Below are 72,089 nucleotides of genomic sequence, written 5' to 3' on the forward strand. Positions count from 1 at the left end.
GGATTTATTTTACAGGTAATTTTGTATTTCTTTTAGCTAGGTAGTTATTAAATAGTTAATAACTATTTAATAACTATTCTAACTAGCTAAAATAAATACAAAGTTACCTGTAAAATAAATATAAATCCTTAAATAGCTACAATGTAATTATTAATTATATTGTAGCTATCTTAGGATTCATTTTACAGGTAAGTATTTAGTTTTAAATAGGAATCATTTATTTAATGATAGTGTAGTGTTAGGTGTAATTGTAACTTAGGTTAGTTTTTATTTTACAGGTAAATTTCTCTTTATTTTAGCTAGGTAGCTATTAAATAGTTGATAACTATTTAATAGCTATTGTACCTAGTTAAAATAAATTGAAAGTTACCTGTAAAATAAATATAAATCCTAAAATAGCTACAATATAATTATTATTTATATTGTAGCTATATTAGGGTTTATTTTAAAAGTAAATATTTAGTTTTAAATAGGATTAATTTATTTAATAAGAGAAATATTATTTTGATTTATTTAATTAATATTTAAGTTAGGGGGGTGTTAGGGTTAGGGTTAGACTTAGGTTTAGGGGTTAATAATTTTATTACAGTGGTGGCGGTGTAGGGGGGGCAGGATAGGGGTTAATAAATGTATTATAGGTGGCGACGGTGTAGGGGGGGCAGATTAGGGGTTAATAAGTTTAATATAGGTTGCGGCGGGGTCCGGGAGCGGCGGTTTAGGGGTTAAACTATTTATTTAGTTGCGGCGAGGTCCGGGATCGGCAGGATAGGGGTTAATAACTTTATTATAGGTGGCGACGGTATAGGGGTGCAGGATAGGGGTTAAAAGGTATCATGTAGGTGGCGGCGGGGTCTGCGAGCGGTGGTTTAGGGGTTAATACATATATTATAGTTGCGGCGGGGACCGGGAGCGGCAGTTTAGGGGTTAACATATTTATTATAGCTTGCGGTGGGCTCCGGGAGAGGCGGATTAGGGGTTAATCAGTTTATTAGAGTGGTGGTGGGCTCCAGGGGCGGCGGTTTAGGGGGTAAACACTTTATTTAGTTGCGGCGGTGTAGGGGGGACAGATTAGGGGTGTTTAGACTCGGGGTACATGTTAGGGTGTTAGGTGTAGACAGCTCCCATAGAAATCAATGGGATGTCTGGCAGCAGCGAACATGAACTTTCGCTATGGTCAGACTCCCATTGAAAACCAGGTACGCTGGGACGGAAAAGTGCCGAGCGTACCTGCTAGTTTTTTGATAACTAGCAAAAGTAGTCAGATAGTGACGAACTTGTGTGCGGAACATCTGGAGTGACGTAAGAATCGATCTGTGTCGGACTGAGTCCGGCGGATCGAAGCTTACGTCACAAAATTCTACTTTTGACGGTATCTAGGGCTTGATAACTAAGGCGAATCAGCCTCGCCACAAATATGCTGCGGAATTCCAGCGTATTTGAGGTTGACGGCTTGATAACTACCCCCCATTGTGTCTTTTCTTTTCTCTTCTCTGTGCTTCCTCCTCTATTCTCTCTCTCGCATCTCTTCTTTGTCCTCTCTCCCTGTGTTTTTTCTATTTTCTCATTCTTCTATCTCTCTTCTCTTTCTTCATCCTCGATCCTCTCTGTTCCTTCTCCCTCCTATATTTGCTCTTTTGCCATTCTCTTCCTCTCTTCACCTGTTATCTTCTCTCTCTGCCCTCAATTCTTTGTCCTCTACGCTCTCTTCTTCTGTGTTTACCCTTTTTTCTCAGTCTTCATTCTCTCTCCTCATCCACTGTTCTCTCTCCTCAGTGTTTTCTTTTTTCCCTTTAAATTTTCTTTTTTCCCTCCTCCTTCACTCTCTTACATCTCTTGTCTGACCTCTCTGTCCATTTCTCTCGCTTACAGCTATCTTTATTAATTCTCTGTTTCTCCTCTTTGTTTCTACTCTGCCATCCCCTCTTCCTCTCCCCTCCTCCTCTCTATGTCTGTCCTCTTTCTCCCGTTCTGTGTTTTCTAATTTTCTCTTCTGTTTTGTTCTTCATCCTTTTTCTCTCTGATTTGTCTCTTTGTTTTCCCTTCCCTCCCTCTCTGTGGTTTCTCTCATTTTTCTATCTTCCTTTTCTCTTCTCTCTCTCTCTTTTCTTTCTCTTGGTGTTTTGTTTAATGCATCTTATAGAAATAAAACTTCTAGATGTGTATATTTAACTAGAGAACAAGATACTAGAAAATGTATGCCTGCACAATACGTCTATGGGGCATATTTATCAAGCTTCGTATTTATCAAGCCTGCAGGCTCGCCAGAAACAGCAGTTATGAAGCAGCGGTCAGAAAGACCGATGCTCCATAACCTGTCCGCCTGCTCTGAGCAGGCGGACAGACATCCCCAGAAATCAACCCAATCGAGTACGATCGGGTTGATTGACACCCCCTTCTGGCGGCCCATTGGCCGCGAGTCTTCAGGGGGCGGCGTTGCACCAGCAGCTCTTGTGAGCTGCTGGTGCAATGCTGAATACGGCAAGCGTATTGCTCGCTGTATTCAGCGAGGTCTGGCGGACCTGATCCGCACTGTCGGATCAGGTCCGCCAGACTTTCATAAATAGGGGCCTGTATCTGAATTGTATATTACCTTAAACTCTGGATTATAATGCGCACACAATTTAGTCACTTGGCCAAAAATTGCACATGCCAAATATTTTGTGCACACTGCTGCAAAAAATCAGAGAGAACATTGCTCAGGAGTAAAAGCTCATGGACTCTCACCACCTTATGAAGGAGAAATGCCATGGTAACACTCAGATGGAAAAAAAAAACAATCATAGTTTATAATAGCAAAATTAGTTCCATTTGCATTAAAACCTGCAGTAAAATAAAAACTACAAATAATGAAGGAACAAGTTATAATTATTCTAACTCACAGCAATGACTGAGCTATACCAGCAGCAGCAATAAAGAAACTAGATTGTGTGGAAACTTTCAGATGATTCTAAATTCGCAAGTGGAAGTTGATAAAAATCCGCTGCCAAGAATGTGGCAGGAGGTTTACTAAACTCCGGAAAAATGCATATTTGCAAATGGAAATCCTTTAAAAATCTCATCATATTTTAACTAGAAACACTTATAAAAAACTATAAATTCTCTATATGTACTTTTATTGACTTGCAATAACGGAGTAAATGCTGTGAACATTGTAGAGTTTGGAGAGTTTTCTAGAACAGCTTACCTAAACTGGCAAATGTGTTACGTTATCTACACAATTTTATAGAATTAACAAAATAATAGCAAATGATGGAATGTTAGTTCACTATGATTTAAGTAAACTGCATACAACCTGTGTGATACATTATCTTATTGCTGCAGCATTATAACTTACAATGGGCTAGATTATGAGTGGAGCGCTAATAATCACTTCCGCTTGCGTGCTAACTGCGCTCGACTTCAGCTTTTTGTGCATGTTGGCTTGCCATGCACTGCATACATTTAAAGGGCCATCCTACTAATTATAGGAATTCCCACCTGGAGGAATCAGGTGTGGGAGTTCCTATAAAAGCTCAACCAGTCCTTCACTTTGGGTTCGCTCTTCCCAAGCATACTTACCTGGCTCCTGTGTTTGCTCACCTTGCTCTTGAGACCAAGCATACTTACCCTGATACCTTTGTATGCTCGCTTTGCTCCTGAGACCAAGCATACTTACCTTGATACCTGTGTATGCTCACCTTGCTCCTGAGACCAAGCATAATTACCTTGATACCTGTGTATGCTCACCTTGCTCCTGAGATCAAGCATACTTACCTTGATACCTGCATATGCAAAGCTGGCTCCTGAAACCAAGCATACTTTACCTTGCTCCACATATGCTCACCTGGATCCTGAAAGTCAAGCAGAATAACCTGATACTAATGTATGCTCACCCTGTTCCTGAAGCTGTACCTATCTGGTATCCCGTGACAGTCTCACCAACAGTACTCGCTGGGTATCCTGCGCCTGCTGAGAAACCTGTGTCTACTATACCAGTGAAAGCCTTCCTTAAACCAGCTGTACCTTTTGAACCTATCTGGTATCCAGTGACAGTCTCACCAACAGTAACCACTGGATATCTTGTGCCTGCTGAGAAACCTGTGTACTATACCAGTGACAGCTGTCTTCAGTTCAGCTGTGCCTCCTGTACCTAATAGGTATTCTGTGTTACATTTTTCTACTCTAATCAAGCACTAGTGTATTATGGACTTTGCTTCTGCTAAAGACTTTAGTGATTTGCATCAGGTCATTTCTCTAATCTCAAACTGCACTACCTGCTGTTCTTTTATTTGCAATCAGTAAAGCTTTCAAGAAATACTTTCATTTGTTCTGTGTATCGGTTCCTGCATTCTGAGTTCTACACATACCCTTAAAGGGACAGTTTACTCAAAAATTTTCTCCCCTTTAATTTGTTCCCAATGATCCACTTTACCTGCTGGAGTGTATTAAATTGTTTACAAGTAGCTCCTTTACCCTTATATTGGCATTTGAAATTGTTGATTTAGCATGTGGTATCCCCACCTATTCTGAAAGTTTTTGGCCGCGCGTACCAGCTATAGATAAGCTTTGTAAACACAGCCAGCAGAAGAAATTACACTCCCAGTGCGATATAGCAGAGATAAGGTAATAAAATGTCGATTTTCAATTGTTCTCTAAAAGTACTGGTGATTGTTTTATGGACAGATATAAGATAAAGAAGCAGGTATATGTGCACAATGTGATACAGTAATGAGATCTGATTATACCTACAAGCTCAACCCATTTTATTAGGTTGTGGCTTCAAAACACAAAATCAGAGCTTTAATATACACAAATAAGCCTTAAAAAGCAAATTTTCATCCATTTTTTACTCTGCAGTTGGTAAAAAAAGCAATTTTAAACACATTAAGGGAAAAACTATTTTACAGTATACTGTCCCTTTAATCCCTCATAACATTAAACAACAGGCATTCATGTGTGTCTAGTTTAGTTATTTTAAAGTTGTTTTAAAGAGTTCAATGTTAATGTTAAAAATTAAGCAGGGAAGAGCCGTGTTCTTCCAGCTTCCTGCTTTCTCTCTGATTGGAATTCCTTTTAGTTCTTCCAGAGATAGCTGGGATGAGATTTTTGAAAGGGAAAAACATGTGCACACACAAAGGAATATAGTTATTGCAAAATGTGTTTGTGAAACATCTTGAAGTAGGATAAGCCAAATGACTTTTTTTATTTTATATAACAATGGCATGTGCTGTCTGTTTATCTGTGGTGTCTGTATGTCTATACATTTATGGTCAGCAGGCCAGATTTTCTACAGAATGCTGACCTGTGCAAGATAATGTATTTGCTTCAGATTTAACCTTACCAGTTTCATCCCAAATTAAAAGGTGAACTGTTTTGCTTTCAATGCTACTGTGCCCTCATGCCTCCTGCTTCCGCTGCCAGTGTTACTTGCTTCACATTTACTTGGTATACGTGTTAATTTTACTTTTAAGTCACATTATAATTGTTTCTTACTGCAGAGTGAGTGCACACACAAACCTTATCAAGATCATGATATCAGATGTTTACATTACAGAGCCTTAAACATCCTGAGAATTGATTATTATGATCCAAAAAGAGAATTCAGAAAGAGAATCCCATTTAGTGCCTCAGAATTTGACTAAACTTTAAAAAAAAATATTAATAATAATAATACCCCACTACCACATGGTTCTTCTACTAAGATGTGATCAGACAACCATTATCTAACTCCTACACCTACTGAACCAAATTACGTAGCCCCTTAATATCACAGAGCAGTATGTAGTAACATTTTACTTAGAGGCTGTGGTAAAGGGCAGAAAACTGAAAATCAATAGAACAGTCAAGATGAGAAATTTCAATGACACTGGATTAGCATTACAGACTAACACAGACAGAACGAACTGTTACTTTTACTATTGAAATTGATTAAAAATGGTAACTAACTTCACGGATGACTTTCCAGGATCAAATGTATCTGGCTTCTGAGGATTACTTAAGAGAGCAGTGTCTGTTTATGTCAATAAGTGTGACATGAGAAATCCATATTTAGACTCATTTATCTTTTAGCACAATTAATGGAGCAAGATTTTTAGTAAATTAAATAAAAAAATAAATAATGCTCTAGTTAAGCTACTATAAAATGTGTATGTGATAAATGTAAAATTTCTATTTCAGAGGCCAAAAAAAAAAATCAGGCAAATCCTGATTTTGAAGCTTAAAGGGACAGTCTAGCCAAAATTAAACTTTCATGATTCAAATAGGGCATGTCATTTTAAACAACTTTACAATTTAAACTTTCATGATTCAAATAGGGCATGTCATTTTAAACAACTTTACAATTTAATTTTATCATCAAATTTACTTTGTTCTCATGGTATTCTTTGTTGAAAGCTAAACCTAGGTAGGCTCATATGCTAATTTCTAAGGCAGTGCTAGTTCATGTTTGCCATATAGATAACATTGTGTTCACTCCCGTGGAGTTACTTACTGATTGGCTAAAATGCAAGTCTGTCAAAAGAACTGAGATAAGGAGGCAGTCTGCAGAGGCTTAGCTACAAGGTAATCACAGTGGTAAAAATATAACCGTCTTGGTTATGCAAAACTGGGGAATGGGTAATAAAGAGATTATCTATCTTTTTAAACAATAAAAATTCTGGATTAGACTGACCCTTTAAACTCTGCTTTCCCCACCAATTTTCTACATGCAAATGAAACCAGAAAAATTAACACTTTATTTATTAGCAGAAAGTTTGTGTGTGTGTGTGTGTGTGTGAGGGGGAGTTGTTCAAATTTAAAATCTCCACTAAGAGACCAGAGGTTAGATATTTTAAGTGTCGGGCGGACATGATCCACTGTAGGCTTTTGCAACATTACCTTTATTTCATACAGTGAACGTTTTCGGGGGGGAAGTTTTCTCTCTAAAACATCAGATTGATTCAGAGTCGTAGGGATTACTTTTAACCTCGCCAGTTAAGAGGAACCCACACTGTCTGCCAAACACAAGAGGCCAGCCAGCCCTGCACTGAGAGGGATCCTGATTGTCTGTGAAGCCCATGTGGTCAGTCAGCTGGAGGCTGTGGAGATCCAGATTGCTCTACTAGCACTGCTTTATTCATTGTGAGTACCCTTTTGGGAACTTTTATTTCTTTCATGTAATTAGCAAGAGTCCATGAGCTAGTGACGTATGGGATATACATTCCTACCAGGAGGGGCAAAGTTTCCCAAACCTCAAAATGCCTATAAATACACCCCTCACCACACCCACAATTCAGTTTTACAAACTTTGCCTCCTATGGAGGTGGTGAAGTAAGTTTGTGCTAGATTCTACATTGATATGCGCTCCGCAGCAAGTTGGAGCCCGGTTTTCCTCTCAGCGTGCAGTGAATGTCAGAGGGATGTGAGGAGAGTATTGCCTATTTGAATGCAGTGATCTCCTTCTACGGGGTCTATTTCATAGGTTCTCTGTTATCGGTCGTAGAGATTCATCTCTTACCTCCCTTTTCAGATCGACGATATACTCTTATTTATATACCATTACCTCTGCTGATTCTCGTTTCAGTACTGGTTTGGCTTTCTACAAACATGTAGATGAGTGTCCTGGGGTAAATCTTATTTTCTGTGACACTCTAAGCTATGGTTGGGCACTTTGTTTATAAAGTTCTAAATATATGTATTCAAACATTTATTTGCCTTGACTCAGAATGTTCAACATTCCTTATTTTCAGACAGTCAGTTTCATATTTGGGATAATGCATTTGAATCAATCATTTTTTCTTACCTTAAAAAATTTGACTCTTTTTTCCCTGTGGGCTGTTAGGCTCGCGGGGGCTGAAAATGCTTCATTTTATTGCGTCATTCTTGGCGCGGACTTTTTTGGCGCAAAAAATCTTTTCTGTTTCCGGCGTCATACGTGTCGCCGGAAGTTGCGTCATTTTTGACGTCCTTTTGCGCCAAAAATGTCGGCGTTCCGGATGTGGCGTCATTTTTGGCGCCAAAAAAAGCATTTAGGCGACAAATAATGTGGGCGTCTTATTTGGCGCTAAAAAATATGGGCGTCGCTTTTGTCTCCACATTATTTCTCATTTTTTCTTTGCTTCTGGTTCTAGAAGCTTGTTCACTGGCATTTTTTCCCATTCCTGAAACTGTCATTTAAGGGATTTGATCAATTTTGCTTTATATGTTGTTTTTTCTCTTACATATTGCAAGATGTCTCACGTTGCACCTGAGTCAGAAGATACTTCAGGAAAATCGCTGTCTAGTGCTGGAACTACCAAAGCTAAGTGTATCTGCTGTAAACTTTTGGTAGCTATTCCTCCGGCTGTTGTTTGTATTAATTGTCATGACAAACTTGTTAATGCAGATAATATTTCCTTTAGTAATGTACCATTGCCTGCTGCAGTTCCTTCAACATCTAAGGTGCAGAATGTTCCTGATAACATAAGAGATTTTGTTTCTGAATCCATCAAGAAGGCTATGTCTGTTATTTCTCCTTCTAGTAAACATAAAAAATCTTTTAAAACTTCTCTCTCTACAGATGAATTTTTAAATGAACATCATCATTCTGATTCTGATGACTCTTCTGGTTCAGAGGATTCTGTCTCAGAGATTGATGCTGATAAATCTTCATATTTATTTAAAATGGAATTTATTCGTTCTTTACTTAAAGAAGTACTAATTGCTTTAGAAATAGAGGATTCTGGTCCTCTTGATACTAATTCTAAACGTTTAGATAAGGTATTTAAATCTCCTGTGGTTATTCCAGAAGTTTTTCCTGTTCCTAATGCTATTTCTGAAGTAATTTCCAAAGAATGGGATAAATTGGGTAATTCATTTACTCCTTCTAAACTTTTTAAGCAATTATATCCTGTGCCGTCTGACAGATTAGAATTTTGGGACAAAATCCCTAGAGTTGATGGGGCTATTTCTACCCTTGCTAAACGTACTACTATTCCTACGTCAGATGGTACTTCGTTTAAGGATCCTTTAGATAGGAAAATTGAATCCTTTCTAAGAAAAGCTTATCTGTGTTCAGGTAATCTTCTTAGACCTGCTATATCATTGGCTGATGTTGCTGCAGCTTCAACTTTTTGGTTGGAAACTTTAGCGCAACAAGTAACAGATCATGATTCTCATAATATTATTATTCTTCTTCAGCATGCTAATAATTTTATCTGTGATGCCATTTTTGATATTATCAGAGTTGATGTCAGGTTTATGTCTCTAGCTATTTTAGCTAGAAGAGCTTTATGGCTTAAGACTTGGAATGCTGATATGGCTTCTAAATCAACTCTACTTTCCATTTCTTTCCAGGGTAACAAATTATTTGGTTCTCAGTTGGATTCTATTATCTCAACTGTTACTGGTGGGAAAGGAACTTTTTTACCACAGGATAAAAAATCTAAGGGTAAAAACAGGGCTAATAATCGTTTTCGTTCCTTTCATTTCAACAAAGAACAAAAGCCTGATCCTTCATCCTCAGGAGCAGTTTCAGTTTGGAAACCATCTCCAGTCTGGAATAAATCCAAGCCTTCTAGAAAGGCAAAGCCTGCTTCTAAGTCCACATGAAGGTGCGGCCCTCATTCCAGCTCAGCTGGTAGGGGGCAGGTTACGTTTTTTCAAAGAAATTTGGATCAATTCTGTTCACAATCTTTGGATTCAGAACATTGTTTCAGAAGGGTACAGAATTGGTTTCAAGATGAGACCTCCTGCAAAGAGATTTTTTCTTTCCTGTGTCCCAGTAAATCCAGTGAAAGCTCAAGCATTTCTGAATTGTGTTTCAGATCTAGAGTTGGCTGGAGTAAGTATGCCAGTTCCAGTTCCGGAACAGGGGATGGGGTTTTATTCAAATCTCTTCATTGTACCAAAGAAGGAGAATTCCTTCAGACCAGTTCTGGATCTAAAAATATTGAATCGTTATGTAAGGATACCAACGTTCAAAATGGTAACTGTAAGGACTATCTTGCCTTTTGTTCAGCAAGGGCATTATATGTCCACAATAGATTTACAGGATGCATATCTGCATATTCCGATTCATCCAGATCATTATCAGTTCCTGAGATTCTCTTTTCTGGACAAGCATTACCAGTTTGTGGCTCTGCCGTTTGGCCTAGCTACAGCTCCAAGAATTTTTACAAAGGTTCTCGGTGCCCTTCTGTCTGTAATCAGAGAACAGGGTATTGTGGTATTTCCTTATTTGGACGATATCTTGGTACTTGCTCAGTCTTTACATTTCGCAGAATCTCATACGAATCGACTTGTGTTGTTTCTTCAAGATCATGGTTGGAGGATCAATTTACCAAAAAGTTCATTGATTCCTCAGACAAGGGTAACCTTTCTGGGTTTCCAGATAGATTCAGTATCCATGACTCTGTCTTTAACAGACAAGAGACGTCTAAAATTGATATCAGCTTGTCGAAACCTTCAGTCACAATCATTCCCTTCGGTAGCCTTATGCATGGAAATTCTAGGTCTTATGACTGCTGCATCGGACGCGATCCCCTTTGCTCGTTTTCACATGCGACCTCTTCAGCTCTGTATGCTGAATCAATGGTGCAAGGATTACACAAAGATATCTCAATCAATATCTTTAAAACCGATTGTACGACACTCTCTAACGTGGTGGACAGATCACCATCGTTTAATTCAGGGGGCTTCTTTTGTGCTTCCGACCTGGACTGTAATTTCAACAGATGCAAGTCTCACAGGTTGGGGAGCTGTGTGGGGATCTCTGACGGCACAAGGAGTTTGGGAATCTCAGGAGGTGAGATTACCGATCAATATTTTGGAACTCCGTGCAATTTTCAGAGCTCTTCAGTTTTGGCCTCTTCTGAAGAGAGAATCGTTCATTTGTTTTCAGACAGACAATGTCACAACTGTGGCATATATCAATCATCAAGGAGGGACTCACAGTCCTCTGGCTATGAAAGAAGTATCTCGAATTTTGGTTTGGGCGGAATCCAGCTCCTGTCTAATCTCTGCGGTTCATATCCCAGGTATAGACAATTGGGAAGCGGATTATCTCAGTCGCCAAACGTTGCATCCGGGCGAATGGTCTCTTCACCCAGAGGTATTTCTTCAGATTGTTCAAATGTGGGAACTTCCAGAAATAGATCTGATGGCGTCTCATCTAAACAAGAAACTTCCCAAGTATCTGTCCAGATCCCGGGATCCTCAGGCGGAGGCAGTGGATGCATTATCACTTCCTTGGAAGTATCATCCTGCCTATCTCTTTCCGCCTCTAGTTCTTCTTCCAAGAGTAATCTCCAAGATTCTGAAGGAATGCTCGTTTGTTCTGCTGGTAGCTCCGGCATGGCCTCACAGGTTTTGGTATGCGGATCTTGTCCGGATGGCCTCTTGCCAACCGTGGACTCTTCCGTTAAGACCAGACCTTCTGTCGCAAGGTCCTTTTTTCCATCAGGATCTCAAATCCTTAAATTTAAAGGTATGGAGATTGAACGCTTGATTCTTCGTCAAAGAGGTTTCTCTGACTCTGTGATTAATACTATGTTACAGGCTCGTAAATCTGTATCTAGAGAGATATATTATAGAGTCTGGAAGACTTATATTTCTTGGTGTCTTTCTCATCATTTTTCTTGGCATTCTTTTAGAATACCGAGAATTTTACAGTTTCTTCAGGATGTTTTAGATAAGGGTTTGTCCGCAAGTTCCTTGAAAGGTCAAATCTCTGCTCTTTCTGTTCTTTTTCACAGAAAGATTGCTATTCTTCCTGATATTCATTGTTTTGTACAAGCTTTGGTTCGTATAAAACCTGTCATTAAGTCAATTTCTCCTCCTTGGAGTTTGAATTTGGTTCTGGGGGCTCTTCAAGCTCCTCCGTTTGAACCTATGCATTCATTGGACATTAAATTACTTTCTTGGAAAGTTTTGTTCCTTTTGGCAATCTCTTCTGCCAGAAGAGTTTCTGAATTATCTGCTCTTTCTTGTGAGTCTCCTTTTCTGATTTTTCATCAGGATAAGGCGGTGTTGCGAACTTCTTTTGAATTTTTACCTAAAGTTGTGAATTCCAACAACATTAGTAGAGAAATTGTGGTTCCTTCATTATGTCCTAATCCTAAGAATTCTAAGGAGAAATCGTTGCATTCTTTGGATGTTGTTAGAGCTTTGAAATATTATGTTGAAGCTACTAAGTCTTTCCGAAAGACTTCTAGTTTATTTGTTATCTTTTCCGGTTCTAGAAAAGGCCAGAAAGCTTCTGCCATTTCTTTGGCATCTTGGTTGAAATCTTTAATTCATCTTGCCTATGTTGAGTCGGGTAAAACTCCGCCTCAGAGGATTACAGCTCATTCTACTAGGTCAGTTTCTACTTCCTGGGCGTTTAGGAATGAAGCTTCGATTGATCAGATTTGCAAAGCAGCAACTTGGTCCTCTTTGCATACTTTTACTAAATTCTACCATTTTGATGTATTTTCTTCTTCTGAAGCAGTTTTTGGTAGAAAAGTACTTCAGGCAGCGGTTTCAGTTTGAATCTTCTGCTTATGTTTTTCATTAAACTTTATTTTGGGTGTGGATTATTTTCAGCAGGAATTGGCTGTCTTTATTTTATCCCTCCCTCTCTAGTGACTCTTGTGTGGAAAGATCCACATCTTGGGTAATCATTATCCCATACGTCACTAGCTCATGGACTCTTGCTAATTACATGAAAGAAAACATAATTTATGTAAGAACTTACCTGATAAATTCAATTCTTTCATATTAGCAAGAGTCCATGAGGCCCGCCCTTTTTTTGTGGTGGTTATGATTTTTGTATAAAGCACAATTATTCCAATTCCTTATTTTATATGCTTTCGCACTTTTTTATCACCCCACTTCTTGGCTATTCGTTAAACTGAATTGTGGGTGTGGTGAGGGGTGTATTTATAGGCATTTTGAGGTTTGGGAAACTTTGCCCCTCCTGGTAGGAATGTATATCCCATACGTCACTAGCTCATGGACTCTTGCTAATATGAAAGAAATGAATTTATCAGGTAAGTTCTTACATAAATTATGTTTTTGATCAATACAATGCCTTGCAAAAGTATTCACCCCATTGGCATTTTACCTATTTTGTTACATTACAGCCTTAAATTCAATGTTTTATTAATCTGAATTTTATGTTTTGGATCAGAAAACAATAGTCTAAGTTGGTGAAGTGAAATGAGAAAAATATATATATAAAACTATTTTTTAGAAATAGAAAACAGAAAATTGGCATGTGCGTATGTATTCACCCCCTTTGTTATGAAACCCATAAAAAGCTCTGGTGCAACCAATTACCTTCAGAAGTCACATAATTAGTGAAATGATATTCACCTGTGTGCAATCTAAGTGTCACATGATCTGTCATTACATATACACACCTTTTTTGAAAGGCCCCAGAGGCTACAACACCTAAGCAAGAGGCACCACTAACCAAACACTGCCATGAAGACCAAGGAACTCTCCAAATAAGTAAGGGACAATGTTGTTGAGAAGTGCAAGTCAGGGTTAGGTTATAAAAAAATATCCAAATCTTTGATGATCCCCAGGAGCACCATCAAATCTATCATAACCAAATGGAAAGAACATGGCACAACAGCAAACCTGCCAAGAGACGGCCGCCCACTAAACTCATGGACCGGGCAAGGAGGGCATTAATCAGAGAGGCAGCACAGAGACCTAGGGTAACCCTGGAGGAGCTGCAGAGTTCCACAACAGAGACTGGAGTATCTGTACATAGGACGTCAATAAGCCGTACGCTCTATAGAGTTGGGCTTTATGGCAGAGTGGCCAGAAGAAAGCCATTACTTTCAGCAAAAAACAAAATGGCACATTTTGAGTTTGCGAAAAGGCATGTGGGGGACTCCCAAAATGTATGGAGGAAGGTGCTCTGGTCTGATGAGACTAAAATTGATTTCGGCCATCAAAGAAAACGCTATGTCTGGCGCAAACCCAACACATCAAATCACCCAAAGAACACCATCCCCACAGCTAAACATGGTGGTGGCAGCATCATGCTTTGGGGATGTTTTTCAGCAGCTGGGACTTGGAAACTGGTCAGAGTTGAGGGAAAGATGGATGGTGCTAAATACAGGGATATTCTTGAGCAAAACCTGTACCACTCTGTTGCGTGGTTTGAGGCTAGGACAGAGGTTCACCTTCCAGCAGGACAATGACCCCAAACACACTGCTAAAGCAACACTTGAGTGGTTTAAGGGGAAACATGTAAATGTGTTGGAATTGCCTAGTCAAAGCCCAGACCTCAATCCAATAGAAAATCTGTGGTCAGACTTAAAGATTGCTGTTCACAAGCACAAACCATCCAACTTGAAGGAGCTGGAGCAGTTTTGCAAGGAGGAATGGGCAAAAATCCAAGTGGTAAGATGTGGCAAGCTCATAGAGACTTATGCAAAGTGACTTGGAGGTGTAATTGACGCAAAAGGTGGCTCTACAAAGTATTGACTTTAGGGGGTGAAAAGTTATGCACATTTACTTTTTCTGTTATTTTGTCCTATTTGTTGTTTGCTTCACAATAAAATAAAAATAAAAAAATCTTCAAAGTTGTGGGCATGTTCTGTAAATTAAATTATGCAAATCCTCAAACAATCCATGTTAATTCCAGGTTGTGAGGCAACAAAACACAAACGCCTAGATTTAGAGTTCTGCGGCCAAAGGGGTGCGTTAGCTACGCGTGCTTTTTTCTGGCCGCAACTTTTAAATACCGCTGGTATTGACAGTTCACAGAATGGCTGCGTTAGGCTCCAAAAAAGGAGCGTAGAGCATATTTAACGCAACTTCAACTCTCGATACCAGCGGTGCTTACGGACGCGGCCAGCTTCAAAAACGTGCTCGTGCACGATTCCCCCATAGAAAACAATGGGGCTGTTTGAGCTGAAAAAAAACCTAACACCTGCAAAAAAGCCGCGTTCAGCTCCTAACGCAGCCCCATTGTTTTCTATGGGGAAACACTTCCTACGTCTGCACCTAACACTCTAACATGTACCCTGAGTCTAAACACCCCTAACCTTACACTTATTAACCCCTATTCTGCCGCCCCCGCTATCGCTGACCCCTGCATATTATTATTAACCCCTAATCTGCCGCTCCGTAAACCGCCGCTACTTACATTATCCCTATGTACCCCTAATCTGCTGCCCCTAACACTGCTGACCCCTATATTATATTTACTAACCCCTAATCTGCCCTCCACAACGTCGCCTCCACCTGCCTACACTTATTAACCCCTAATCTGCCGTCCACACGCCGCCGCTACAATAATAAAGCTATTAACCCCTAATCCGCCTCACTCCCGCCTCAATAACCCTATAATAAATAGTATTAACCCCTAATCTGCCCTCCCTAACATCGCCAACACCTAACTTCAAGTATTAACCCCTAATCTGCGGATCGGAGCTCACCGCTACTCTAATACATTTTTTAACCCCTAAAGCTAATTTTAACCCTAACCCTAACACCCCCCTAAGTTAAATATAATTTTATTCTAACAAAATAAATTAACTCTTATTAAATAAATTATTCCTATTTAAATCTAAATACTTACCTGTAAAATAAACCCTAATATAGCTACAACATAAATTATAATTATATTATAGCTATTTTAGGATTAATATTTATTTTACAGGCAACTTTGTATTTATTTTAAAGAGGTACAATAGCTATTAAATAGTTAAGAACTATTTAATAGCTAAAATAGTTAAAATAATTACAAAATTACCTGTAAAATAAATCCTAACCCAAGTTACAATTAAACCTAACACTACACTATCAATAAATTATTTAAATACAATATCTACAATTATCTACAATTAAACCTTACACTACACTATCAATAAATTATTTAAATAAAATATCTACAAATAAATACAATGAAATAAACTAACTAAAGTACAAAAAATAAAAAAGAACTAAGTTACAAAAAATAAAAAAATATTTACAAACATTAGAAAAATATTACAACAATTTTAAACTAATTACACCTACTCTAAGCCCCCTAATAAAATAACAAAGCCCCCCAAAATAAAAAAATGCCCTACCCTATTCTAAATTAAAAAAGTTCAAAGCTCTTTTACCTTACCAGCCCTGAACAGGGCCCTTTGCGGGGCATGCCCCAAATAATTCAGCTCTTTTGCCTGTAAAAAAAACACATACAATACCCCCCCCCACAATATTACAACCCACCACCCACATACCCCTAATCTAACCCAAACCCCCCTTAAATAAACCTAACACTAAGCCCCTGAAGATCTTCCTACCTTATCTTCACCATACCAGGTTCACCGATGGGTCCTCGGAAGTGTTGATCCAAGCCCAAGCGGGGGGCTGAAGAGTGACGTCCATCCTCGGGCTGAAGTCTGGATCCAAGCGGCGGCTGAAGAAATCCATCATCGGGCTGAAGTCGGAAGTCCATCATCGGGATGAAGTCTTCTATCAAGCCGCATCTTCAATCTTCTTTCTTCTGGAGCGGAGCCATCTTCTTCCAAGCCGACGCGGAACATCCTCTTCAACCGACGCCTACTCGCCGAATGACGGTTCCTTTAAATGACGTCATCCAAGATGGCGTCCCTCGAATTCCGATTGGCTGATAGGATTCTATCAGCCAATCGGAATTAAGGTAGGAATATTCTGATTGGCTGATGGAATCAGCCAATCAGAATCAAGTTCAATCCAATTGGCTGATCCAATCAGCCAATCAAATTGAGCTCGCATTCTATTGGCTGTTCCGATCAGCCAATAGAATGCAAGCTCAATCTGATTGGCTGATTGGATCAGCCAATCGGATTGAACTTGATTCTGATTGGCTGATTCCATCAGCCAATCAGAATATTCCTACCTTAATTCCGATTGGCTGATAGAATCCTATCAGCCAATCGGAATTCGAGGGACGCCATCTTGGATGACGTCATTTAAAGGAACCGTCATTCGGCGAGTAGGCGTCGGTTGAAGAGGATGTTCCGCGTCGGCTTGGAAGAAGATGGCTCCGCTCCGCTCCAGAAGAAAGAAGATTGAAGATGCGGCTTGATAGAAGACTTCATCCCGATGATGGACTTCCGACTTCAGCCCGATGATGGATTTCTTCAGCCGCCGCTTGGATCCAGACTTCAGCCCAAGGATGGACGTCACTCTTCAGCCCCCCGCTTGGGCTTGGATCAACACTTCCGAGGACCAATCGGTGAACCTGGTATGGTGAAGATAAGGTAGGAAGATCTTCAGGGGCTTAGTGTTAGGTTTATTTAAGGGGGGTTTGGGTTAGATTAGGGGTATGTGGGTGGTGGGTTGTAATGTTGGGGGGGGTATTGTATGTGTTTTTTTTACAGGCAAAAGAGTTGAATTCTTTGGGGCATGCCCCGCAAAGGGCCCTGTTCAGGGCTGGTAAGGTAAAAGAGTTTTGAACTTTTTTAATTTAGAATAGGGTAGGGCATTTTTTTATTTTGGGGGGCTTTGTTATTTTATTAGAGGGCTTAGAGTAGGTGTAATTAGTTTAAAATTGTTGTAATATTTTTCTAATGTTTGCAAATATTTTTTTATTTTTTGTAACTTAGTTCTTTTTTATTTTTTGTACTTTAGTTAGTTTATTTCATTGTATTTATTTGTAGATATTGTATTTAATTAATTTATTGATAGTGTAGTGTTAGGTTTAATTGTAGATAATTGTAGATATTGTATTTAATTAATTTATTGATAGTGTAGTGTTAGGTTTAATTGTAGATAATTGTAGGTAGTTTATTTAATTTATTTATTGATAGTGTAGTGTTAGGTTTAATTGTAACTTAGGTTAGGATTTATTTTACAGGTAATTTTGTAATTATTTTAACTATTTTAGCTATTAACTATTTAATAGCTATTGTACCTGGTTAAAATAAATACAAAGTTGCCTGTAAAATAAATATTAATCCTAAAATAGCTATAATATAATTATAATTTATATTGTAGCTATATTAGGGTTTATTTTACAGGTAAGTATTTAGATTTAAATGGGAATAATTTATTTAATAACGGCTAGATTTGGAGTTTTGTTGGTAATGACCCGAAAATCTAACGCCGGCTTTTTTCTGGCTTTTTTCTGGCCGCACCATAAAAATAACTCTGGTATTGAGAGTCCACATAAAGGCTGCGTTAGGCTCCAAAAAAGGAGCGTAGAGCATATTTAATGCAGCTTCAACTCTCGATACCAGAATTGCTTACGCAAGCGGCCAGCCTCAAAAACGTGCTCGTGCACGATTCTCCCATAGAAAACAATGGGGCTGTTTGAGCTGAAAAAAAACCTAACACCTGCAAAAAAGCAGCGTTCAGCTCCTAACGCAGCCCCATTGTTTGCTATGCGGAAACACTTCCTACGTCTGCACCTAACACCCTAACATGTACCCCGAGTCTAAACACCCCTAACCTTACACTTATTAACCCCTAATCTGCCGCCCCCGCTATCGCTGACCCCTGCATATTATTATTAACCCCTAATCTGCCGCTCCGTAAACCGCCGCTACTTACATTATCCCTATGTACCCCTAATCTGCTGCCCTAACATCGCCGACCCCTATATTATATTTATTAACCCCTAATCTGCCCCCCACAACGTCGCCTCCACCTGCCTACACTTATTAACCCCTAATCTGCCGACCGGACCTGAGCGCTACTATAATAAAGTTATTAACCCCTAATCCGCCTCACTAACCCTATAATAAATAGTATTAACCCCTAATCTGCCCTCCCGAACATCGCCGACACCTAACTTCAAACATTAACCCCTAATCTGCCGACTGGAGCTCACCGCTATTCTAATAAATGTATTATGTATTTTACAGGCAAAAGAGCTGAATTTCTTGGGGCATGCCCCGCAAAGGGCCCTGTTCAGGGCTGTTAAGGTAAAAGAGCTTTGAACTTTAGTCATTTAGAATAGGGTAGGGCATTTTTTTATTTTGGGGGGCTTTGTTATTTTATTAGGGGGCTTAGAGTAGGTGTAATTAGTTTAAAATTGATGTAATATTTTTCTTATGTTTGTAAATATTTTTTTATTTTTTGTAACTTAGTTCTTTTTTATTTTTTGTACTTTAGCTAGTTTATTTAATTGTATTTATTTGTAGGAATTGTATTTAATTAATTTATTGATAGTGTAGTGTTAGGTTAATTGTAGGTAATTGTAGGTAGTTTATTTAATTAATTTATTGATAGTGTAGTGTTAGGTTTAATTGTAACTTAGGTTAGGATTTATTTTACAGGTAATTTTGTAATTATTTTAACTATTTTAGCTATTAAATAGTTCTTAACTATTTAATAGCTATTGTACCTGGTTAAAATAAATACAAAGTTACCTGTAAAATAAATATTAATCCTAAAATAGCTATAATATAATTATAATTTATATTGTAGCTATATTAGGATTTATTTTACAGGTAAGTATTTAGCTTTAAATAGGAATAATTTATTTAATAAGAGTTAATTAATTTCGTTAGATTTAAATTATATTTAACTTAGGGGGGTGTTAGTGTTAGGGTTAGACTTAGCTTTAGGGGTTAATACATTTATTAGAATAGCGGTGAGCTCCAGTCAGCAGATTAGGGGTTAATAATTGAAGTTAGGTGTCGGCGATGTTCGGGAGGGCAGATTAGGGGTTAATACTATTTATTATAGGGTTAGTGAGGCGGATTAGCGGTTAATAACTTTATAATAATAGCGGTGCGGTCCGCTCGGCAGCTTTATTATAGTAGCGGCGGCGTGCGGACGGCAGATTAGGGGTTAATAAGTGTAGGCAGGTGGAGGCGACGTTGAGGGGGGCAGATTAGGGGTTAATAAATATAATATAGGGGTCGGCGGTGTTAGGGGCAGCAGATTAGGGGTACATAACTATAACGTAGGTGTCGGCGCTTTGCGGTCGGCAGATTAGGGGTTAATTATTGTAGGTAGCTGGCTGCGACGTTGTGGGGGGCAGGTTAGGGGTTAATAAATATAATATAGGGGTCGGCGGTGTTAGGGGCAGCAGATTAGGGGTATATAAGTATAACGTAGGTGGCGGTCGGCAGATTAGGGGTTAAAAAAATTTAATCGAGTGTCGGCGATGTGGGGGGACCTCGGTTTAGGGGTACATAGGTAGTTTATGGGTGTTAGTGTACTTTAGAGTACAGTAGTTAAGAGCTTTATAAACCGGCGTTAGCCCAGAAAGCTCTTAACTACTGACTTTTTTCCTGCGGCTGGAGTTTTGTCGTTAGATGTCTAACGCTCACTTCAGACACGACTCTAAATACCGGAGTTAGAAAGATCCCATTGAAAAGATAGGATACGCAATTGACGTAAGGGGATCTGCGGTATGGAAAAGTCGCGGATGAAAAGTGAGCGTTAGACCCTATTTTGAGTGACTCCAAATACCGGAGGTAGCCTAAAACCAGCGTTAGGAGCCTCTAACGCTGGTTTTCACGGCTAACGCCAAACTCCAAATCTAGGCCTAAGAGTTAATTTATTTCGTTAGAATAAAATTATATTTAACTTAGGGGGGTGTTAGGGTTAGGGTTAAAATTAGCTTTAGGGGTTAAAAAATTGATTAGAGTAGCGGTGAGCTCCGATCGGCAGATTAGGAGTTAATACTTGAAGTTAGGTGTCGGCGATGTTAGGGAGGGCAGATTAGGGGTTAATAATATTTATTATAGGGTTATTGAGGCGGGAGTGAGGCGGATTAGGGGTTAATAACTTTATTATAATAGCGGTGTGGTCCGCTCGGCAGATTAGGGGTTAATAAGTGTAGGCAGGTGGAGGCGACGTTGTGCGGGGCAGATTAGGGGTTAATAAATATAATATAGGGGTCGGCGGTGTTAGGGGCAGCAGATTAGGGGTACATAGCTATAATGTAGCTGGCGGCGGCGTGCGGACGGCAGATTAGGGGTTAATAAGTGTATGTAGCTGGCGGCGACGTTGTGGGGGGCAGATTAGGGGTTAATAAATATAATATAGGGGTCGGTGGTGTTAGGGGCAGCAGATTAGGGGTACATAGGGATAACGTAGTTGGCGGCAGTGTACGGAGCGGAAGATTAGGGGTTAAAAAAAAATTATAGAGTGGCGGTGATGTGGGGGGACCTCGGTTTAGGGGTGTATAGGTAGTTTATGGGTGTTAGTGTACTTTAGAGCACAGTAGTTAAGAGCTTTATAAACCGGCGTTAGCCCAGAAAGCTCTTAACTACTGACTTTTTTCTGCGGCTGGAGTTTTGTCGTTAGATTTCTAACGCTCACTTCAGCCACGACTCTAAATACCGGAGTTAGAAAGATCCCATTGAAAAGATAGGATATGCAATTGATGTAAGGGGATCTGCGGTATGGAAAAGTCGCGGCTGGAAAGTGAGCGTTAGACCCTTTCCTGACTGACTCCAAATACCGGCGGTAGCCTAAAACCAGCGTTAGGAGCCTCTAACGCTGGTTTTGACGGCTACCGCCAAACTCTAAATCTAGGCCAAAAAATGCCAAGGGTGGGTGAATACTTTTGCAAGGCATTTGTATATGTTTTGAAATTTTCTGCACCATGAGGCGCCCTTCATCTTTCCATTGCAGATATCACTTTGCCAGACCAGCATGAGGAGGAGCTGACTCGTGGTGTTTATATTTACACAGCATACATCTGTTGGACTTTTAAAACTTTTTGTTAACAATTTTTATTGTTTATCATTTTCACAACTTTTTGTTAATTTTTTAAATTGTGATTGGTGTTATGTCCTGTAATAGGCCAGGTAATAGGCGTGTCTAGTCTTATAGCACTTCAGATTTATTTTCAAACAAAATTTTATGGTTTGCAGTGCCCCCTTAAGACACATGTGATATTTACTCTGGAGATCCCTTGGATTGTTATTTACAAACTGTTGTAAAGCATGTGGGCTTAGCGGATCCAAGTTTGCGCATACAGCGGATCCTAAAATACCAAGAACATCAAGCAGCTGAAGGCCAGTCCATTATACGGAATTTGGCGGCACTATGGAATTTGGCCGCGCTATACAAATAAAAAATAAATGATAATAATATCAGCTGAATGACAAGGGGAGAGAGAGTATAAGCTAGAGCTTGAACAGCTGGAGAGAGCAACTGTCTCACCTATTATTAGTGAATCTAGAGACTCATCTTTATTAAGACCATGGAGCCGATTTATCAAGGGCCAAATGGCCCCTGAGGCCCCTGTTTTTGTGTAAGCCTTCAGGATCACCAGAAACAGTAGTTATGAAGCAGCGGTCTTAAGACCACTGCTCCTTAACTGTTCCGCTGCCTCTGAGGCTGCGGACATGAAGCCACTCAATCCTATACAATCAGGTTGATTGACACCCCTGCTAGTGGCCAATTGGCCGCAAATCTGCAGGGGGCGGCATTGCACAAGCAGTTCACCAGAGCTGCTTTTGCAATTCTAAATGTCGACAGCGTATTCTGTCGGCATTCAGCGATGTCTGGCGGACATGATACATTGGTAAATTGGCCCCTATGTGTAGAGATTTCCCCTACTCTAGATAAAGAAGGGGATCTGAATTTATTCCTGTGCAGCTTTGAAAAGACTTACAGACAGTACCAACTGCCAAGGGACTAGTGGGCAAAGTATTTCATGCTTGGTCTGAAAGGCCCTGCACTGGAGGCTTGTGCAGAGCTACCTCCAGTATTTGAGCAGGATGCATTGCAGAGGAGTTATAGGGGTCAATTTATTAAAGTGTGGACGGACATGCTAGCAGGGGATGTCAATCAACCCGATCGTATGCGATCGGGTTGATTTCTGTCCGCCGCCTCAGAGCAGGGGGACAGGTTATGGAGCAGCGGTCGTTAGACCGCTGCTTCATAACTTCTGTTTCCGGAGCTTGATAAATTGACCCCACAATCTCACTCCTGAGGTTTACAGGGAGAAATTTCAGACTTTGAAGAGGGATATCTCAAAAGCTATACTGCAGTTGTGTGGAGCCTGAAAACAGCATTTCAGCAGTGGATCAGAGGCCTAGGAATTACCACCATATAGGAGTTGGAGGATCTGATGCTCAAGGAACAGTTCATGCAGCAGTGCCAAGCAGAAATGCAGGTGTGGGTGCTGGATCAGAAGCCAAAAACAGCATTGGGTGAGCTGGCAGATTGCTATATGGCTAACAGATCACAAGTGAATAGGAGAAAAAGCCTTTGCTAAGGGGGCATCCAACTGGAAGGGTTTCACTGAAGAACCCCCATCACCCAGCCTGTTGTACCATCTTTTGCTTCAGCAGGGAGAGGGGGAGCTAGTACCACTCATGGGCAGGGGGATACTCACAATTGTTTTGTTTTTCACAAAATGGGGCACATCAGCCCCAGCAGGTGGAGGCCACCCCTCAGGATTTCCATCTTCTGTTTTGTTTGTTACCCAGCCAGAGGAAAACAACAATGAAAAACTACAACCTGTGACTGTTGGCTATAAGGTAACATTGGGGCTTCAGGACATGGGTGCAGAAGTGACTTTTGTGCATATAGAGATAGTGAGTTCTGAGGTCATTAACCCTGGAAAGACTCTAGCAGTACAAGGGATTGGGAGAGTGCCTATGGCATGTGTATATCTGAGAAGCAGAGAGAGGGTTAAGATATGTGGGGGTGTCAGATCATATTCCTACTAATGTATTGCAAGGTACTGATTTGGGTAGGTTATTATCACTGTATTTACCTGACCATGATACCTGTGACATAGGTAAACTATATATGGGCCCTACTGCACAAGGGGCCATGTGTAACCATGCCCAGTTTCATGCAGAAGGATAGGGGAGACAGTCTGTATGTATGTGTGTGAAGCAGCCTTTACCTGAACAAGGTGTGTCTGTGGTGCAATGTGAAAATGTTGAGGGATGTGCTGACTGGGAGAGAGAACCAAGTGAGAGTGAGAATCTATTGGAGCTTGAACCAGCCATCTCTCAGCACCTGGAGTATATGAAGGTACTGGAAGAGAGGGGTGTTCCCTCAGTATCAGTGGTAATGTCAGCAGTCTGCCCAGAGAAGGGGACAGGGACTGATTCAGTCTAAGGATCCAGAGAGGAGGCCTATAGGTGAGCGAACTGATGGGGAGGTTGGGGAACCTCATACAGCACAGCAATTCATAATTGCTCAGATTAAGAATTTTCAGCAGACCCAGAAAACAGATCCCACATTGAAGATGATCAGGGACCTAGCAAAACAATCTTGATCACCACAAGGTTAGAAAAACAGCACACCTTCTCTGCTTATAGTGGGGCACGGAATAAAGGACTTGCCAGGTCCTCCCAGTCAATCCAAGTCAATCCAAGTATAAAGAATATTCCAGCCTCCAATTTCTTTAAAAGACCTTAATTTCATATAGGGTCCTGAGTAGAAATTACAAAGTTTCTAGCCTAAACAGGCTCTTAATCATGTATGATGTTTAGGCTTGAAACGTTGTAATTTCTACTCAGGACCCTATATGAAATTAAGGTCTTTTAAAGAAATTGGAGGCTGGAATATTCTTTATACTCAGGGACCTAGCAAGGCAGCTGCCTATTGAATCTCATACAGAGAGAGTATACCGAGACAAAGAAAGGTTCTACCAGGCGTCCATTACAGTGGAGGCATAAGATTCCTGGCTAGTCCTAGAGAAAGTTAGTGGTAGCTAAACAGTTTAGAGAGCAACTGTTGTTGCAGAAAATATAGGGTTACAGAAAACCAAAGCATGGTTGTCTCCTCACCTTTATTGGCCTCGTATGTGTACTAATGTGGCCAATTTACTGCAACTGTCCTGCATGTCAGAAAGTGGGAAAACCTGGGGAGATGGGTCGTGCTCCATTAATTCCTTTCCCATTATTATTATTATTTTTATACTTTATTTATGAAGCTCCAACATATTCTGCAGCGCTGTCCATGGATACAATTCATTTAAATAAAACAATGATATAAAACTTGTAAGAGACAAGACAAAATTTACAAACACATACAGGAGGAATTGAGGTCCCTATTCCCGTGGGAACTTACAATCTAGAAGGGTAGGAGGTTGAGAAACAGGAGGTGAGGATTGAAAGATTGAGAAAGATGTTAATGAAAAGTTAATACATTTTTTATTGAGTTGGATGGTAGGCTTCTCTGAACAGAAAAGTCTTCAGGGAGCATTTAAAGGAAGAAAGATTAAGGCAAAGCCTGACAGCACGAGGGAGAGTGTTCCAGAGGGTAGGTGCTGCATGACAGAAGTCCTGCAGTCTAGCATGGGACAAGGTGATAGTCGAGGATTCAAGGAGCAGGTCATTGTTGGATCTTAGTGGGGGGGCTGGAGTATACTTGTTTATTAGAGAGGATAGATAGAGGGGAGCGGCTTTGGTGAAAGCTTTGTATGTAAGGTTGAGAATTTTGAATTTAATTCTGCTGTGAATGAGGAGTCAATGAAGGGACTCACAGAGAGGTGCAGCAGATACAGAGCGACGGGAAAGGTGGATTAGCCTGGCAGAGGCATTTAAGATGGATTGAAGGGGGGAAAGGCGGGAAAGAGGAAGGCCAATAAGTAGGTTATTGCAGTAGTCAAGTTGGGAGATAACAAAGGAGTGGATTATTTGCTTTGTGGTATTAGCGCTCAGAAAAGGGTGAATCTTTTAAATATTGCGTAGATGGTTGCGGCAGGATGTAGAAAGTGATTGGATGTGAGGGATGAAGGATAGATTTGAGCCAAATGTAACTCCGAGACAGCGGACTTGGGGCGATGGGGAAATAGTGATGCCGTCAACAGGGATAGAGAAATCAGAATTTGGCATAGAGCTTGAGGGGGGATAAGTGAGCTCAGTCTTGGACATGTTAATCTTTAGGTGGTGAGAGGCCATCCAGGAAGAAATACCAGATAAGCAGTCACTGATATGAGAAAGGACAGAGGGAGGGAGAGCAGGGGTGGAGAGTTAGATCTGGGTGTCATCAGCATAGAGGTGATATTTGAAGCCATAACTGTTGATAAGTTTACCCAGTGAAGAGACCATAGTGACAGACCATTGTGAGAGGGTGACTGTGAATATAGTAGGGAATGCCTAGCAATCCAAAGTAGTTCAGGGAAAAGATTCATCCTGACTATAGTCGACTATGGCACTCGGTAGCCAGAGGCTGTGGCTCTGTCATCTCTCAGGGCTATAATATAAATGCATACAGAGAGAGAAGCGCTCTAAGGTATGAGCAACAGCACAGTATCTTGTTCTATGGTGAGTTACCATCTAGTAGCAGCCTCGTTTAACCCAATATTGCTTTTTACAGAGGAGTATTTTCCTGAAGTATATAAATCTGATCCCACCTAGCAAGGTCAGTACAGCCCCAAAATACCAGGCAATCTTCCTCTGAACAAGGAACATGGCAACCCCCTAGCTTCTACTTGTTGTTAATTTCTATCAGAGCTGATAAAGTTGCTCATGCTCGTATATGTATTTTCAGGGGTAGCTTTTCCTATGGAAATGCTGACTAATCAGGGCACCCAATTTAAGTCTAGCCTAATGCAGAGTCTCTGTAAAAATGTGCAGATAAATCACTTAGTAACTAGCCCATATCACCACAGACCAATGGCTTGTGTGAAAGCTTTAATGGGACCCTGAAGCAGATGCTCAAAACCTTTGTGGAGTCACAGGGGAAGGACTGGGAGCAGTACCTGCCGCCCCTCCCATTTGCTTAAAGGGAGGTGCTGATGGAATCTAATGGTTTCTTCACCTTTGAACTCCTCTATGGGCGCAGAGTGTGTGGCTCCCTTGATCTGATCAGGGAGGAGTGGGAAGGAAAATTGGGTTCAGGGAAATAATGCATAGCTTAATGAGGGGAGGTACAGGAAAACCTAAAGGCCACCCACTCTAAGCAGAAGCAATAGTATAACTGGACTGCCAGAGAGAGAGAGAGTCTATGATGTGGGACAGAAAGTGCTTGTTTTGATACCTATGAGTCAGAATAAATTACAGACTACTTAGGAGGGTCATTTTACTTTTCTAAAGAGAATGAATGATGTGATCTATGTTGTCTCTGGATCTATCATGTAAATATGATAAAAACCTATAATGACAGAGAACCCACTGTGTTAAATGTGTGAAGTTTGCCTAGAGATAAACAAGAAGCAGACCCCCTTTGTTGATTTGCTGGCACCAACCAGAATTGCCAATACCCTAGAAGCCGCCCAGGTTAGTGCACTTTGAGGGTTAGATTACTAGTGGTGCACTAAGTGTAGCAAACCAGCGATAAGGGGTATTTGCGGCTCTTTGGTGCAACTGAAATAGCCTGCATAAGTTGAAAGAGCTCTGGTTAACTGTTACACAAGACAAAAAAGTGGCACATAAAACATCAAAATACATTTAAAAGTACAGCTAGACTCATAATAACACTGTCTTATAAAAATAATTTTAAAAATTATTGCATTATAAGGGCTCAAAAATAAAAGGTCTTAAGTGTTTAAAAAAAAAAAAGTTGCAAAGGGGTTTAAAATAGAGATACATACATACACACTTCTAAATAGATATAATATATACAGTATATATATATATATATATATATATATATATATATATATATATATATATATATATATATATATACATACATTTCTATGTATTTATGTTCTTTACTGTATATGTACTGTACATATTTAGGGCTAAATGCGAAATTTGCGCTCAATTCGTAATACCAGCGCATGCAATTGTGAGCGGGTATCTGAAGTGGCCCTTTTAAAAATGAAATGATTAATTAAGTGTTAATACCAACAAGAATATATAATTTTTAAAAAGACCTATAAAAAGTTCTTACAATTAAAAAGAAAACAATTGTATAAAACACTAATAGAAATAAATACAATATTTGCATACAAAAATAAAAAATTCATATAGCAGCAATGTACAACCAATTGATACTTTGTCTGTTGATAACAGATACTTCTGTATTGAAACCGGGTGCAGCTCCCATATGCTGGTAATTCCTTGTTCCAGCAACATTCATTGAAGAGTCTAATAAAGGAAATAGAAATAGTGCAGCTCCGATTAAATTTGATTTATTGATAAAAACAAGCAAACAGTACATGCTCACTTATTATTTAAAAAAGAAAGATGAGAGTCTATAGTCCCCCGTTATGCTTGAATGAATGGTACTGGGTCCAAAGCTCGTTATGGAGAGCAGGGATAGTTCCATGCAGCCTTCAGCTGTCGGTCTCTTCTCTGCATCCTCAGCCACAAGCGATGGAACCATGTGACCGCACTAACAAGTCAGTTTCCAGATGAATGTCACTTGGCACGTCACACCACTACGCGTTTCATCTGGATGCGACCGGACTTCTTCAAGGAGGGTTTAGGAATCGGATGCTATCTAATGATAGCCGGTTCCCTTTTAAAGCGTCCAGTGGCTACCATAATAGTTACTTGCTAATTAATTCAAAGTATCCATATTTCTTTTTTTTTTTTTTAAATCAAAGTTTTTTTTATTGAGGAATTTAGTCATACATAGGTAACAATAAAACATCACATATGTCTTCACAAAAATACTACATTGCAAAAGTGATATAACAAATACCAACATAGAAATTAGGAACAAATATACAATGTGTATATTAGATCATGGGAGCCAGCAATAGAACATACATGTCACCTCTAAGTTATACCATTACTTAAAAATATGAATACCATGTGTGGTAATGATACCTCAATTTTTCTTTTTTGAATAGATATATTAGTTGCATAGTGGTTTCTCATTATCTCTGTTTACTACCTATTAGAATGATACGTGCTATAAGGTAACTTAGTATGCTGACGTACAATTTACGATGAGAGATATATTTCCTAACACAAAGAATCTTATACTCATTTGAAAGTACCACTTGTGGATATACAATGTTCAGAATCATATGTTTTTAGTTAGTGAGGGGAGGGGCTGCAATAGGGCATAACTAGCACCGGGAGTTTCACATAGTGTCTAAATATATATATAAAACCTAATATTGGGTAGTGAATACTAGGAAACAAACTTATTCCAGTTAGACAAGAGTAAAAATTAATGATCTAAGTTTCCTCAAAGCATACTGACACCTGAGATAATGTTTTGCCCAAATGTGACTAATATAGTATTCCAGCTATCAAGTCCTGAGCCTAAACATCACAATCAAATTTCTCAATTGGCTATAATTCAGCTAATGTATCCAGAGCAACATAAGTGTACCTAAAATAATTATAAGTATCAGGCTATATGATAGGGTACACTATTTCTACATATCCATGAGATTAGTGAGATGTCTCTAGTATATGTCCTTACTTTACAATGATTTCTGGACCCTGATATTCAACAGGAAGAGAGCCTAGGATCCTCCTGTCATAGGACATAATAGGTTATTATAATAAGAAACATTGTTATTCTGGAATAGCTAAAAGCATTGCTGCTAAACTGAGATGTAGAACGAATAAGGATATTCAGCATTCTTCTAGAGAGGAGGCATACTTAATAAACAGTAAAACACTCTAACCGCTGCTGAAAGGGAACAAAAAAGAAAAGAAACAAGGCATAGACTACTAACACATTAACTCTCTATATTTGTAAGTCCCGGTAACACATTAAACTTCAAAAAGGGATGTAAATTAACCAAGGCAACAATGAGCTTTATTACATCAACAGCTTAGGATACACAGCGCTATCCGATCCCGTCTCGGCAGTTACTCCAGCGATCTCCATTAAAAGTATCCAAAACTTCTCTGGTGAAATGCGGGACCAAATAATCTGTGAGAGATGTGGACCCAGCAATATGGCTGTCGATCTGGAGAAGTACTTCTGGTATAAAGGAAGATTGGGTCTGGGATAGATCTCTGACAGATAACTTCCTTTTACGGCTGCTCCGCTGCATGTCATAAGCTGGGTCCACCACTGAAGGTAAGTTCCCAGCGCAAATCCACAATCTTGCTGCCTGGATGATCACATACCCCTCCTCACCGCCGAGGGGATCGGCCGCATCCCTCTGCAGCGGATCCGAGGGTGATGGCACACATCTTGAGCCGCACGCCCCACGTGGCGTTAGTGTAGACTGCTCTGTGCTCCGGGTCGCAGTGTACCTGCACTGCCGGTCAGACTGTGAGTTCCGTACTGTGCTTGCTGCTACCTCAAGATCTCCAGAAATCTCCAATAGTGAGCCCCTTGAGCTCATGGCTTCCCTACATGTAGCATGGAGATCTGTAAATCTATGATCCATCAAATGCCCCAAGGCTTCCAGTTTGGCTCTTAAAATTTCACAAATGTCCTCCATATTTAGATGCTTAATGAAGATTCCTGTGCAAAAAGTAAAATATAGTAGGTAAATACTACTCTGCTCGAATATCCAGTATACTCGAGGGGGGAGATGGTGTCGCGGCCCAAAGTCCCAATCAGTTTAGCTTGGATCTAGCAGATAGAAACGGTAATATAAAGATATTATGCAGCTCTGTGCTTTCTCCTGTGCTGAATTATGAAGTTACACAACTAGATTCTAAGTTTGGTAGGAGATAGATAATGCGTTGATATATTCATTTGAGGAGCTTCACAAAGTTGCTGCTGATCATGGCTGCAGTTAGGCCATGCCCCAAAGTATCCATATTTCATTCACAGGATTTAACCAATTCACTGTTGGGTAGCGGTGATATCAATTCACCAGGATGCATACAGATACACTTTATGTATATTTTACAAAAATAAAAATACAGTCTATGTTAAAACCATTAATTCACATAACAAATAACAACTGAACATAAAAGAAAAAAAAAAGGATAAAAATAATAAGATCTTTTAAATTGGGATTATATGGCTCTAAGGATCGCTATCAATTGTACCTACATAAATGCCTGTATATCAATATCTGCGTTTAACCCTTTGGGGTTCATTGTGTCTAATTTATAAATCCAATATGATTTCTGCTTTCTTAATTTCAGCAATCTATTGTTGGTGAATGGAGATATCCAGTCAATTATTTGTACTCTTAAAGAGACAGCGTTACCATTATGACAATCAGAGAAATGAAAGGGTATACTGTGTTGGATTTGCTTTTTTTGTTGGATCCCTAGTGTTTTTAATGTTGTACAGGTGTTCATTTATTCTAGTTCTGATTTTTCTCTTCGTGCATCCCACGTAAAGAAGGCCACACCCACAGGTGAGTAAATAAACATATTGTGAATCTTTTTTTTTTCTTTTTTTTACAAGAGCAAAGGTTTTATTAAGTGTAAACAGAAATATACAATGTTTAAGAACCTCCTGTGCTTTACAAATTGTAACAGAAACATTTCTCACAATTCAATCAAGAGCATGAGTAAGGGACATACAAAAAGTGATGTAGTCAAAATACCAAATATTTCTACATTTCATTTTTTTTAATCAAATCATTAAATTGATAAAACAAGCTAAAATGTGTGACTTTTGAAATGAAAATTTATATATATATATATATATATTGTGTAAGATTATGTAAACAGACAAAAAGAACATGGCCTTCGTTGTATTCAAATAATAGATCATGGTTCTGTTTAAAAACAAATAATCATATTTATTGGAAGCCATAACAAAAAAATAAGTCAGTATAAACTTGACAGGAGGTAAATAATTCAACTTAGGATGGGTTTGTGAGGAGTCACAGTCACTTGATTTAGATACACTGTTCTGTTACTTAGTTATAGGTTATATATACACACACCCACATATGTTTTTTTGTATATAAAATATATAATGTAAACTTGTCCTCTATAATGTAAAATATTAACTCAATTTGCATTTTTTTGTCATTAACCAAAGAAATACATAAGGATTTAAAATGATGGTCACATTTTTTAAAAAAATTTCTTTACTGCTACATTAATTTGTTCTGATCCACTATAAAGAGGCAAGTATATAATATAATTACCATAGATATATCATTTTAAGTTAAAATCTGTTCTTGAAATACACTGATTCTGTGAACTCCTCAGTTACAAATATGGAAATGATATCTAACACTTAATATTAAAAGGGTTCATTCATGTTACAATAAACAATTCATATTTATACATAAAATGCTGAGAATTGATAGTGTGCAAATATATCTCTAAATTTTATTTATGAATCCAAAACACATATAAAAATGATTTTAGATTTAAAAATAACTCTACTTCCCAAATGATAGATTTTTGCATCTACTGTTCACAGTGTTTCAATTGGTAAGAAAATAATCCAGATAGCATAACGGCAAGCTGGAGGGTGAAATACAATTTTTGCAAAATTAGGTAGAAAGAAAATGATTCTGTATTTTAAGATTTGCCTTCCCATGGAAATAGAGGTCATTGGCCGTAAACCAGAGGAGATACAAATACAAATAATGAAATATTTATAGTCTTATTAACATGGATCAGACTACATTTCTCAGTAGCTAAGCAACACACTTGGTTTCAGCTAGTTTAGTAGGTCTGGCCCTACAGTACCAATGGAAGTTAAATTCAGCAATTTCTGTTTGTTTTTTTCCCCATGATCCCAATATACTATATCTAATAATTAAAAAAAATTAAGCAACCTCATTCCTATCTTAAAATAGATCATTTGATTTACAGTAAAAAAAATTATTAACATCCATAAGTATTTTATTTTTATTTTTTAATCCATCCGAAAACTTATGAAGTTTACACTAAAATACAGGCTGAAGTTCACAGTATTTCATAGTGTAGAAATAGACTGATAATGATGTAACTCATTAAAAGTTACAAATCCCCAATCCCTATATACAGGCAGGTATGAACTGATATTACTGAAAAACAATTACTATGGCGATACTCTAAGCTGCTATATAATACCATGCACAATGGAAGGGTTAAAATTCTAAAAATGTCTGAGCGCATCTAAATAAAGTGTCTCAAACCATGATTGGAAAATTGGTACCTATGATGTCATAAACATTACCATTTTATAGGAGGAGGGGTAAATCCATTGCAATGTGCTGTCCATTTAATTATCAAAGTTACCCCCCTTGACTGCCAGAAAGCTGCAACACTTTGCTAAGCTCCCAGCCAGTGATGTTTAAACAAAGGCTTTTTAAAATTGGATTAAAAGAAAAAAAATGTGTCAGCCGCTCTGGAATCAATCCGGGATGTAACCCAACTGCTAGCGTGAATTGAAAGCACACGCTAGCACACTGAGAAATATCCAGGACGTGACCCACTCAGGAAGCAGATTAGAAGATAACAAAAATGAATATTGTTCCAGAATGCAGGAAAGCCACAAAGGATAAAACGTCCCTTTAAGTAGTACAAAGAACAAAAAGGAAATGCTCTTACTTTGAAGCTTCTGAAAAAGGTCCTCTTTAGCAGGCTTGTAAAACAAAGGAAAAGTTCTCTTTTGCAGCTTGTAAAAGTATAATGTCCCTTTAAGCAGGTTTATAACAAACAGAAAGGCAAAGTTCTCTTTTGCAGCTTGTAAAAGTAAATGTCCCTTTTAAGCAGGTGTATAACAAACAGAAAGGCAAAGTTCTCTTTTGCAGCTTGTAAAAGTATAATGTCCCTTTAAGCAGGTTTATAACAAACAGAAAGGCAAAGTTCTCTTTTGCAGCTTGTAAAAGTAAATGTCCCTTTTAAGCAGGTGTATAACAAACAGAAAGGCAAAGTTCTCTTTTGCAGCTTGTAAAAGTAAAATGTCCCTTTAAGCAGGTCTTGTTTAACAAAGAATAGGTTTAAAGGTAAAGGCCAAAGCAAGGTCAGGCAGGCAGAAGTCGGCATCCAAATATCAGCAAAAGGTATAGGCAAAAGACAGGGTCAGGCAAGCAGAAGTCGGCATCCAAGTGTCAGCAAAAGGGTAATAGCTACAGGCAAGGTCAGGCAGGCAGAAGTCAATGTCCAAATATCAGCAAGTAGGGATTAGGCAAGAGGCTTGGTCAGGCAGGCAGAAGTCGGTACACAGAAGAATAAAACTGATATGGTACTCACAATCCAGGGAAACAAACAAACGGGCCCAGATTCAGATCTCCCGCCGAGATTTAAAGGGCAGGAGCGTAACCGTCATCAGAGGGGTGTGAGAGAAAGCGTCATGTTGCTAAGCAACATGACGTCAGAGACACAGAGGAGTTCCGGGAGCCGCGGCGACACGGCGATGAACGGAAGCGCTCATGACAGCACCCCCTCCTCAAGGGCCCCTCCGGGGGACAGGACCAGGTCTATCAGGATGAGTCTTGTGGAAGGTCTTGACCAATATTGGAGCATTTACTTGATGAGCAGGTTCCCAAGAACGTTCCGTGACTGGATAACCCTTCCAATGAATGAGATAATACAATTTCTTGCCCCGCAATTTGGAATCTAGAATATGGCTGATCTCAAACTCAGGATGTCCATGCACCAATAACGGTGGAGGTTTAGAAAAAGGCTTAGAATACCTGTTAATCATCACAGGTTTTAAAAGAGAAACATGGAATACCGGATGGACTTTGAGAGACTTGGGTAAAGCTACCCGATAAGCAGTGGAACATACCTGACCCATTATTCGGAAAGGACCCACATATCGTGGTCCCAATTTGTTAGAAGGTTGTTTCAGGCGAAGAAATCGAGAGGAAATCCAAACTTTATCACCAGGGCGATATTTGGGAGCCTTTTTCCGTCGAAGATCCGAAAAGAACTTGTAACGTCTAGAAGTTACAGAAAGAATACGATGTATCTTCTGCCAATGTCGAGTTAATCTTCGGGCTGTAAGATCAGAAGCAGGATTCACTGTGGAGGAAGTATGCAAAGGGAACGTCCTAGGCTGATATCCGTAAGCTGCATGAAAAGGAGAAGTCTGAAGGGAGGAATTGTACCGGGCATTATGGGCCAATTCAGCCAAAGGAAGGTAAGAAGTCCAGTTAGAATGATAATGATCCACATAATGTCTAAGATATGTTTCAAGACACTGGTTTACTCTTTCAGTCTGACCATTCGATTGTGGGTGGTGAGAAGTAGAGAGAGATATAGTAGTACCAAAATGTTTACAAAGTGACCTCCAAAATCGAGAAACGAATTGTACCCCTCTATCTGAAACAATATCAAGAGGAAATCCATGGATTCTTACAATATGTAGAATAAAAAGTTCAGAGAGTCTTTTGGCAGATGGTAATCCTGGCAAGGGTACAAAATGAGCCGTCTTAGTGAACCTGTCGACCACCACCCAGATAGTATTGTTCCCAGTGGACAAGGGAAGATCGGTAATAAAGTCCATGGATACATGAGTCCAAGGCTGGTGAGGTATAGGCAATGGTTGGAGTAATCCTGAAGGAAGTTGGCGTGGAGTTTTGTTCATGGCACATTGTGTGCATACTGAGACGTAATCCTTCACATCTTGAGAGAGTGTAGGCCACCAGACATGTTGTTTGAGGTTTCGAGTGGTAATACTGATGCCAGGATGTCCAGAAAGGGGACTATCATGAGCCCAAAATAAAATCTTGGAACGAAGGCGTTCAGGAACAAAGAGTAAACCATTGGGAGGTTTACAGGACAAAGGAAGACGCTCTTGAGCGGACTGTAATTCTTGTAACCAAGAAGTTGTTAACTGGGCAATGACTTCATGAGGTTGGAGAATGGTACCAGACTCAGGAACTGGGGTATCTTGAAATTGTCTGGAAAGTGCGTCTGCTTTAATATTTTTTGAACCAGGTATGTAAGACAAATTATAGTGAAACCGAGAGAAGAATAAGGACCAGCGTGCTTGCCTGGAATTTAGTCGTTTGGCTGTTTGGAGATACAGAAGGTTCTTATGATCAGTAAGTATAGTAAATGGCAAAGAAGTACCTTCCAGCCAATGTCTCCATTCATCCAATGCCATCTTGATGGCAAGCAACTCTTTATTCCCTACGTCATAGTTAAATTCGGAAGGAGTGAATTTTTTAGAGAAAAAAGCAACAGGATGAATCCTTCCAGTCTCTGGTATTCGTTGAGACAGAACCGCTCCAGCAGCAACAGAGGAAGCATCCACCTCCAGAATAAATTGAAACTCAGGATTTGGATGACGAAGGATAGGAGCTGAGGAAAAAGCTTCTTTGAGAGATTCAAAAGCTTCTATAGCCTCAGACGGCCATACTTTACAGTTTTGTCCTTTTCTTGTGAGAGAAGTAAGAGGAGAAGTAATAGTAGCAAAATTCTTGATGAACTTTCTGTAATAATTGGCGAAGCCTAGGAAACGTTGTAAAGCCTTCAAAGAATCAGGTCTAGGCCAATCCAAAATGGCAGAAAGTTTAGTAGGGTCCATTTCGAATCCAGATGCCGATATTACATAACCCAGAAAGGGTATGATTTTTTGATGGAAAGAACATTTCTCCAGTTTAGCAAACAGATGGAATTCTCTTAGACGTTGAAGTACTTTCTTGACGTGGTGCACATGATCTTGGTGGTTCTGAGAAAAAATTAAGATGTCGTCCAGGTATATGATAACAAAAATATTCAAAAAATCACGAAAGATCTCATTTACAAAATGCTGGAAAACCGCCGGAGCATTGCATAGCCCAAAGGGCATGACCAAATATTCATAATGCCCAAATCGAGTGTTAAAGGCAGTCTTCCACTCATCTCCTTTGCGTATACGGATCAAGTTGTATGCACCACGTAGGTCGAGTTTGGTGAAAATGGTGGCTCCCTGAAGATAAGTAAAAAGTTCAGGAATAAGGGGCAGAGGATAACTGTTCTTGATGGTAATCTGATTCAATCCACGATAATCAATACAGGGTCTTAATCCGCCATCCTTTTTTCCCACAAAAAAGAAACCAGCCCCTACAGGGGAAGAGGAGGGTCGAATAAATCCTCTAGCCAGATTGTCTTTTATATATTCTTCCAGAGCCATGTTTTCTGGTTTAGAAAGTGGATATGTTTTGCCTCGAGGATAGGCAGCCCCAGGAAGGAGGTCAATGGGACAATCAAAAGGGCGATGAGGAGGAAGACGTTCCGCTTCTTTTTTGGAGAAGACATCCACAAAGTCATGGTAATGCATAGGTAAGGATTCCGGAGTTTCAACTGTGAGAGCAATAGTGAGTGGTAACTTAGTAATCTCTTGAAGACATTTAGTCTGGCATGTAGATCCCCAGGAAGTGAGTTCACCGAAAGTCCAAGAAAAAATGGGATTGTGAATCTGGAGCCAGGGTAATCCCAAGATAATGGGAAATTGCGGAGTGGGAATGACATCGAAACAAATTGTCTCAGAATGAAGTATTCCTACGGTGAGGATTAAGGGTTGAGTAGAAAACTGAATGTATCCAGAACCCAAAGGATCTCCACTGACCGTAGAGACTGAAATGGAATACTCCTTCTTTAGTAAGGGTATAGAATGAGTAGAAACAAATGTAGAGTCAATGAACACACCTCCAGCACCAGAATCAATTAGGGCTTGGGTATAGATCTTCTTTTGTCCAATTAGAAGAGTTACTGGAACAAAGAGTTTCTTGTATAGGGAATGACCACTATTTTGGCTTAACTCAGTTCCCTGGACTAGAGTTAAGCCCTGGCTTTTACTGGCCTAGTAGGACAATCCCTTAATAAATGTCCTTTAAGGCCACAGTACAGACATAAGCCAAGAGTCCGTCTTCTTAAGCGTTCAGTCTCAGTTAATTTTATACTTCCTACTTCCATGGGTTCAGCCTGATCAGTAGTAGGAGAGGCTGGAGTGACTGGACTAGAAAAACGAGGAGCTAAACGAAAAGGAGTTCGAGTGGCAGTCCTCTGTGTTCTATCCTTTTCTTGTTGGCGTTCACGAAACCTGGCGTCGAGACAGATACAGAGATTTATTAAGGCTTCTAAGGACTCTGGAAGTTCACGATACACCAATTCATCCTTGAGACGCTCAGAAAGTCCTTTACGGAAAGCGGCTCTGAGTGCTCCCTGATTCCAAGTGGTTTCAGAGGCAAGGGTGCGGAACTCAATTGCATATTGAGAGACTGGTTGATTTCCTTGACGTAAATCCAGGAGAGTTGCTTCAGCAGCGGATGACCTTCCAGGTTTATCGAATACGTTTGAGAATGTAGATAGAAATGTATCAACATCCAACAGTATAGGATCATTCTTTTCTAGCAAAGGTGACACCCAAGCCAAGGCTTTTCCTTTCATTAAGGAAATAAGAAACGTGATTCTAGAAGAGGCAGTAGCAAAGAGAGTAGGGCTATTTCGGAAATGAAGACGGCATTGATTCAAAAAGCCTCTACATTCTTCAGGATTCCCATCATATTTATCCGGAAGAGGAATCCTGGGACTTAGTTGTACCTGAGACTGATTGTTAGGAATCGGAGGAGGTAATGCCTCAATCGGATTTGGATTGGGATTAGGATTGGGAGGTGCGGTAGCAACCAAATTTTGTAATAGAGCAGTAATTTGATCAAGTTTAGTGTCCAGAGACTGCAAGTGAGTGGCATGAGAACCCAAGAGCTGTCCCTGGTGAGCCACGGCCATAGATAATTCAGTGGGGTCCATTTTTATGGCCCGTTTGTAATGTCAGCCGCTCTGGAATCAATCCGGGATGTAACCCAACTGCTAGCGTGAATTGAAAGCACACGCTAGCACACTGAGAAATATCCAGGACGTGACCCACTCAGGAAGCAGATTAGAAGATAACAAAAATGAATATTGTTCCAGAATGCAGGAAAGCCACAAAGGATAAAACGTCCCTTTAAGTAGTACAAAGAACAAAAAGGAAATGCTCTTACTTTGAAGCTTCTGAAAAAGGTCCTCTTTAGCAGGCTTGTAAAACAAAGGAAAAGTTCTCTTTTGCAGCTTGTAAAAGTATAATGTCCCTTTAAGCAGGTTTATAACAAACAGAAAGGCAAAGTTCTCTTTTGCAGCTTGTAAAAGTAAATGTCCCTTTTAAGCAGGTGTATAACAAACAGAAAGGCAAAGTTCTCTTTTGCAGCTTGTAAAAGTATAATGTCCCTTTAAGCAGGTTTATAACAAACAGAAAGGCAAAGTTCTCTTTTGCAGCTTGTAAAAGTAAATGTCCCTTTTAAGCAGGTGTATAACAAACAGAAAGGCAAAGTTCTCTTTTGCAGCTTGTAAAAGTAAAATGTCCCTTTAAGCAGGTCCTGTTTAACAAAGAATAGGTTTAAAGGTAAAGGCCAAAGCAAGGTCAGGCAGGCAGAAGTCGGCATCCAAATATCAGCAAAAGGTATAGGCAAAAGACAGGGTCAGGCAAGCAGAAGTCGGCATCCAAGTGTCAGCAAAAGGGTAATAGCTACAGGCAAGGTCAGGCAGGCAGAAGTCAATGTCCAAATATCAGCAAGTAGGGATTAGGCAAGAGGCTTGGTCAGGCAGGCAGAAGTCGGTACACAGAAGAATAAAACTGATATGGTACTCACAATCCAGGGAAACAAACAAACGGGCCCAGATTCAGATCTCCCGCCGAGATTTAAAGGGCAGGAGCGTAACCGTCATCAGAGGGGTGTGAGAGAAAGCGTCATGTTGCTAAGCAACATGACGTCAGAGACACAGAGGAGTTCCGGGAGCCGCGGCGACACGGCGATGAACGGAAGCGCTCATGACAAAATGCTCTTGTAAAAGGTATAAATGATAGAAAACATATAGGTTTAAAATGGGTTTTCGTCCTTCTTTTGTAAAGGCATTGAGATCCCAGCCAGCACAAAAGGGTTAAGTATAATAGGTAATAGAGGTAAAGAGTGAGCAAGCCCAGGGTACTGGGGTAGCAGACAAGCTGTGACATGAGCTCAGTACAGGGCTGTGTCAGGGCAATTAGAGCTGCACCATGCTGCACTGTGCAGTACTGCTGTCAGCCTTAATCTGTGCTCTGATGGGCAGCACAAAATCCAAGCAGCAGTCCACAGGAAGCACAACCAGTGAACCCATATTGCTTTGACAGTTGCACTCATCTAGAAATAATGCAAAACGCTATTTAAATGTATACATCATGAGCACCCTGTGCTCTAGGAAGAAAACAATCTAATGAGGGATGGAGAGACTTAAAAACCAGGCATGGGGAGAGCCTGGGAGGGCTTGCTTCATAGCCCCCTCTTAAAGCTCCTCGTGCTTTATTCTGCTGGAGCGCCTGCTAGATGCTGGCTTGCTTTTGCTGTTCTTGGCTTCTAGGGCTTCGGTGAAGAACCTAAAGATAGACTGGAAACTCTTCCAAGATGTCAGCTCATGCCGCTCTGTTCCTGCAGAAACGCGTGGGCAGTCTGGCAACATGGACTCCACTGATGTGTCGAGTGGCTCACTGCTCGATACCCAATTACAACAATTCTCTCTCATCCATTCTCGAATCGTTTTACTGGCTTCTTGATGCCATACATTATGGACAGAATCTGTCAGGGCTACAGCAGTAACTTTATGTTTTACTTCAGCTTCACGTTGAATCATCAGCTCCACAAAAGCAAGTCCTCCATAACTGTGAGCAACAAAAAACATAATTTATGCTTACCTGATAAATTTATTTCTCTTGTAGTGTATCCAGACCACGGATCATCCATTACTTGTGGGATATTCTCCTTCCCAACAGGAAGTTGCAAGAGGATCACCCACAGCAGAGCTGCTATATAGCTCCTCCCCTCACTGCCATATCCAGTCATTCGACCGAAACAAGACGAGAAAGGAGAAACCATAGGGTGCAGTGGTGACTGTAGTTTAATTAAAATTTAGACCTGCCTTAAAAGGACAGGGCGGGCCGTGGACTGGATACACTACAAGAGAAATAAATTTATCAGGTAAGCATAAATTATGTTTTCTCTTGTTAAGTGTATCCAGTCCACGGATCATCCATTACTTGTGGGATACCAATACCAAAGCTAAAGTACAAGGATGATGGGAGGGACAAGGCAGGAACTTAAACGGAAGGAACCACTGCCTGTAGAACCCTTCTCCCAAAAACAGCCTCCGAAGAAGCAAAAGTGTCAAATTTGTAAAATTTTGAAAAGGTGTGAAGCGAAGACCAAGTCGCAGCCTTGCAAATCTGTTCAACAGAGGCCTCATTTTTAAAGGCCCAGGTGGAAGCCACAGCTCTAGTAGAATGAGCTGTAATCCTTTCAGGGGGCTGCTGTCCAGCAGTCTCATAGGCTAAGCGTATTATGCTCCGAAGCCAAAAGGAGAGAGAGGTTGTCGAAGCTTTTTGACCTCTCCTCTGTCCAGAGTAAACGACAAACAGGGCAGATGTTTGACGAAAATCTTTAGTAGCCTGTAAGTAAAACTTCAAGGCACGGACTACGTCCAGATTATGCAAAAGACGTTCCTTCTTTGAAGAAGGATTAGGACACAATGATGGAACAACAATCTCTTGATTGATATTCCTGTTAGAAACCACCTTAGGTAAAAACCCAGGTTTGGTACGCAGAACTACCTTGTCTGAATGAAAAATCAGATAAGGAGAATCACAATGTAAGGCAGATAACTCAGAGACTCTTCAAGCCGAGGAAATAGCCATCAAAAACAGAACTTTCCAAGATAAAAGTTTAATATCAATGGAATGAAGGGGTTCAAACGGAACTCCCTGAAGAACTTTAAGAACCAAGTTTAAGCTCCACGGGGGAGCAACAGTTTTAAACACAGGCTTAATCCTAACCAAAGCCTGACAAAATGCCTGGACGTCTGGAACTTCTGACAGACGCTTGTGCAAAAGAATAGACAGAGCAGAGATCTTTCCTTTTAAAGAACTAGCTGATAAGCCTTTGTCCAAACCCTCTTGGAGAAAGGACAATATCCTAGGAATCCTAACCTTACTCCATGAGTAACTCTTGGATTCACACCAATAAAGATATTTACGCCATATCTTATGGTAGATTTTCCTGGTGACAGGCTTCCGGGCCTGTATTAAGGTATCAATGACTGACTCGGAGAAGCCACGCCTTGATAGAATCAAGCGTTCAATCTCCATGCAGTCAGTCTCAGAGAAATTAGATTTGGATGATTGAAAGGACCTTGTATTAGAAGGTCCTGCCTCAGAGGCAGAGTCCATGGTGGAAGAGATGACATGTCCACTAGGTCTGCATACCAGGTCCTGCGTGGCCACGCAGGCGCTATCAGAATCACTGATGCTCTCTCCTGTTTGATTTTGGCAATCAGTCGAGGTAGCAGAGGAAACGGTGGAAACACATAGGCCAGGTTGAAGAACCAAGGAGCTGCTAGAGCATCTATCAGCGTTGCTCCCGGGTCCCTGGACCTGGATCCGTAACAAGGAAGCTTGGCGTTCTGGCGAGACGCCATGAGATCCAGTTCTGGTTTGCCCCAACGATGGACCAGTTGAGCAAACACCTCCGGATGGAGTTCCCACTCCCCCGGATGAAAAGTCTGACGACTTAGAAAATCCGCCTCCCAGTTCTCTACGCCTGGGATGTGGATTGCTGACAGGTGGCAAGAGTGAGACTCTGCCCAGCGAATTATCTTTGAGACTTCTAACATCGCTAGGGAACTCCTGGTTCTCCCTTGATGGTTGATGTAAGCCACAGTCGTGATGTTGTCCGACTGAAATCTGATGAACCTCAGTGTTGCTAACCGAGGCCAAGCTAGAAGAGCATTGAATATTGCTCTTAACTCCAGAATATTTATTGGGAGGAGTTTCTCCTCCTGAGTCCACGATCCCTGAGCCTTCAGGGAGTTCCAGACTGCGCCCCAACCTAGAAGGCTGGCATCTGTTGTTACAATCGCCCACTCTGACCTGCGAAAGGTCATACCCTTGGACAGATGGACCCGAGAAAGCCACCAGAGAAGAGAATCTCTGGTCTCTTGATCCAGATTTAGTAGAGGGGACAAATCTGAGTAGTCCCCATTCCACTGACTTAGCATGCATAATTGCAGCGGTCTGAGATGCAGGCGTGCAAATGGCACTATGTCCATTGCCGCTACCATTAAGCCGATTACTTCCATGCACTGAGCCACTGACGGGCGTGGAATGGAATGAAGGAAACGGCAAGCATTTAGAAGTTTTGATAACCTGGACTCCATCAGGTAAATTTTAATCGCTACAAAATCTATAAGAGTCCCTAGGAAGGAGACTCTTGTGAGTGGTGATAGAGAACTCTTTTCCACGTTCACTTTCCACCCATGCGACCTCAGAAATGCCAGAACTATCTCTGTATGAGACTTGACAATTTGAAAGCTTGATGCCTGTATCAGGATGTCGTCTAGATACGGAGCCACCGCTATGCCTCGTGTTCTTAGAACCGCCAGAAGTGAGCCCAGAACCTTTGTAAAAATTCTCGGGGCAGTGGCCAACCCGAAGGGAAGAGCTACAAATTGGTAATGCCTGTCTAGAAAGGCAAACCTTAGGAACCGATGATGATCTTTGTGAATCGGTATGTGAAGGTAGGCATCCTTTAAGTCCACTGTGGTCATGTACTGACCCTCTTGGATCATGGGTAGGATGGTCCGAATAGTTTCCATTTTGAATGATGGAACTCTGAGGAATTTGTTTAAGATCTTTAGAGCCAAGATTGGTCTGAAGGTTCCCTCTTTCTTGGGAACCACAAACAGATTTGAATAAAATCCCTGTCCTTGTTCCGTCCGCGGAACTGGATGGATCACTCCCATTACTAGGAGGTCTTGCACACAGCTTAGGAATGCCTCTTTCTTTATCTGGTTTGCTGATAACCTTGAAAGATGAAATCTCCCATGTGGAGGAGAAGCTTTGAAGTCCAGAAGATATCCCTGAGATATGATCTCCAAAGCCCAGGGATCCTGAACATCTCTTGCCCACGCCTGGGCGAAAAGAGAAAGTCTGCCCCCCACTAGATCCGTTTACGGATAGGGGGCCGTTCCTTCATGCTGTCTTGGGGGCAGCAGCAGGCTTTCTGGCCTGCTTGCCCTTGTTCCAGGACTGGTTAGGTTTCCAGGCCTGTCTGGAATGAGCAACAGTTCCCTCTTGTTTTGAAGCGGAGGAAGTTGATGCTGCTCCTGCCTTGAAATTTCGAAAGGCATGAAAATTAGACTGTTTGGCCTTTGATTTGGCCCTGTCCTGAGGAAGGGTATGACCCTTGCCTCCAGTAATGTCAGCAATAATTTCCTTCAAGCCAGGCCCGAATAAGGTCTGCCCCTTGAAAGGAATGTTGAGTAATTTAGACTTTGAAGTCACGTCAGCTGACCAGGATTTAAGCCATAGCGCCCTACGCGCCTGGATGGCGAATCCGGAATTCTTAGCCGTTAGTTTAGTCAAATGAACAATGGCATCAGAAACAAATGAGTTAGCTAGCTTAAGCGTTCTAAGCTTGTCAATAATTTCATTCAATGGAACTGTCTGGATGGCCTCTTCCAGGGCCTCAAACCAGAATGCCGCCGCAGCAGTGACAGGCGCAATGCATGCAAGGGGCTGTAAAATAAAACCTTGTTGAATAAACATTTTCTTAAGGTAACCCTCCAATTTTTTATCCATTGGATCTGAAAAAGCACAACTGTCCTCAACCGGGATAGTGGTACGCTTTGCTAAAGTAGAAACTGCTCCCTCCACCTTAGGGACCGTCTGCCATAAGTCCCGTGTAGTGGCGTCTATTGGAAACATTTTTCTAAATATAGGAGGTGGGGAAAAGGGCACACCTGGTCTATCCCACTCCTTGCTAATAAGTTCTGTAAGCCTTTTAGGTATAGGAAAAACGTCAGTACACACCGGCACCGCATAGTATCTATCCAGCCTACACAATTTCTCTGGAATTGCAACTGTGTTACAGTCATTACGAGCAGCTAATACCTCCCCAAGCAATACACGGAGGTTCTCAAGCTTAAATTTAAAATTAGAAATCTCTGAATCAGGTTTCCCTGAGTCAGAGATGTCACCCACAGACTGAAGCTCTCCGTCCTCATGTTCTGCATACTGTGACGCAGTATCAGACATGGCTCTAACAGCATTTGCGTGCTCTGTATCTCTCCTAACCCCAGAGCTATCGCGCTTGCCTCTTAATTCAGGCAATCTAGATAATACCTCTGACAGGGTATTATTCATGATTGCAGCCATGTCCTGCAAGGTAATCGCTATGGGCGTCCCTGATGTAATTGGCGCCATATTAGCGTGCGTCCCCTGAGCGGGAGGCGAAGGGTCTGACACGTGGGGAGAGTTAGTCGGCATAACTTCCCCCTCGACAGAACCCTCTGGTGATAATTCTTTTATAGATAAAGACTGATCTTTACTGTTTAAGGTGAAATCAATACATTTAGTACACATTCTCCTATGGGGCTCCACCATGGCTTTCAAACATAATGAACAAGTAGGTTCCTCTGTGTCAGACATGTTTAAACAGACTAGCAATGAGACTAGCAAGCTTGGAAAACACTTTAAAACAAGTTTACAAGCAATATAAAAAACGTTACTGCGCCTTTAAGAAACACAAATTTTCCCAAATTTTGAAATAACAGAGAAAAAATGCAGTTACACTAACAAAATGTTTACAGTGTATGTAATAAGTTAGCAGAGCATTGCACCCACTTGCAAATGGATGATTAACCCCTTAATACCAAAAACTGAATAACAAATGACAAAAACGTTTTTTAAACAGTCACAACAACTGCCACAGCTCTACTGTGGCTTTTTATCTCCCTCAATACGACTTTTGAAGCCTTTTGAGCCCTTTAGAGAAGTCCTGGATCATGCAGGAAGAAGCTGGATGTCTGTGTCTGTAATTTTTGTTGTGCAAAAAAACGCCAAAATAGGCCCCTCCACTCATATTACAACAGTGGGAAGCCTCAGGGAACTGTTTCTAGGCAAAATTCAAGCCAGCCATGTGGAAAAAACTAGGCCCCAATAAGTTTTATCACCAAACATATGTAAAAAATGATTAAACATGCCAGCAAACGTTTTAAAAACAGAATTTATGTTTACCTGATAAATTACTTTCTCCAACGGTGTGTCCGGTCCACGGCGTCATCCTTACTTGTGGGATATTCTCTTCCCCAACAGGAAATGGCAAAGAGCCCAGCAAAGCTGGTCACATGATCCCTCCTAGGCTCCGCCTACCCCAGTCATTCGACCGACGTTAAGGAGGAATATTTGCATAGGAGAAACCATATGATACCGTGGTGACTGTAGTTAAAGAAAATAAAATATCAGACCTGATTAAAAAACCAGGGCGGGCCGTGGACCGGACACACCGTTGGAGAAAGTAATTTATCAGGTAAACATAAATTCTGTTTTCTCCAACATAGGTGTGTCCGGTCCACGGCGTCATCCTTACTTGTGGGAACCAATACCAAAGCTTTAGGACACGGATGAAGGGAGGGAGCAAATCAGGTCACCTAAATGGAAGGCACCACGGCTTGCAAAACCTTTCTCCCAAAAATAGCCTCAGAAGAAGCAAAAGTATCAAACTTGTAAAATTTGGTAAAAGTGTGCAGTGAAGACCAAGTCGCTGCCCTACATATCTGATCAACAGAAGCCTCGTTCTTGAAGGCCCATGTGGAAGCCACAGCCCTAGTGGAATGAGCTGTGATTCTTTCAGGAGGCTGCCGTCCGGCAGTCTCGTAAGCCAATCTGATGATGCTTTTAATCCAAAAAGAGAGAGAGGTAGAAGTTGCTTTTTGACCTCTCCTTTTACCAGAATAAACAACAAACAAGGAAGATGTTTGTCTAAAATCCTTTGTAGCATCTAAATAGAATTTTAGAGCGCGAACAACATCCAAATTGTGCAACAAACGTTCCTTCTTCGAAACTGGTTTCGGACACAAAGAAGGCACGACTATCTCCTGGTTAATGTTTTTGTTAGAAACAACCTTTGGAAGAAAACCAGGTTTAGTACGTAAAACCACCTTATCTGCATGGAACACCAGATAAGGAGGAGAACACTGCAGAGCAGATAATTCTGAAACTCTTCTAGCAGAAGAAATTGCAACCAAAAACAAAACTTTCCAAGATAATAACTTAATATCAACGGAATGTAAGGGTTCAAACGGAACCCCCTGAAGAACTGAAAGAACTAAGTTGAGACTCCAAGGAGGAGTCAAAGGTTTGTAAACAGGCTTGATTCTAACCAGAGCCTGAACAAAGGCTTGAACATCTGGCACAGCTGCCAGCTTTTTGTGAAGTAACACAGACAAGGCAGAAATCTGTCCCTTCAAGGAACTTGCAGATAATCCTTTCTCCAATCCTTCCTGAAGAAAGGATAGAATCTTAGGAATCTTTACCTTGTCCCAAGGGAATCCTTTAGATTCACACCAGCAGATATATTTTTTCCATATTTTGTGGTAAATTTTTCTAGTTACAGGCTTTCTGGCCTGAACAAGAGTATCAATAACAGAATCTGAGAACCCTCGTTTCGATAAGATCAAGCGTTCAATCTCCAAGCAGTCAGCTGGAGTGAGACCAGATTCGGATGTTCGAACGGACCTTGAACAAGAAGGTCTTGTCTCAAAGGTAGCTTCCATGGTGGAGCCGATGACATATTCACCAGATCTGCATACCAAGTCCTGCGTGGCCACGCAGGAGCTATCAAGATCACCGACGCCCTCTCCTGATTGATCCTGGCTACCAGCCTGGAGATGAGAGGAAACGGCGGGAATACATAAGCTAGTTTGAAGGTCCAAGGTGCTACTAGTGCATCTACTAGAGTCGCCTTGGGATCCCTGGATCTGGACCCGTAGCAAGGAACCTTGAAGTTCTGACGAGAGGCCATCAGATCCATGTCTGGAATGCCCCACAGTTGAGTAATTTGGGCAAAGATTTCCGGATGGAGTTCCCACTCCCCCGGATGTAATGTCTGACGACTCAGAAAATCCGCTTCCCAATTTTCCACTCCTGGGATGTGGATTGCAGACAGGTGGCAGGAGTGAGTCTCCGCCCATTGAATGATTTTGGTCACTTCTTCCATCGCCAGGGAACTCCTTGTTCCCCCCTGATGGTTGATGTACGCAACAGTTGTCATGTTGTCTGATTGAAACCGTATGAACTTGGCCTTTGCTAGCTGAGGCCAAGCCTTGAGAGCATTGAATATCGCTCTCAGTTCCAGAATATTTATCGGTAGAAGAGATTCTTCCCGAGACCAAAGACCCTGAGCTTTCAGGGATCCCCAGACCGCGCCCCAGCCCATCAGACTGGCGTCGGTCGTGACAATGACCCACTCTGGTCTGCGGAAGGTCATCCCTTGTGACAGGTTGTCCAGGGACAGCCACCAACGGAGTGAGTCTCTGGTCCTCTGATTTACTTGTATCTTCGGAGACAAGTCTGTATAGTCCCCATTCCACTGACTGAGCATGCACAGTTGTAATGGTCTTAGATGAATGCGCGCAAAAGGAACTATGTCCATTGCCGCTACCATCAAACCTATTACTTCCATGCACTGCGCTATGGAAGGAAGAGGAACGGAATGAAGTGTTTGACAAGAGTTTAGAAGTTTTGTTTTTCTGGCCTCTGTCAGAAAAATCCTCATTTCTAAGGAGTCTATTATTGTTCCCAAGAAGGGAACCCTTGTCGACGGAGATAGAGAACTCTTTTCCACGTTCACTTTCCATCCGTGAGATCTGAGAAAGGCCAGGACTATGTCCGTGTGAGCCTTTGCTTGAGGAAGGGACGACGCTTGAATCAGAATGTCGTCCAAGTAAGGTACTACTGCAATGCCCCTTGGTCTTAGCACCGCTAGAAGGGACCCTAGTACCTTTGTGAAAATCCTTGGAGCAGTGGCTAATCCGAAAGGAAGTGCCACGAACTGGTAATGCTTGTCCAGGAATGCGAACCTTAGGAACCGATGATGTTCCTTGTGGATAGGAATATGTAGATACGCATCCTTTAAATCCACCGTGGTCATGAATTGACCTTCCTGGATGGAAGGAAGAATTGTTCGAATGGTTTCCATTTTGAACGATGGAACCTTGAGAAACTTGTTTAAGATCTTGAGATCTAAGATTGGTCTGAACGTTCCCTCTTTTTTGGGAACTATGAACAGATTGGAGTAGAACCCCATCCCTTGTTCTCCTAATGGAACAGGATGAATCACTCCCATTTTTAACAGGTCTTCTACACAATGTAAGAATGCCTGTCTCTTTATGTGGTCTGAAGACAATTGAGACCTGTGGAACCTCCCCCTTGGGGGAAGCCCCTAGAATTCCAGAAGATAACCTTGGGAGACTATTTCTAGTGCCCAAGGATCCAGAACATCTCTTGCCCAAGCCTGAGCGAAGAGAGAGAGTCTGCCTCCCACCAGATCCGGTCCCGGATCGGGGACCAACATTTCATGCTGTCTTGGTAGCAGTGGCAGGTTTCTTGGCCTGCTTTCCCTTGTTCCAGCCTTGCATTGGTCTCCAGGCTGGCTTGGCTTGAGAAGTATTACCCTCTTGCTTAGAGGACGTAGCACTTGGGGCTGGTCCGTTTCTACGAAAGGGACGAAAATTAGGTTTATTTTTGGCCTTGAAAGACCTATCCTGAGGAAGGGCGTGGCCCTTACCCCCAGTGATATCAGAGATAATCTCTTTCAAGTCAGGGCCAAACAGCGTTTTCCCCTTGAAAGGAATGTTAAGGAGTTTGTTCTTGGAAGACGCATCCGCTGACCAAGATTTCAACCAAAGCGCTCTACGCGCCACAATAGCAAACCCAGAATTCTTCGCCGCTAACCTAGCCAATTGCAAAGTGGCGTCTAGGGTGAAAGAATTAGCCAATTTGAGAGCACGGATTCTGTCCATAATCTCCTCATAAGGAGGAGAATCACTATCGATCGCCTTTACTAGCTCATCGAACCAGAAACACGCGGCTGTAGTGACAGGGACAATGCATGAAATTGGTTGTAGAAGGTAACCTTGCTGAACAAACATCTTTTTAAGCAAACCTTCTAATTTTTTATCCATAGGATCTTTGAAAGCACAACTATCTTCTATGGGTATAGTGGTGCGTTTGTTTAAAGTAGAAACCGCTCCCTCGACCTTGGGGACAGTCTGCCATAAGTCCTTTCTGGGGTCGACCATAGGAAACAATTTTTTAAATATGGGGGGAGGGACGAAAGGTATACCGGGCCTTTCCCATTCTTTATTTACAATGTCCGCCACCCGCTTGGGTATAGGAAAAGCTTCTGGGAGCCCCGGGACCTCTAGGAACTTGTCCATTTTACATAGTTTCTCTGGGATGATCAAATTCTCACAATCATCCAGAGTGGATAATACCTCCTTAAGCAGAGCGCGGAGATGTTCCAACTTAAATTTAAATGTAATCACATCGGGTTCAGCTTGTTGAGAAATTTTCCCTGAGTCTGAAATTTCTCCCTCAGACAAAACCTCCCTGGCCCCCTCAGACTGGTGTAGGGGCATTTCAGAACCATTATCATCAGCGTCCTCATGCTCTTCAGTATCTAAAACAGAGCAGTCGCGCTTACGCTGATAAGTGGGCATTTTGGCTAAAATGTTTTTGATAGAATTATCCATTACAGCCGTTAATTGTTGCATAGTAAGGAGTATTGGCGCGCTAGATGTACTAGGGGCCTCCTGAGTGGGCAAGACTCGTGTAGACGAAGGAGGGAATGATGCAGTACCATGCTTACTCCCCTCACTTGAGGAATCATCTTGGGCATCATTTTCAGTGTCACATAAATCACATTTATTTAAATGAGAAGGAACCTTGGCTTCCCCACATTCAGAACACAGTCTATCTGGTAGTTCAGACATGTTAAACAGGCATAAACTTGATAACAAAGTACAAAAAACTTTTAAAATAAAACCGTTACTGTCACTTTAAATTTTAAACTGAACACACTTTATTACTGCAATTGCGAAAAAGTATGAAGGAATTGTTCAAAATTCACCAAAATTTCACCACAGTGTCTTAAAGCCTTAAAAGTATTGCACACCAAATTTGGAAGCTTTAACCCTTAAAATAACGGAACCGGAGCCGTTTTTAACTTTAACCCCTTTACAGTCCCTGGTATCTGCTTTGCTGAGACCCAACCAAGCCCCAAGGGGAATACGATACCAAATGACGCCTTCAGAAAGTCTTTTCTATGTATCAGAGCTCCTCACACATGCGACTGCATGTCATGCTTCTCAAAAACAAGTGCGCAATACCGGCGCGAAAATGAGGCTCTGCCTATGATTAGGGAAAGCCCCTAGAGAATAAGGTGTCTAAAACAGTGCCTGCCGATATTATTTAACAAAAATACCCAGATTAAATGATTCCTCAAGGCTAAAAATGTGTAATATATGAATCGATTTAGCCCAGAAAATGTCTACAGTCCTAATAAGCCCTTGTGAAGCCCTTATTTACTGTCTGAATAAAAATGGCTTACCGGATCCCATAGGGAAAATGACAGCTTCCAGCATTACATCGTCTTGTTAGAATGTGTCATACCTCAAGCAGCAAAAGACTGCTCACTGTTCCCCCAACTGAAGTTAATTCCTCTCAACAGTCCTGTGTGGAACAGCCATGGATTTTAGTAACGGTTGCTAAAATCATTTTCCTCATACAAACAGAAATCTTCATCTCTTTTCTGTTTCAGAGTAAATAGTACATACCAGCACTATTTTAAAATAACAAACTCTTGATTGAATAATAAAAACTACAGTTAAACACTTAAAAACTCTAAGCCATCTCCGTGGAGATGTTGCCTGTACAACGGCAAAGAGAATGACTGGGGTAGGCGGAGCCTAGGAGGGATCATGTGACCAGCTTTGCTGGGCTCTTTGCCATTTCCTGTTGGGGAAGAGAATATCCCACAAGTAAGGATGACGCTGTGGACCGGACACACCTATGTTGGAGAAATACACTTTTATAAGAGTATGTATCTCTATTAATAAGCCTGATACCAGTCGCTATCACTGCATTTAAGGCTTTACTTACATTACTTCGGTATCAGCAGCATTTTCTAGCAAATTCCATCCCTAGAAAAATATTTTAACTGCACATACCGTATTACAGGAAAACCTGCACGCTATTCCCCCTCTGAAGTTACCTCACTCCTCAGAATATGTGAGAACAGCAAAGGATCTTACTTCTGCTAAGATCATAGAAAACGCAGGCAGATTCTTCTTCTAAATACTGCCTGAGATAAACAGTACACTCCGGTACCATTTAAAAATAACAAACTTTTGATTGAAGAAATAAACTAAGTATAAAACACCACAGTCCTCTTACGACCTCTATCTTAGTTGAGAGTTGCAAGAGAATGACTGGATATGGCAGTGAGGGGAGGAGCTATATAGCAGCTCTGCTGTGGGTAATCCTCTTGCAACTTCCTGTTGGGAAGGAGAATATCCCACAAGTAATGGATGATCCGTGGACTGGATACACTTAACAAGAGAAAACACATTCTCAGCTGCCACCTTTGAAATGAAGTTATCCCATACATATAAGGCATGTTCTTCTGGAGAGCCATTATCTCTGATGAATAGCTGCATTGTCTCCTTTTCCTTTTGCGGGTTTCTGTATTTCTCATAAAAGTCTCTTCGTTTCTTGGTCTCTTTTGGAGGTCTCTCCCTCCTTTCCCTCTTTTCTGCGGGTTCGTCTGAGCTGTCTGGTGATGGCTGTTGTGCTTGAGTTTTGCTTTTTTCCACTTCAATGTAGTTTTGGTTTGGATTCATCACGATGACTGCATAGCCTTCCTTTATTGCTCTCTTGATATAAGGTATTTGAGTTCCACTATCTAGATCCTCATTAATTATAAGTCTTCGTGCCCATTGCCCCGCTCTCACCACTCCGCTGCCATGGATTAAAACCAACATTTTGTCCGGGTTTGTCTTTGCATCTTTGCTTATGAAAATAAAACTTTTTGGTTCACTTTCACTGGCATCTGTTGGCAAATACACTTTCTCCAGATCACACTCCTTCTCCAGCAGCTCATAGACATGCTTTGTAATAATCTCTCCAAGAGCTTCATATCGCTTCTGATTCCATCTGTGCAAGTCTTCCCGGACGTTAAACACAAAGGGTTCTCCAGTTTTAATGTGTCTGAGTTGTCCATTTTCATTGAATGTATATTCAAACCCCTCTAGGGTATCAGGAAACTCAAGTGGGGGCTCATCTTTTTTCATTAACTCGTCCAAGTCTATTCTAGAAAGCAGATCTTTCAAGGCAGTGGTCTTCTCTTTTTCATCTGTACCTCACACTTGCTGAGGCTGTGCCATACTGAAGCAATAAAACACCAAGACTAAAGACCAGAAGGAACCGTACATCAATCTTCACACTGCCCTGCTCTTGCATTTTCCCACATGCTGCATGTTCAATCAAGTTGAACTCCATATTGTGAATCACAGTTGCACTTAGTTTTAATTTCAAATTTTCAGTTTTAATGTCAAATTCTTGTGATTTTGTAGAGTTGGTGAATTTAATATTCTTATCTACATGTCTGCACATGTTGCAAACTGACTTTCCACATTTAAAGGTACCCTTTCTGTAATGCTCATGGGATATTCCACTATCAGACCAAACTTGGCCAGTAGTCTTCTTATCCCGGCGTCAAGCTGGAATTAAAGGGAATATCCCAGAGCAGAGAAAGTTCACAAAATAAGGTAAACAGTACTCACCCTATGCAGGGCAGCAATTTTAAATATATATGCATATGAATATATACATATATATTTATATGTTAATATTTGTATATACACATATTAACACATAAATGTATATGTATATAAGCATATACATATATATTTACAGGGAACACACAATAGCCATAGACCGCGATGTAAAGGCACTTTTCAGTGCCGTTTTTTTTTTCTAACACCCCACAGCCCCTCTTTTAATCCCTTAAAACTGACTAGTGCAGTAGTTTTTTTATGGGGAAAAAATTCTACATTTTTTTTTCATAAAAAACTAAAAGTCCCTTTATTTTGGGGGCATTTGCGGCACTTGATCTCTGGTTTTCTGAGTGCTAATTACTACCACGAGTTCGCCACTTGTAATAAGAAAAAAACTGTTTTGATTTTGTTCGCATTCATTTGTTAATTTCTTTTGGCTAGATTACGAGTTTTGCGTTATGAGCGGCTTGGTGCTAACTTGCAAGTTATTGTCACCGCTCACCTCCCTATAGCGCTGCTATTACAGGTTTGCAAAATCCCGGCGTTAGCAGGCAATAAGTGAGCATTGAGCAAAATTGAGCTCCATACCGCACTCAAATATCAGCGCTGCTTTGAGCTGGTTTTACGTACTCGTGCACGATTTCCCCATAGACATCAATGGGGAGAGCCGGCTGAAAGAAAGCCTAACACCTGCAATAAAGCAGCGTAAAGCTCCGTAACGCAGCCCCATTGATTCCTATAGGGAAACAAAATTTATGTTTGCACCTAACACCCTAACATAAACCCTGGGTCTAAACACCCCTAATCTGCCACCCCCGACATCGACGACACCTACATTACACTTATTAACCCCTAATCTGCCACCCCCGACATCGCCGCCACCTACATTAGACTTATTAACCCCTAATCTGCTGCCCCCAATGTCGTCGCTACCTACCTACACTTATTAACCCCTAATCTGCTGCCCCAATGTTGTCGCTACCTAACTACACTTATTAATCCCTAATCTGCCGCCCCTAACATTGCCGCCACCTACCTACATTTATTAACCCCTAATCTGCCGTCCCCAATGTCGCCGCCACTATACTAGTTATTAGTTATTAACCACTAAACCTAACCCTAAGTCTAACCCTAACCCCCACTAACTTGAACATAATTAAATAAATCTAAATAAAAATTAAAATGAATAACTAAATAATTCCTATTTAAAGGGACACTGAACCCAAAAAAAATATTTTGTGATTCAGATAGAGCATGAAATTGTAAGCAACTTTCTAATTTACTCCTATTAGCAATTTTTCTTCGTTCTCTTGCATTCTTTATTTGAAAAAGAAGGCATCTAAGCTTTTTTTTGGGTTCAGAACTCTGGATAGCACATTTTATTGGTGGATGAATTTATCCACCAATCAGCAAGGACAACCCAGGTTGTTCACCAAAAATGGGCCGGCATCTAAACTTATATTCTTGCATTTCAAATAAAGATACCAAGAGAATACATTTTTTTATAATAGGAGTAAATTAGAAAGTTGCTTATAATTTCATGTTCTATCTGAATCACGAAAGAAAAAAATTGGGTTCAGTGTCCCTTTAAGACTAAATACTTACCTGTAAAATAAACCCTAAGATAGCTACAATATAACTAATAGTTACATTGTATCTATCTTAGGTTTTATTTTTATTTTACAGGTAACTTTGTATTTATTTTAACTAGGTAGACTAGTTAGTAAATAGTTATTAACTATTTACTAGCTACCTAGTTAAAATGAATACAAAGTTACCTGTAAAATAAAACCTAACCTGAGTTACACTAAATAAATTACATTAATTAAATACAATTAACTAAATTAGACAAAATAAAAAAGAAATGATCAAATATTTAAACTAATTACACCTAATCTAATAGCTCTATCAAAATAAAAAAGTCCCCCCAAAGTAAAAAAAAAAACCTAGCCTAAACTAAACTACCAATAGCCCTTAAAAGGGCCTTTTGCTGGGCATTTCCCCAAAGAAATCAGCTCTTTTACCTGTAAAAAAAATACAAACAACCACCCAACAGTAAAACCCACCACCCACACAACCAAACCCCGCAAATAAAATCCTATCTAAAAAAACCTAACCTCCCCATTGCCCTGAAAAGGGCATTTGGATGGGCATTGCCCTTAAAAGGGCATTTAGCTCTTTTTCAGCCCAAACCCTAAGCTAAAAATAAAACCCACCCAACAAAGCCTTAAAAAAAACTTAACACTAACTCTAAAGATCCACTTACAGTTTTTGAAGACCGGATATCCATCCTCAGCAAAGCCGGCAGAAGTCTTCATCCAAGCCGGCAGAAGTCTTCATCCAGACGGCATATTCTATCTTCATCCATCCGGTGCGGAGCGGCTCCATCTTTAAGACATCCGGCGCGGAGCATCCTCTTCTGACGACGGCTAACAAAGAATGAAGGTTCCTTTAAGGGACGTCATCCAAGATGGCGTCCCTTGAATTCCGATTGGCTGATAGAATTCTATCAGCCAATTGGAATTAAAGGTGAAAAAATCCTATTGGCTGATGCAATCAGCCAATAGGATTGAGCTTCAATCCTATTGGCTGATCCAATCAGCCAATAGGATTGAGCTTGCATTCTATTGGCTGATTGTATCAGCGAATAGGATTGAAGCTCAATCCTATTGGCTGATTGCATCAGTCAATAGGATTTTTCACCTTTAATTCCGATTGGCTGATAGAATTCTATCAGCCAATCAGAATTCAAGGGACGCCATCTTGGATGACGTCCCTTAAAGGAACTTTTATTCTTCATTAGCCATCGTCAGAAGAGGATGCTCCGCACCGGATGTCTTGAAGATGGAGCCACTCCGCGCCGGATGGATGAAGATAGAAGATGCCGTCTGGATGAAGACTTCTCCCGGCTTGGATGAAGACTTCGGCCCAATTGGATGAAGACTTCTTCCAGCTTCGCTGAGGACTTCTGCCGCTTCGTTGAGGATGGATGTCTGGTGTTCAAAAACTGTAAGTGAATCTTCGAGGGTAAGTGTTAGGTTTTTTTAAGGGTTTATTGGGTGGGTTTTATTTTTAGCTTAGGGTTTGGGCTGAAAAAGAGCTAAATGCCCTTTTAAGGGCAATGCCCATCCAAATGCTCTTTTCAGGGCAATGGGGAGCTTAGGTTTTTTTAGATAGGATTTTATTTGGGGGGTTGGTTGTGTGGGTGGTGGGTTTTACTGTTGGGGGGTTGTTTGTATTTTTTTTACAGGTAAAAGAGCTGATTTCTTTGGGACAATGCCCCACAAAAGGCCCTTTTAAGGGCCATTGGCAGTTTAGTTTAGGCTAAGGGTTTTTTTTTTATTTTGGGGGGGCTTTTTTATTTTGATAGGGCTATTAGATTAGGTGTAATTAGTTTAAATATTTGATAATTTCTTTTTTATTTTGTGTAATTTAGTGTTTGTTTTTTTGTAATTTAGTTAATTGTATTTAAGTAATGTAATTTATTTAATTGTAGTGTAATGTTAGGTGTTAGTGTAACTCAGGTTAGATTTTATTTTACAGGTATATTTGTATTTATTTTAGCTAGGTAGCTAGTAAATAGTTAATAACTATTTACTAACTAGTCTACCTAGTTAAAATAAATACAAACTTACCTGTGAAATAAAAATAAAACCTAAGCTAGATACAATGTAACTATTAGTTATATTGTAGCTAGCTTAGGGTTTATTTTATAGGTAAGTATTTAGTTTTAAATAGGAATTATTTAGTTAATGATAGTAATTTTTATTTAGATTTATTTTAATTATGGTAAAGTTAGTGGGTGTTAGGGTTAGGGTTACACTTAGGGTTAGGTTTAGGGGTTTATAACTTTAGTATAGTGGCGGCGATTTTGGTGGCAGCAGATTAGTGGTTAATAAGTGTATGTAGGTGGCGACGACATTGGGGGCAGCAAATTAGGGGTTAATAATATTTAACTAGTGTTTGCGATGTTGGAGTGCGGAGGTTTAGGGGTTAATATGTTTATTATAGTGGCAGCGATGTCCGGAGCGGCAGATTAGGGGTTAATAATTTTATTTTAGTGTTTGCAATGTGGGAGGGCTTCGGTTTATGGGTTAATAGGTAGTTTATGGGTGTTAGTGTACTTTTTAGCACTTTAGTTATAAGTTTTATGTTACAGCTTTGTAGCGTAAAACCCATAACTACTGACTTTCAGTTTACGGTATGGATCTTCACGGTATAGGCTGTACCACTCACTTTTTGGGCGGACAGGCAAACTCGTAATACCCATTGAAAAAGGACTTTTTGAAAGCTGCAGTAGTTACGTTGCATTACGGCCAAAAAAGTGTGCGGTACAGATATACCTGCAAGACTCGTAATACCAGCGGTAGTGAAAAAGAGCCATAACGTTGCATTTTCACCCATAACACAAAACTCGTAATCTAGCCATTTATTTTTCATAACAAAATGTTCCATTATTAATGTGTTGCCTTTGTCTAATATTTGAACCATGTTACAGAAAATACTGGTTATAACAGTACTGTGTTTTTTTAGAATGATTTTTGCTAAATTGTATTTTGGGATTTCTAATCTCTTAGTCTGGGATTAAGAGATAGCTTAGTGTGGGTGGCATTTGGTCTAGTACAGACTAGAGAATGCTTGTTAACTCTTGCACCCACAAGTCACAGGCTTGCATGGAGTGGCTTGACTGTGACAAAATGTGGAAAAGGTCTTTTAACCCTTTCTGTGCCAAACTGGTGACTGGCAAGTTTGGTTAACACTGTACATCACAATCAGTTTGTCCTTCAGGTTAGGTGGGTGCTTAAATGACAATATTGGGGGCCATTATCTTTAGCCAACCTATCAGATACCATCGGATTTGCTCTGATAATAAGGACCATGATAAAAAACAAAAATTATGCTTACCTGATAAATTTATTTCTTTCATGGTGGTGAGAGTCCACTTATCCATTACTCCTGGGAGTCAACTCCTGGCCAGTCTGAGGAGGCAAAGATTACAAAAACTCTATGAGTACTTCATCCTTCTCACCGATCTGGCATTCCAGTCTTTCGTATAGCCAAGCAAGAAGAAGTTTAAAGGTAGGAAAGTACAAAGCAGGGGAGATAAGGTGCAAAATAGAACTGCCATTATAAAAAAATCAATTGAATAAAATTGGGCTGGGATAATAAATTCTCATCATCATAAAATAAATTAATTTATCAGGTAAGGATACATTTTTCTTTCCTTATTAAGGAGGTGACAGTCCATAATACATTACTTCTGGTGACCAATACCCAAGCTGTGAAGTCCACAAATAATTTTGAGTAGGACAAAACATTTTTTTAGAAAGGCAGGTACCTAATTTCTAGACCTGATGCCTGGAGGATTTTAATACCAAAAACTGCTTCAGAAGAATCAAAAACATAAAAATGGTAGAATTTAGTAAAGATATAAAAGGATGAACATGTTGCTGCCTTGCAAACTTGTTCAGCGTAAACCTTAATTTTAAAATGCTCAGGAAGTGGAAAATGAGTAGAATGTACTGTGATGTGTTTAGGAGGAGACTTTCCCGTCTCCAAGTAAGCCTTGAAAGAAAAGTTTTAGTTAACTGGGACAACGAGAAGGAACTACAATATCCTGATTGATGATATCAGAAGAAAACATTTTATGAAAAATAAAAATTTTGTTCACAAAACCAGCTTATCATGGTAAAATAAAAAAACTAGAAAGGAGGCTGAAACGAACTTGCAGATAATTCAGAAAACTCCTGTAGCAGAAGATATTGAAGAAACAATACCTTTGAGGACAGGATGGAAGATCCAAACTGTGCATAAGGCACAAGAGTTAAAGTTCCAAGGAAAAAAGGTTTAATCATTGGTTTTATCCTGAGTAAAGTTTGAAAAAACTTTGAATCTGGAAGATTAGCAATTTTCTTGAGTTATAACATTTATCCCGTGGGTGTGCTGTATTTCTTCATTGGATTTCTGGCTTGTGACTCGCATCTTCCTTTACCATTCTTCTGCCTGCTGATTCTACTTTGTTTATGCCCATTTGGTATTTGACCTTGGATCTGCCTGACTAAGTTTTTGGACTTCGATTCTGCTACCCTGTTTCCTGTCTGGTTTGACCTCTGGTTTGTCAACTTCGCCTTGACCTATCAGGTCATTCTCTGGTATTCACCTTTCTAGTAATAGTCTTTGTGCTCAGTTGTCTTTCTCCTGGGTCCTAGCACTATTGCCCCAAAGATATTTCTTTATCAAACCACTTGATACCAGGATAACAAGACTACCGGCCAAGATTGGTTTGATAGAGAACTATCTGAAGGGCCTAACAGAAATAAAAAATATAATAATAGGACTCACAATAATAATAATATTTATATTGTGAGACCTATTTTTATATTGTTTATTTCATCTTATATTGCGATTGTTTTTCCATCCATTAATAAATTCTATATATACACATTATATTTATGTCAAGATTAACTCCATGACTATAGCTCCATCTTGAGACATTAGGTTGTGTTTTAGTGGAAGAGACCACAAAAAACTACTGCATATATGAACTAGATCTGCAAAGCATGTTCTGCATGATCAAACTGAAGCAATCAGAATTACTGATGATAGCTCTAGTTTTATCCGTGCTATCAATATTGGCAGCATAAATAGTTTGTCAAAATATGTAGCAACTCAAAATGATAAGGGAACTGCTATATCATGGAGAATTTGTTGATCAAATAAGAAGTTGTCAGATCTATCTCTGGCAGACACTATTGATCTAAAAACTAGAAGAAGACATCCAGAAGAAAGAGCAGTCCCCAAGATGAAGAGATTGGAGTCTGAATTGATCACTCTTTGGAAACAACTGCTGAAATTGAACAGAGATTAATCTCTGCCAGGACAAAAACTCGGGACACTGCTTTCAGTGCTAGGGAAATGTGAGTTCTCCCTTGATGAATGAAATAATTCACTGCTGTGAGATAGATTGATTGAAAATGCAAATAAGTTAATGAATATTTATTTGCTAACCTAGCCTCCAGAGGTAACCTTACTCATTGTACTCTCCTGGACCCCCACAATGTCCCCAAACCCAAAAGAATTGCATCTGATGTGATTATTGCCAAAGTTGGAAAAAGGAAGAGCAACAAACTAAAAGAGTTTGTCCTAAAAGGCAAAACCTCAAAAACTGGTAATATACTTTGAGGATAGGGATATGAAGTAAAACATTTTTTAAATCTTTTGTGGACAAATCTTGTCCCTGCGGAGGGAGAATAGTTTGAATTGTTTCCCGATTGGAAGATGGAACCCTGAGAAACTTGTTTTGAGTTTTTATACTAGAATAAGCATGTAAGTCCTCTCTTTCTTGAGAACAGCAAAAGGGGATTGAGTAAAAACCATGGCATTGATCCAAGACAGGAAATAGGATTATCACTTCCCTGATTTCCAGGTCTGAAATGACTTCAATAAATATTCTAGTGGTAACAGTTCCAGAATTCTTTATCATGCAGATACACAGAGAAGATTTAAAAACCCCCACATCCAACAGCAGTTTTTAACATAGCATATAGAAACATAAATATGTACCTGCTAATAGCCTGTGGGCTATATGAGTGTAAAAATTGTAATCTCACTTACCTATTATGCACCAATTCTACTATGCTTACCATCTGCAGGGATAACTGCTTCCAGTTGAAATGTTTGTGCAATGTTTAATGCTGACATAGTATCGACAGTGATGTCTGGTGGACATGGTTCGCTATAGCGAATCATGTCTGCCCAACATTTGGTAAATTGATCCCTTACAGATTACTTCAGGTCTGAAGTCACTCTAAATATTGTAGCACAGTTTTGGCTATTGCTTGAGCGCAAACTATAAAATTCAACTTGTAATACCAGCACAATTTAGCACGGATGCGATTTCCATTCTATGCACTGGCTGTGCTCAAGCGAAGTTGGCTGCGCTGACCCTTCTCTGGTTAATGTACTTTACCATGGACTTGTAATATCAAAGTCGTGCGCTGATGTTAGCAGGGTCCAGCAAAATTGCTTATTGCGCCCCCTCTATCATTAGCACACCACTTGTAATCTGGCCCTAAATGCAGTATTTTGGATTCAGTTTAAGTGCAACACTTAACTCACCACTTGTAATACAAGTGCATTGAGCGTGGTATTAGCACTCTTTATTGGGCACTCTAAAAAACGTTTTTGCTTTGATTAACATTACTAACCACATGTGTAATCAATTGCTCTTCAATTGTAATCTAGGCCTATGGGGCCGATTTATTACGGCCCGAATGGGGCTGTATACTCCTGTTTCAGTGCGAGCCTTCAAGCTCGCCGGAAACAGGAGTTAAGAACCAGCAGTCTTAAGACTGCTGCTCCCTTACTCGTCCGATTGACATCCCCTGCTAGCGGCTGATTGGCCGCGAATCTGCAGGGGGCGGCATTGCACAAGCAGTTCACCAGAACTGCTCATTTATCAATGTCTGGCAGACATGCTACAGCGGATCACGTCTGCCAGACACTTGATAAATCGGCCCCTATATCACTAGTCTAACATTATGCATTTATGTGAATTTATCATAGACTTCTATCTCTGGCTGGGGCAATATCATGCTCAGCAATACTGAAAAAGTATGTAGCATAGCAGACTCCATCTTGAAATTAACTGTGTCATCTAAGTAACTGTTGCTTTGTTATACTGCTCTATGTTTAGAAGTAGTGACTGATGTGTGTAATTAACATTTAATGAGTAAATTATTTTTTTCAAGTGCTTTAACACTCAAACATGTTTTTTAATGTAGAAAATGTGTTCTATTTTTTTTGTAATTTAATTAGCAACTAGGAAGTGTTAAAATCAATTGCTTTTAAGGAGCGTGTTTTACTATAACACATTAGCATACACAAAGTAGCCAGAGAAAATTGATTATTTTTTCAAGCAATTATTCAATTCATGTGTGAAAACATCGTTTTAAAGAGAGAAAAAAAAAAAAAGTGCACTTTTCCACAACTATGTTTTTTTCTGTTGGGCAAAAGCAATCATTCTAAGCTTTATGTAACTTTTACATTCATTAAAAATATAAAATTCTGCCACTGGGAAATGTGTTTTCAGCAGGTCCAATGTGCAAAATGTTAAAACTGTAAAATTGCTATGAATATGTAATCAAAAACATTTCCTGACTGATGGGAATACTGGTGTCAAATTGTACTCATGCAAGGTAGAAGATTTGTTGCCATATATTGGGAAACTTAAGATAAATATCTTATTGTGCAGTTTCCAGAATGGATTGAAATGGGTTCATATTTCAAAACTACATAAAAATCCATCAGATACACTCTGTTTTAGAATTCTGAAGGATTGGCGTAGACCCCTATGTTAGTGGTAGAATACTCTCAGCAGGTAAACTAGATATTTAAAGCTTTAGCAATTAGTTGTTATTAAAAGAAAAAATACATACCAACATTTTTCTCAAACAAGACTATTTTAGCTCAATGTGCAAAGCAATGGATGGCGCTTCTGATTCTTTGCTGGCCGCTAGCCTGTTTTACGCAATGTAAAATGCAGAGGACATCTGACAAAACACCCTGTAGAAGTTTAGGATGATTGACAGGCCCTGCTCTCATTGGTCCTTATGCAGTGGTACATGTGAGCAGCGGACGTAGAGTGTTTTGTACATGGAGCGCTAAGTGTCTTCTTATACATACAATAGCCTATATTCAATTAAAGGGACGTAAAACCCAATTTTTTTTCTTTCATGGTTCAATTACAGCATACAATTTTAAACAACTCTCCAATTTACATTTATTATGTAATTTGCTTTGTTCTTTTGGTATCTTTTGCTTAAAATAATAACTAGTTAGGCTTAGGAGCTGGGAGCTAGATGCTGAATGGTGGCTGCACATATATGCCTGTTGTGTTCAGCTAGCTCCCAGTAGTGCATCACTGCTTCTTCAATACAGGACACCAAGAGAATGAAGAAAAATTGATAATAGAAGTAAATTAGAAAGTTATTTAAATTTGTATACTCTAGCTGAATCATGAAAAAATAAAATTGGGTTTAATGTCCCTTTAAAGAATAATCAAAGAAAAATAACATTCAGACAACCTTGTAAACTTCGAAATAGCGAGACACAACATTGAGACAAGATACTCCCAGGGGCAATAGAATCTTTATGAATTCAACATGGAATCGAAAAAAAGACGAATGGTGTCCAGTACCAGTCAGAACCAGGTGTATTAGCCGTGGGACATACAATTAGTAGGATAATTACCAAGACATCCAATGCATTTTGCGCATGCGCACATGCTCTTCCTCAGAAATCATGAATTCTGCATGCCAGGCAAGTTCTAGGTAAGAAATCTCATCCACCCGTCTAGAATACTCATGGCCATCCCTTGGAGACACTTTTCGTTCTATCAAGTGAGCAAGATATGATTTATTGGGCCCCTCAAAACAATATATGTTAAAGGGACAGTGTACCGTAATTTTTTTCTCCCCTTTAATGTGCTCTTAATTATCCAGCTTACCTACTGGAGTTTAACACACAGTAGAAGTACCGTTGGGGAATTAGAGCATGTCGTTTTATGACGCTTTATTTGCCCAAATTAAGAACATCAATGGTTGTCTGTCACTCAGATTCGGTAACCATGTGACAAAAGAAGTAGATTTTTCTCAGGATGTCACCAAGGGGATTTCTCTAACCTACTTGGAAGAAAAATATATGCAGTCAATAAGAACATGGCACTTTCAATTACTTCTCAGAATTTAAAGGGACATTAAACCCCCAAAAAATCTTCCATGATTCAGATAGAAAATACAATTTTAAACAACTTTCCAATTTACTTCTATTATCTAATTTGCTTCATTCTTTAGATATCTTTTGTTAAAGAAATAACAGTGCACATGGGTAAACCAATCACAGGAGGCATCTATGTGCAGCCACCAATCAGAAGCTACTGAGCCTATCTAGATATGCTTTTCATGAAAGAATATCAAGATAATGAAGCAAATTAGATAATAGAAGTAAATTAGAAAATTTGTTTAAAATGGTATTCTCCATCTGAATCATGAAAGAAAAAATGTGGGTTTAATGTCCCTTTAAGATTCCTATAACGGAATACTAATGCAATAGCAATTCTCAACAGCTTGTTAGGTTTACTGAATAAAAAAAACATTACAGTGTGTTTCCCATTAGATTTGATGTAATGGACAAATAAAAATACATAAATTAAAAATTAAAAAACTCACTTACTTAAAAAATTAAATTCTGTTACATAATAACAAGTTACCTTTTAGATTCCCTTAAACCTACACTTCAGTATTTTTGCACAATCAAGTATTGTGTTAGATTTAATAGATAATAGCAACATTGTTAAAATGTCCTAAAAAAAAAAGGAGCAATGAAATAACAATACTAATGGATTTTACAATCTAGAAAAAAAATCTAGAAATTGAAGGTTAATTTCACACTAAGACACTATATAATAAACTAGTTTCCCTTTATATGTTTTAATATTATCTGGTCTATTCTACATACACCTGAACCTGCTACCCTTCAATTTGAGATCATGACCTCTTGTTCTGGCATTGCTCTCTTTCTGAAAAATACATTCAGCCCCAACTTTATTAAGAGTCTAATTTTCAATTTACTTATGTTATCTAATATGCTTAATTTTCTTTGTGTCATTTGTTGAATAGCATACCTAGGTTGACAATAGCAGCACAGCACTACAGGGTGCTAGCTGTTGCTTGGTGGATTTACATATGTGCCTCTTGTCATTGGCTCACAGTAGTGCATTGAATAAAGCAAATTTGATAATAGAAGTAAATTGGAAAGCTGTTTAAAATTGTATGTTCTATCTTAATCATGAAAGTCCGGACATCCATCCTCATCCAGGCTGCAAGAAGTCTTTATCCAGGCGGTGAGAAGTCTTCATCCAGACGGCATCTTCTATCTTCATCCCGGCGGCGTCTTCTATCTTCATCCTGGTGGCACGGAGCAGATCCATCTTTGAGGACATCCGGTGCGGAGCATCCTCTTCCTACAGTCACCGCCATACACTGGATCTTCAATGCAAGGGAGCCTTTTCAAAATGGTGTCCCTTGCATGCCTATTGGCTGATTTAAATCTTGAAATTCAAATCAGCCAATAGGATGAAAGCTGCTGAAATCCTATGGGCTGTTCAAATCAGCCAATAGGATAAGAGCTACTGATCAAATCAGCCAATAGATTTTCAGTAACTCTGACTTTCAGTTACTGAAAATCTATTGGCTGATTTGATCAGTAGCTCTTATCCTATTGGGTGATTTGAATTTCAAGAATCAAATCAGCCAATATGAATGCAAGGGACGCCATTTTGAAAAGGCTCCCTTGCATTGAAGATCCATTGTACGGCGGTGACCATATGAAGAGGACGATCCGTGCCGGATGTCTTCAAGTATGGATCCACTCCACAAGGATGAAGGTAGAAGACGCCGCCGGGATGAAGATATAATGACGCCTGGATGAAGATAGAAGATGCCGCCTGGATGAAGACATCTCACCGCTTGGATGAGGATGGATGTCCGGACTTCAGAAACTGAGTGGATCTTTGGGGGTTAGTGTTAGGTTTTTTAAACTTTTTTTGGGTGTTTTCTTTTTAGATTAGGGTTTGGGCTTTTTTAAAAGAGCTGAATGTCCTTTTCAGGGCAATGTAAAAGAGCGGAATGCCTTTTTAAATGCAATGCTCATACAAATGCCCCTTTAAGGGCAATGGGTAGCTTAGGTTTTTGTTAGAGTTAGGTTTTTTATTTTGGGGAGTTGGTTGGGTGGTGGGTTTTACTGTTGGGGGCTCTTTGTATTTTTTTCAAGGTAAAAGCTGATTACTTTAGGGAAATGCCCTAGAAAAACAGAATTTATGTTTACCTGATAAATTACTTTCTCCAACGGTGTGTCCGGTCCACGGCGTCATCCTTACTTGTGGGATATTCTCTTCCCCAACAGGAAATGGCAAAGAGCCCAGCAAAGCTGGTCACATGATCCCTCCTAGGCTCCGCCTACCCCAGTCATTCGACCGACGTTAAGGAGGAATATTTGCATAGGAGAAACCATATGGTACCGTGGTGACTGTAGTTAAAGAAAATAAATTATCAGACCTGATTAAAAAACCAGGGCGGGCCGTGGACCGGACACACCGTTGGAGAAAGTAATTTATCAGGTAAACATAAATTCTGTTTTCTCCAACATAGGTGTGTCCGGTCCACGGCGTCATCCTTACTTGTGGGAACCAATACCAAAGCTTTAGGACACGGATGAAGGGAGGGAGCAAATCAGGTCACCTAAATGGAAGGCACCACGGCTTGCAAAACCTTTCTCCCAAAAATAGCCTCAGAAGAAGCAAAAGTATCAAACTTGTAAAATTTGGTAAAAGTGTGCAGTGAAGACCAAGTCGCTGCCCTACATATCTGATCAACAGAAGCCTCGTTCTTGAAGGCCCATGTGGAAGCCACAGCCCTAGTGGAATGAGCTGTGATTCTTTCGGGAGGCTGCCGTCCGGCAGTCTCGTAAGCCAATCTGATGATGCTTTTAATCCAAAAAGAGAGAGAGGTAGAAGTTGCTTTTTGACCTCTCCTTTTACCGGAATAAACAACAAACAAGGAAGATGTTTGTCTAAAATCCTTTGTAGCATCTAAATAGAATTTTAGAGCGCGAACAACATCCAAGTTGTGCAACAAGCGTTCCTTCTTCGAAACTGGTTTCGGACACAGAGAAGGTACGATAATCTCCTGGTTAATGTTTTTGTTAGAAACAACTTTTGGAAGAAAACCAGGTTTAGTACGTAAAACCACCTTATCTGCATGGAACACCAGATAAGGAGGAGAACACTGCAGAGCAGATAGTTCTGAAACTCTTCTAGCAGAAGAAATTGCAACCAAAAACAAAACTTTCCAAGATAATAACTTAATATCAACGGAATGTAAGGGTTCAAACGGAACCCCCTGAAGAACTGAAAGAACTAAGTTGAGACTCCAAGGAGGAGTCAAAGGTTTGTAAACAGGCTTGATTCTAACCAGAGCCTGAACAAAGGCTTGAACATCTGGCACAGCTGCCAGCTTTTTGTGAAGTAACACAGACAAGGCAGAAATCTGTCCCTTCAGGGAACTTGCAGATAATCCTTTTTCCAAACCTTCTTGAAGGAAGGATAGAATCTTAGGAATCTTGACCTTGTCCCAAGGGAATCCTTTAGATTCACAACAACAGATATATTTTTTCCAAATTTTGTGGTAAATCTTTCTAGTTACAGGCTTTCTGGCCTGAACAAGAGTATCGATAACAGAATCTGAGAACCCTCGCTTTGATAAGATCAAGCGTTCAATCTCCAAGCAGTCAGCTGGAGTGAAACCAGATTCGGATGTTCGAACGGACCCTGAACAAGAAGGTCTCGTCTCAAAGGTAGCTTCCAAGGTGGAGCCGATGACATATTCACCAGATCTGCATACCAAGTCCTGCGTGGCCACGCAGGAGCTATCAAGATCACCGACGCCCTCTCCTGATTGATCCTGGCTACCAGCCTGGGGATGAGAGGAAACGGCGGGAACACATAAGCTAGTTTGAAGGTCCAAGGTGCTACTAGTGCATCCACTAGAGCCGCCTTGGGATCCCTGGATCTGGACCCGTAGCAAGGAACTTTGAAGTTCTGACGAGAGGCCATCAGATCCATGTCTGGAATGCCCCACAGCTGAGTGACTTGGGCAAAAATTTCCGGATGGAGTTCCCACTCCCCCGGATGCAATGTCTGACGACTCAGAAAATCCGCTTCCCAATTTTCCACTCCTGGGATGTGGATAGCAGACAGGTGGCAGGAGTGAGACTCCGCCCATAGAATGATTTTGGTCACTTCTTCCATCGCTAGGGAACTCCTTGTTCCCCCCTGATGGTTGATGTACGCAACAGTTGTCATGTTGTCTGATTGAAACCGTATGAACTTGGCCCTCGCTAGCTGAGGCCAAGCCTTGAGAGCATTGAATATCGCTCTCAGTTCCAGAATATTTATCGGTAGAAGAGATTCTTCCCGAGACCAAAGACCCTGAGCTTTCAGGGATCCCCAGACCGCGCCCCAGCCCATCAGACTGGCGTCGGTCGTGACAATGACCCACTCTGGTCTGCGGAATGTCATCCCTTGTGACAGGTTGTCCAGGGACAGCCACCAACGGAGTGAGTCTCTGGTCCTCTGATTTACTTGTATCTTCGGAGACAAGTCTGTATAGTCCCCATTCCACTGACTGAGCATGCACAGTTGTAATGGTCTTAGATGAATGCGCGCAAAAGGAACTATGTCCATTGCCGCTACCATCAAACCTATCACTTCCATGCACTGCGCTATGGAAGGAAGAGGAACGGAATGAAGTATCCGACAAGAGTCTAGGAGTTTTGTTTTTCTGGCCTCTGTCAGAAAAATCCTCATTTCTAAGGAGTCTATTATTGTTCCCAAGAAGGGAACCCTTGTTGACGGAGATAGAGAACTCTTTTCCACGTTCACTTTCCATCCGTGAGATCTGAGAAAGGCCAGGACAATGTCCGTGTGAGCCTTTGCTTGAGGAAGGGACGACGCTTGAATCAGAATGTCGTCCAAGTAAGGTACTACAGCAATGCCCCTTGGTCTTAGCACAGCTAGAAGGGACCCTAGTACCTTTGTGAAAATCCTTGGAGCAGTGGCTAATCCGAAAGGAAGCGCCACGAACTGGTAATGCTTGTCCAGGAATGCGAACCTTAGGAACCGATGATGTTCCTTGTGGATAGGAATATGTAGATACGCATCCTTTAAATCCACCGTGGTCATGAATTGACCTTCCTGGATGGAAGGAAGAATAGTTTGAATGGTTTCCATCTTGAACGATGGAACCTTGAGAAACTTGTTTAAGATCTTGAGATCTAAGATTGGTCTGAACGTTCCCTCTTTTTTGGGAACTATGAACAGATTGGAGTAGAACCCCATCCCTTGTTCTCCTAATGGAACAGGATGAATCACTCCCATTTTTAACAGGTCTTCTACACAATGTAAGAATGCCTGTCTTTTTATGTGGTCTGAAGACAACTGAGACCTGTGGAACCTCCCCCTTGGGGGAAGCCCCTTGAATTCCAGAAGATAACCTTGGGAGACTATTTCTAGCGCCCAAGGATCCAGGACATCTCTTGCCCAAGCCTTAGCGAAGAGAGAGAGTCTGCCCCCCACCAGATCCGGTCCCGGATCGGGGGCCAACATTTCATGCTGTCTTGGTAGCAGTGGCAGGTTTCTTGGCCTGCTTTCCCTTGTTCCAGCCTTGCATTGGTCTCCAAGCTGGCTTGGCTTGAGAAGTATTACCCTCTTGCTTAGAGGACGTAGCACTTTGGGCTGGTCCGTTTCTACGAAAGGGACGAAAATTAGGTTTATTTTTTGCCTTGAAAGGCCGATCCTGAGGAAGGGCGTGGCCCTTACCCCCAGTGATATCAGAGATAATCTCTTTCAAGTCAGGGCCAAACAGCGTTTTCCCCTTGAAAGGAATGTTAAGTAGCTTGTTCTTGGAAGACGTATCAGCTGACCAAGATTTCAACCAAAGCGCTGTGCGCGCCACAATAGCAAACCCAGAATTCTTAGCCGCTAACCTAGCCAATTGCAAAGTGGCGTCTAGGGTGAAAGAATTAGCCAATTTGAGAGCATTGATTCTGTCCATAATCTCCTCATAAGGAGGAGAATCACTATCGACCCGCCTTTATCAGCTCATCGAACCAGAAACACGCGGCTGTAGCGACAGGGACAATGCATGAAATTGGTTGTAGAAGGTAACCCTGCTGAACAAACATCTTTTTAAGTAAACCTTCTAATTTTTTATCCATAGGATCTTTGAAAGCACAACTATCCTCTATGGGTATAGTGGTGCGTTTGTTTAAAGTGGAAACCGCTCCCTCGACCTTGGGGACTGTCTGCCATAAGTCCTTTCTGGGGTCGACCATAGGAAACAATTTTTTAAATATGGGGGGAGGGACGAAAGGAATACCGGGCCTTTCCCATTCTTTATTAACAATGTCCGCCACCCGCTTGGGTATAGGAAAAGCTTCTGGGAGCCCCGGGACCTCTAGGAACTTGTCCATTTTACATAGTTTCTCTGGGATGACCAACTTGTCACAATCATCCAGAGTGGATAATACCTCCTTAAGCAGAATGCGGAGATGTTCCAACTTAAATTTAAACGTAATCACATCAGGTTCAGCTTGTTGAGAAATGTTCCCTGAATCAGTAATTTCTCCCTCAGACAAAACCTCCCTGGCCCCATCAGACTGGTTTAGGAGCCCTTCAGAACCATTATTATCAGCGTCGTCATGCTCTTCAGTATCTAAAACAGAGCAGTCGCGCTTACGCTGATAAGTGTTCATTTTGGCTAAAATGTTTTTGACAGAATTATCCATTACAGCCGTTAATTGTTGCATAGTAAGGAGTATTGGCGCGCTAGATGTACTAGGGGCCTCCTGAGTGGGCAAGACTCGTGTAGACGAAGGAGGGAATGATGCAGTACCATGCTTACTCCCCTCACTTGAGGAATCATCTTGGGCATCATTGTCATTGTCACATAAATCACATTTATTTAAATGAATAGGAATTCTGGCTTCCCCACATTCAGAACACAGTCTATCTGGTAGTTCAGACATGTTAAACAGGCATAAACTTGATAACAAAGTACAAAAAACGTTTTAAAATAAAACCGTTACTGTCACTTTAAATTTTAAACTGAACACACTTTTTTACTGCAATTGCGAAAAAATATGAAGGAATTGTTCAAAATTCACCAAATTTTCACCACAGTGTCTTAAAGCCTTAAAAGTATTGCACACCAAATTTGGAAGCTTTAACCCTTAAAATAACGGAACCGGAGCCGTTTTTAACTTTAACCCCTTTACAGTCCCTGGTATCTGCTTTGCTGAGACCCAACCAAGCCCAAAGGGGAATACGATACCAAATGACGCCTTCAGAAAGTCTTTTCTAAGTATCAGAGCTCCTCTCACATGCGACTGCATGTCATGCCTCTCAAAAACAAGTGCGCAACACCGGCGCGAAAATGAGGCTCTGCCTATGATTTGGGAAAGCCCCTAAAGAATAAGGTGTCTAAAACAGTGCCTGCCGATATTATTATATCAAAATACCCAGATTAAATGATTCCTCAAGGCTAAATATGTGTTAATAATGAATCGATTTAGCCCAGAAAAAGTCTACAGTCTTAATAAGCCCTTGTGAAGCCCTTATTTACGATCTTAATAAACATGGCTTACCGGATCCCATAGGGAAAATGACAGCTTCCAGCATTACATCGTCTTGTTAGAATGTGTCATACCTCAAGCAGCAAGAGACTGCTCACTGTTCCCCCAACTGAAGTTAATTGCTCTCAACAGTCCTGTGTGGAACAGCCATGGATTTTAGTGACGGTTGCTAAAATCATTTTCCTCATACAAACAGAAATCTTCATCTCTTTTCTGTTTCTGAGTAAATAGTACATACCAGCACTATTTTAAAATAACAAACTCTTGATTGAATAATAAAAACTACAGTTAAACACTAAAAAACTCTAAGCCATCTCCGTGGAGATGTTGCCTGTACAACGGCAAAGAGAATGACTGGGGTAGGCGGAGCCTAGGAGGGATCATGTGACCAGCTTTGCTGGGCTCTTTGCCATTTCCTGTTGGGGAAGAGAATATCCCACAAGTAAGGATGACGCCGTGGACCGGACACACCTATGTTGGAGAAAGGCCCTTTTAATGGCTATAGGTAGATTATGGTAGGCTAGGGGGTGTCTTTATTGGGGGGGGGCTTTTTTATTTTTATAAGGCTATTAGATTAGGTATATAAACACATATGCTTTGCTCCGT

The 72,089-nt window shown here is 40.5% G+C and overlaps 1 pseudogene; it reads right to left on the reverse strand.

Moving 5' to 3' along the window:
* Window positions 1-39,380: 39,380 nt before the first annotated feature.
* On the reverse strand, window positions 39,381-52,865 carry LOC128655266 (cotranscriptional regulator FAM172A homolog; annotated as a pseudogene).
* Between the last annotated feature and the right edge of the window lie 19,224 nt (window positions 52,866-72,089).

This window comes from Bombina bombina, chromosome 4 (genome assembly GCF_027579735.1).
Source record: "Bombina bombina isolate aBomBom1 chromosome 4, aBomBom1.pri, whole genome shotgun sequence".
In the NCBI taxonomy this organism is placed as follows: Eukaryota; Metazoa; Chordata; class Amphibia; order Anura; family Bombinatoridae; genus Bombina; species Bombina bombina.